The sequence below is a fragment of the Bos mutus genome, chromosome 18 (genome assembly GCF_027580195.1).
Source record: "Bos mutus isolate GX-2022 chromosome 18, NWIPB_WYAK_1.1, whole genome shotgun sequence".
Taxonomy (NCBI): Eukaryota; Metazoa; Chordata; class Mammalia; order Artiodactyla; family Bovidae; genus Bos; species Bos mutus.
Genome location: NC_091634.1, coordinates 44,916,173 through 44,988,261, shown reverse-complemented (window position 1 = coordinate 44,988,261; position 72,089 = coordinate 44,916,173).

Here is a 72,089-nt window from a genome sequence, read left to right as displayed (position 1 = left end):
GAGGGACTGATGTTGAAGCTGAAACGCCAATATTTTACCACCTGATGTGGAGAGCTGACTCATTTGAAAAGACCCTGATGCTGGGAAAGATTGAGGGCCAGAGGAGAAGGGGACGACAGAGGATGAGATGGTTGGATGGCATCACCAACACAATGGACATGGGTTTGGGTAAACTCCAGGAGTTGGTGATGGACAGGGAGGTCTGGAGTGCTGTGGTTCACGGGGTCACAAACAGTCGGACACAACTGAGTGACTGAACTGAAATGAACTGATGGCCTTCATCCTACAGGTACTTGATACTGGTGATGGTGGTATGTGATGGGAGGAAGAACTCTGAAGACTTTGAGGAAATGCGAAACACAATCCAAACTGTGTTTTTAAGAACTATGTCTGTCTTAAGAGAAAGGATAAACTCGAACATGATCTACAAACTCAAATGCCCACAGAGTTAGCTATTCAGTAAGGAAAGAGGGCCAAGGGATATTATATAATAAGGGTTATAATAAATGGGAACTGCCACTCTGTCATGTTGTTGCAAATAAGATGGGAGTGGTGCAGACTGTGGTAAAACCGGTAGTGTATTTAACAGGGCAGTCAACACTTAACCTCTTGTGGGCTGTTGTCTGTATAGAGTCCTGGGCCCAGCACTAATCCAATTTTTCTATAGAATCAAGAAATCTGAATGTCTATACCCACATCAGCAATCTATTCTAATTTTTCAAAGCATCATGCAGCCTAAACAACTTGTATTTGAAGGCAGCTTGAAGTGAAGTGAAGTGAAAGTTACTCAGTCGTGTCCAACTCTTTGCAACCCCATGGACTATACAGTCCATGGAATTCTACAGGCCAGAACACTGGAGTGGGTAGCCATTCCCTTCTCCAGGGGATCTTCCCAACCCAGGGATCAAACCCAGGTCTCCTGCATTGCAGGTAGATTCTTTACCAGTTGAACCACAAGGAAAGCCCAAGAATACTGGAGTTGGTAGCCTATCCCTTCTCCAGCAGATCTTCCCAACCCAGGAATCAAACCGGGCTCTCCTGCATTGCAGGAGGATTCTTTACCAACTGAGCTGTAAAGGCAGCTTAGGGCAGCCCTTTGTGACCTCTGAAAATTAAAAATCCACATCACTCAGGTGTTCTACTTTACTGTCCTAGGGAGTTTGGTAAAACACTGTGATAAAAAGAATGTACCAGGACATCCAAATACTTTTTTGCAACAGCTAAAAAAGACCTGGAACAGCTGCTAACTGTTCTGTTTGGGTGATGTCTGGGGTATATTCGGGACATTGATCATCACAACAGTGCTTTGTGTGTCTGAGTCTCATCCATTTGTTACCTGCACGGCTGGGTTTTTTGCCGTCAATATTTTGGGTGAAGAGAGACATCTCCTTCTAATGACGCCCTAATCGTTACTAATTTCCTCTGCCTGGCTTGTACGCCATCAGGTGTAATGAGCACATTTGCTTTTAATGCTCCTGCTGCAGAGTTCCTTGGAAATGGTTGGAAGGCACGTGCCCAAGTCGGTGGGGGGGAGGTGTGGAGCGTGGCCGAAGTAGGAAAGAGTAGGAGGTCAGCAGCTGGTGGGAGGGCAGCCCCCCCCAGCTAGGGGCCAGCCAGCGGCCAGCTGGGTCTGAGCCCTCCCCTTACCCCCATAAGCTTCCACTCACATTAATAATCTTAACTCCCTGATTTGCAATTAACCCAAAAGCTCTGTAATGATAATGGGATACGTGTGTAATTTGGTGCCAGAAGATGATAGATCAGCAGGGCTGGAATCTTTATTAATCTCTCTGCTTTTGTCGCTGAGGTGGGGGCTACCTTTTCCCAGGCTCCCAGCACAGGGAGTGAGATCTCCTGGTAGGCCGGCTTGGGATGGCTTAGAGCTGGGTGGCAGGTGAATCCTCCATGGGAATACTAAGGAAGGGTCCTGACCTGCTGCTCACCCTGTGACTGAAGCTGTGGTCAGCTCTGTTTTGCTGCTGTTCGTGAGGTCCTTGGGAAAAGGTGAAATCAATATTTATGAAACAGAAGATTTCATATAAAGATCCAGATTTAGACTTCTTTAGACAAATGGGAACATCTGGCCAGCCCAGGTTCCTATGCCCACTGGGCAAAGAGCAGCCAGGCCGGAGGGGCATGGGGTCCACGTGAGCTATTTTTCGTGACTCTCACCTGGCCCACTTCACCTACATACCTGCCAGGGCCAACCTCAGATGTGTTTGTGAGAAATGAAAATAAGGAGACCCAGTTCAACCTCAAATATGGAAAGGCCTTTCCCTGCTGCATTCCAGATTTGAACCCGGTTCTTATTAGTTTTATTTTCTCGGCTCTTACTTAGGAAGATAGCATCAGAAATGATTTCTCCTCCCGAAGTCTGCTGGAGGCTGTGCTGCCTCATCTAGCAAACCTTACTGACATCTGTTCCAGGACTGGGGTACAGGGTTTACAGTGTGAAAAGGGTCAGACACAAGTAAAACCCCTGGACAAGATAGGGGAGGTAGCCCTGACTCACTCCATGGAACTCTGAGGACACAGAGCAGCATCTAGTGCCAGGGATGCAAATGTACTTTATGAGGAAGGGCAGCCTTGATCAAGCAAGGAGTCCTGAGGTCCAGGTGGAGCTCAGGAGGAGAGATTCCATGATTACCAAATATAGGCTGCCCTGGACACAGGAGGAATGGAGGGAAGTACACAGACTGTGTCCCTGAAATCCTTGGTCTAGTGAAAAGAATAGTAAAGTGAGACTCAGGAGACCCAGCTCCCAGTCCAGTTTCTGGAACCTACTTGTTATGTTACCTGGGGATAGGATTGCCAGATATAATACAGAATTTGAATTACAGGTAAACAAGTATGCCCTTTTGGAATATTTGCGATGTGCTTTTGTAGAGATGACATTTTTTTATCTGACATTCAAATTTTACTGGCATCGTGTATGTTGATGGCTACATCTGGCAGCCTGACTTGGGAACGTAAGTGTCTTTCCCTCTCTGCTCTCCAGTTTCCTCATCTATCAGATGGAGTCAAGCAAGATAAATGGTTATCAAGGAGCTTAGCTACAGAATCATCCTTCAAAATTAAAGTATCAGTACGAACAAAGCTGGCTTCCCTGGTGGCTCAGACGATAAAATGTCTGTCTGCAATGCTGGAGACAGACATCGATCCCTGGGTCGGGAAGATCCCCTGGAGAAGGAAATGGCAACCCACTCCAGTATTCTTGCCTGGAGAATCCCATGGACAGAGGAGCCTGGTAGGCTACAATCCTTGGGGTTGCAAAGAGTTGGACATGACTGAGCGACTTTACTTACGAACAAAGCTAGTGAAGGTGATGGAATTCCAGTTAAGCTATTTCACATCCTAAAAGATAATGCTGTGAAAGTGCTGCACTCAATATGCCAGCAAATTTGGAAAACTCAGCAGTGGCCACAGGACTGGAAAAGGTCAGTTTTCATTCCAATCCCAAAGAAAGGCAATCCCAAAGAATGCTCAAACTACCACGCAATTGCACTCATCTCTCACGCTAGTAAAGTAATGCTCAAAATTCTCCAAGCCAGGCTTCAGCAATATGTGAACCGTGAACTTCCAGATGTTCAAGCTGGTTTTAGAAAAGGCAGAGGAACCAGAGATCAAATTGCCAACATCCGCTGGATCATCGAAAAAGCAAGAGAGTTCCAGAAAAACATCTATTTCTGCTTTATTAACTATGCCAAAGCCTTTGACTGTGTGGATCACAATAAACTGTGGAAAATTCTTCAAGAGATGGGAATACCAGACCACCTGACCTGCCTGTTGAGAAACCTATATGCAGGTCAGGAAGCAACAGTTAGAACTGGACATGGAACAACAGACTGGTTCCAAATAGGAAAAGGAGTATATCAAGGCTGTATATTGTCACCCTGCTTATTTAACTTATATGCAGAGTACATCAATAAGAGAAATGCTGGGCTGGAAGAAGCACAAGCTGGAATCAAGATTGCTGGGAGAAATATCAATAACCTCAGATATGCAGATGACACCACCCTTATGGCAGAAAGTGAAGAACTAAAGAGCCTCTTGATGAAAGTGAAAGAGGAGAGTGAAAAAGTTGGCTTAAAACTCAACATTCAGAAAACGGAGATCATGGCATCCAGTCCCATCACTTCATGGAAAATAGATGGGGAAACAGGGGAAACAGTGGCTGACTTTATTTTTTTGGGCTCCCGAATCACTGCAGATGGTGATTGCAGCCATGAAATTAAAAGACCCTTACTTCTTGGAAGGAAAGTTATGACCAACCTAGACAGCATATTAAAAAGTAGAGACATTACTTTGTCAACAAAGGTCCATCTAGTCAAGGCTATGGCTTTTCCAGTAGTCATGTATGGAAGTGAGAGTTGGACTATAAAGAAAGCTGAGCACCGAAGAATTGATGCTTTTGAACTGTGGTGTTGGAGAAGACTCTTGAGAGTCCCTTGGACTGCAAGGAGATCCAACCAGTCCATTCTAAAGGAGATCAGTCCTGGCTGTTCTTTGGAAGGACTGATGTTGAAGCTGAAACTCCAATACTTTGGCCACCTGATGTGAAGAGCTGACTCATTTGAAAATACCCTGACGCTGGGAAAGATTGAAGGCCGAAGGAGAAAGGGACAGCAGAGGATGAGATGGCTGGATGGCATCACCAACTCAACGGACATGGGTTTGAGTGGACTCCAGGAGTTGGTGATGAACAGGGAGGCCTGACGTGCTGTGGTTCATGGGGTCACAAATAGTTGGACACGACTGAGCAACTGAACTGAGAAGCTGACAGTGGGACATATGATTGAGGCTCAGGGAAGACACTGCTGACATTCACAGAAAAGGCTCTGTGATATCAAGCATCACACAGTGAGACAGAGCTCACGTAGATTCATAATAATAGCAATGACAACAGCAACAATCCCCTGTAACAATTCACTAGGCAATTGCCGTGGCCAGGTGCTTTGTGTACATCGCCTTACTGAGTACTTACAACCACCCGAGACTTTAGTACCACAATTACTCCTATTCAACAGATGAGGAAATAGAAGCACTGAGAGATTCAGGAACAAGCTAAAGCCTGGGTTGATCCAGGATTTGAACCCAGAGAGTCAACTCTAGAATCCATGCTCTTAATATGAAGGAGCTATCTAGAAATAATGAATTCATCTTCAACTCAATGTATGTGCCTCCCTCTGCTGAGGGTGGGCAAGCAAAATCTGGGTGACTGTCTTTAAGTCTTTCTTGCGGTGGTTTCTATTGATCTCTCCTGTGGGCAGTTATTTGACTCAGCTGACCTACAGAGTCTTTGCTCTGATACCTTGTGAACCTGTGGTTCTTGGGGATTTAAGTGATGGATATGAGACCTTGATCTTCATTCCCAAATATTTTTTAAAGAAACAATAAAACTCTTCACTAACACAGAAGCCCATTTATTCCCATAGCGATTATTTGGTAATTACTGTCAACCCACTAGAAATCTTAATACAGCTTCTTTGCCACTTTTGACTTCTTATATTAAATTATAATTGTGCATAGAGAGACCATTAACTGAGGTTAAATTGCACCTGTCCTGGCTGGCAGCGGTTGCCATAGCTACTTCCCTCTGACTACCCCCAATCTAGAACTGGACTGGACAATTTTGAAACTTACCAAGAGTTGCAAATGCTAGTTAGGCTAATCTTGGGGCTATTTCTGCAGCAAAGGAGTGTGGTCCTGCCCAAGTTCAAGGGAGAAAAGGAAAGACAATGGAGAAATGATCCAGAAAGATTAAGTGTGAAGACTCACAGAAGTGTGGGGCTAGAAGGACTCCAAAAGACAGCTGCTCCAACCTGACGTCTGATGGAAATGGAATCAGAAAAACAAGACCCAAATGCCTTTTCAACTGCCTTCCCTATACCCCTGTTTCAGTTACATAACTTCTCTGACCTCTGAGTTCTCCTTTGTGATACGTACCACACACTCATAGTGAGGAGTAAGAAGCTGCTGCCGTGACATGCACAGTATGCCTAATCCATCAAAATCATCTGAGTGATAGTAGCTCTCTTGATCATTCCCTGGGAAAGTGCTCAGAAACTTGGCATTCTCCACCACCATTTTCAGTTCTCTGCAGGAATGCGGTTATTGCTGGGGTCCTTTGCAGCTCTGACATTTGGGGCTCTCTCTATCTAGGGCCAGGGTCACACGCAAATCAATGGCCAGGCAGTAAGATCAGTGAGAGAAGCTGGCATCCCCAAGTGTGAGGTCACAGAGCTGGTGAGTGACACAGGGGTCCAGGTGAAGCTGAGGGAAGGCATCCTGCTCCCCAGCTGGAGTAAGCCAGCACTATTTGATACAAACTTCTTAGATCTTCTCAGTTTTTCAAGAAAACCCAGAAATAGGAATTTTTTTGAAGATAGAATTCCCTGATTATTTAAAGTTTTTTTTTTTTTTAAAAACTTTATTTTTATTTAAAAACTTATTTTTAACGTTCTTAAATTTGGACCAAATAAGACGAATATTTGGGCTCAATTTGACTAGTGGATCCTCACTTAGGAACCACTCACCTAGATAATTAAAGGAGGCTTGGAATTATTCTTTCTTGAAAATGAAACAGGAGGTAGATGGGCCCCCAGGGTAAAGCAATTGGAGATTCACGCCCTATGGACTGATACTCCAAGACAAGAATGGCGGGACAATTGAAAGAGGAGGTTGGGCCCTTCTCAGACCATGTATTTCTCATTCTTAAAATCAGAGTATGAGAAATTTGTGATCCTCAACTGCATAGATGCAGAAGGTCTCCTTGCAGCTTAAAAGGGGAGTGATACTAACTGATGCTCACTATGCATATGGCTCTGTGGTGCAATCCATCTTGGCTAAGAGATGCATGTGAACACATGGGAGGACCCTGAGATATACCAAGTACGTACTCTGAACCAGGCAAATCAAATTTATTGGCCAAAGGAAAAGCAGAAGAAACGCCCCATAAAAGTGATTCAAACTACCATGAGGGCACAGCTCAGGGACACTCTCGGAGTCTGTGTGTCTATCCACATGTACCGTACTCTTTTTTTCCTCCTAATAAGTACTTTACTTGTTTCACTACTTTCCATCTCTGTAGGAATTCTTTTTATGCAAAGCTGAAGGCCCAGGGCCTTGTTACTGACCACTGGTCTAGTGGCTAGGATTCAGTCACTGCTGTGACCCAACCTCAATCTCTGGCCAGGGTACCAAAGCCCTGCTTCAAGTCTCTGCAGGCCAAGGCCACTTGAGATCAAAAAAACATAACAACAGGAAAAGGTGGTGCATAGAAATGTGGGCCCAGGGTTGGCTATACCAGCTCCGTGATTCAGGGGTACCACTCATCAAGATGATGGGGGCAAGCTTGGCCCTGAGACTTGGCCACTGCACAGCCAATGTGGAAAAGAAAGAAAGAGCCAGCATCTCGCAGACCCTAATCCAATGTCTTCTCTGCCATAGCTCCAGAACCTGGAGCCCAGGGCCCCCTGCTGCAGTGCAGGCCCATCTGAGCACCAGCATCGTGTACTTCACCCTCCACACATACACACTACAGGCACACACAGAGACACGTAAACACACAGACACACAGAGACATAAAGAGAGAAACACACACACACAGACATATACAGACCCATATACACACAGAGACACACACACACACATATACACAGACACACGAGCAGGTCTTGACCCATGAGCCCAGGAGGAAGAATAGGCTGGGTGCAGAAGTCACACTCTGAGTTCCCATTGGAATGGAACTGGCTGGCTTTGGAGAGAGGCACCCGTGTCTTTTCCATGGAAGTGACAGTAATCCCACTCAGATTTCAGCAGTATAAGGATTAATCTTAGCATATCCAAAATGTCCAGAAGGGCTGCAGGTATGGTTGGATCCAGCAATCTTGTCAGGAATCTCCCTCCCTGTTTCTCAGTTCTGCTTTCTTCTTTGTGGGCTTGATTCTCAGACAGTGTGGCCAACAACATCTTACCAGATTAGGACCCCCAGAAAAGGAAAAACACTTCTTTTTTGATGATTCTACAGAAATCCTATCACCCTTATTGATGACACCTGGGTCCTATGCCCACCACTGAGCTGGGGATGAAGTCAGCCTCAGCCATATCTGATGGGTAAGAGTGGAAAGGAGTCCTTTAAGGAGAAATGAAAGGGGAGGATTAGTGCTGGGCAGGCAGAAATAACTGATGTCCCCAGCGGTACCCCACCCCACATGCCCCAGCTATATGGTCCAATGGTTTCTATTTTCAGATGTTTTCTGATAGAATTCTTCTGCCTTCTGGTTCCAGCATTCCTAGGTCTTCTCAACCTCAGTCCTCCCCCACTAATATCATGTCAATTCAGGTGGAGCAAAGTCTCCAAATAATACCCCTAAAGTGCCCCGTTCAGCCCCCAGTGGGTCCCCTCACCCGCCCAAGCTAAGGCCAGTATAATGTTGCAGATACACCTGCAGCCAGACTGCCTGGGTTCTGACACTGGTTTGTACACTGACTAGTACTAAGATAGGCTGGGACCCGGGATCCCTAGCCAGAGAGCTTGCTCCTGGACAAAGACTCCTGGAGCAAGAGGATACAAAAAAACTACGCATGCGTGCTAAGTTGTGTCCGACTCTGTGCGACCCTACGGACTGTAGCCCACTAGGCTCCCTGTCCATGGGATTCTTCAAAAATACTGAAGTGGGTTGCCATGCCCTGCTCTGGGATCGTCCCACCTCAGGGATCCAGCCCACATCTCTCATGTCTCCTGCATTGGCAGACAGGTACTTTACCACTACTGCCACCTGGGAAGCCCACCAAAAAAACTATAAGTAACTAAAAATAACTGCATGCATCAACCATTGGGGCAATTTTGAGCAATAGGATAAAAAAAGGCCACAAATCAACTGCCATACCTGAGGTGCCAAAAGCAGACACTACACATGATCCCACCCACCAAGGGGGTAGACAGACCACTTAAGCTTTGTCTCCTGCCCAATCCAGGGACCTGCCCACATTGTTATCCCATTTAAGGACCCAAGCAGTTCCTCTCTGGGATTGGGCAAGAGTAACTGTTTCTTGCTTTGGCTCCCTTGTGCTGCAACACAAGTCCCAGCAAAGCTGTGCCTGACATTTTCATCTGACTTCATCAATTTCTATTAATTAAAGAGCCCTGAGGCCAGGGCCAGTAATAGTATTATGACCCTAGACTCTGTTTCCACATCTGTAAAATGGGGATAAGAATAGTATGTATTTTATAGATTGTTGTGAGCATCAAATGAGAAAATATACCTAAATGGCTTATGGGTGCTAGCACTTAGAAGTGACCACAATTGCCATAAAAATAATACTGAGAATATTTCTACCCTGACCACCCCCTTCTTAACCTACAGAGTTATGAGTTGAAAGCTGTATTACCGAAGAGAGGATAGCAGCATCTCTCTGTCTCCTGCTGCTCAACCCAACTGTTTCTCCATTCCTCACAGCTGGGAGACGGCCGAGCTGATGTACAGAACCAGAAGGGAGTGCTTTGCCAGCTGGCTGGGCATGCTGACGCCAGCATCTCTCTTGGTGGATCAGAGAAGCCCAGGAAACTGTGTCCACAGCAGGGTCTGCCGGGTGTCCATCCTGTCTGAGAGAATGCCTTGCCTTCATCCCAATTCAGCAAGTCACCTGCAGCTCCAGAGGCATCAACTGCCCCCTTGCTGACCTCTTAGAAACATCTAGTCCTAGGAGCACCCCTGGAAGGCTCTTCCCACTGTGCCCAGGCCTCCCTGTGCCCCCTAGCCCCTGCTTTAACACAGACCACACCACCAATGAGGGTCCTAGTTCCTGACTTCCAGGAGAGCAGCTGTGGGATGGGGCCCAGCATGGCTCCAGGGACCAGAAGGGCTGGAAAATGAGTTTCCAATTCCAAGAAGACACCCCAGGAACCCATCCTGGATGTGTGCCACCCCACGGCCACCCGCCCCCGTCCTCTGCAATCTCCTTGCTGCCAGTCTTGGCTCCCTGCAGTCAGTCCATTCTTCTCACCACAGCAGGCCCTGTGAACTTTTAAAATCACCAGGCAAAGTCTATGGCACCCTTGAAACCCTCCCTGTGCCCTTTCCATGGCCCTCAAGGCCACATAAAGATCTGGCCTCACCCACTATCTGCCTTCCTTATCATTCGACACTGCCTCCACTTGCCTGGACTTTACAAATCTGACCTGGTTCGGTTTCAGGGAATTTGCTCTTGCTCTGCCTGGAACATTCTAGAGTCATGTTATTATGACTGATTTTTCAATATCCCTCTCCAGAGAAGCCATCTCTGACCACACTATCCAGCCCAGCCAGTCATTGCTTCCTATTGCTTCAAACCCTTTCTCATGGTGTGTGTTTACCTTTTTCTATATTTCCAATTGTTTAGTCCCTGACTTCTGCACCAGAATACAAGCCCTGTTTCAGAAACTGCTGTATCTGCAGGTCACAGACCAGTATCTCCTCAGATAGTGGATGCCCAGTGGATATTTATCAAATATAGGAAAATGCCCTTTGCTGAGAATGATCCTCTTTTGCATGCCTCCATCCAGATTCCACTGACTTCAGTTCTTTAGGACTTGAGTCTGGACTGCGATTCCTGGGCAATGCTCCTCTAGGGAAATTAGGGTTGTGGAGGCAAACTGCTACCTTCCCACTGAAGCCCTCCCTCGACCCTGCCTGCAGCCCTTCCCCTTACACCCTCAGCTCAAGAGGAAGAGCGAGGCAAAAGGTGCACACAGGTGGGCAGGAAGGTGAGGAGCTAGTCTGAGCTGTCCTCCTAGTGATGCTCGAAGCAGGGCTGAGCCCCCACCAAAGGATGTGGGACCTTTGACAGTAATGAGAGTCATGGGACAGGGTGCGGAACTCAGCCTTAAATATTAGCTGTTGATAATGAAGTGAAAATGAGACCCCTTTTCCAGGGAACCCTGTTGAGATACTGTGATTTGTAACAAAAAAAAATATATTTGGTCTTCATCTCATTTTCTGGCACAGAGCTACTAAAACCCTTGGAATTTGCTAGGTGAGGGAAGCAGTAAGGGTTTGTCATGTTAATAAGATGACTTTTAGGAAGTGCTTAAAATGGGGGCTAGTAGTCCAAGGGAGCCAACCAGGTGATTAGAAACTTGGAACTTTCAATCTCACCCCCATTGACTGCTGGGGAGTGGAGAGGAGTTGGAGATTGAGTTCAATCCCCCAATGGCCAATGACTTTATCAGTCATGTCTCTTAATGAAGCTTCCATAAAATCCCCAAAGGATGAGGTTTAGAGAGCCTCTAAGTTCATAAATCCATGCAGATTTGAGAAGAGTGGAGCACCCGGAGAGAATATGGAAGCTCCATGCACCTTGCCCTGTACATCTCTTCCACTTGGCTATTCCTGAGTTATATCTTTTTTATAATAAACAGTAATCTTGTGAGTAAAATGTTTCTCTGAGTTCTGTGAGTCACACTAGCAAATTAGTCAAACCCAAGGGGAGGAGATCTGACTTAGAGTCGTTCGACCAGAAGCACGAGTGCCAGTCTGGACTAGTGACTGGCACCTGAAGAGGAAGGCAGTCTTTTAGGATAAAGCTCTTTTCCTGTGGGATATGACGCTGTCTCCAGCTAGATACTGTCAGAATTGAGTTGAATTGTAGAACACTCAGCTGGTGTTGCAGAGAATTGCTTGGTGGTGTTGGGGAAACCTAGGGCTTCCCAGGTGGCTCAGTGGTAAAGAATCTGCATGCCAATGCAGGAAACACAGATTTGATCCTTACGTTAGGAAGATCCTCTGAAGGAGGAAATGGCAACCACTCCAGTATTCTTGCCTGGATAATCCCATGGACAGAGGAGCCTAGTGGGCTACAGTCCATGGGTTGCAAAGAGTCAGACATGACTGAGCATACATGCACGCATATTGGGGAAAGCTACACACACACACACACACACACACACACATGCACAAACATACACACAAAGAGAGAACCTGTGCAGCTGGAAGTTCATAGTTCCTTTCAACAGTGAGAACAAAAGTCATCAGAGGCTATTGTTCTATGAGGACGTGTAGGGTGGACCCCAAGGAAGAGGAGCAAGACAGGAGTCACTGATGTGCTTACCTGCACTGAAGAAGGGGCATGAACGGATACTGTGTCCAAAACCCCCAGCCACTGACAAGCTACCTGCCTGATTTTGCCATATTTTTATACCACCTCTACTATTATTGGGGCTTCCCTGGTGGCTCAGATGGTAAAGAATCTTCTTGCAATGCAGGAGACCTGGGTTCTATCCCTGGGTTGGGAAGATCCCCTGGAGGAGGGCATGGCAACACACTCCAGTATTTTTGTCCGGAGAATCCCCATGGACAGAGAAGCCTGGCAGGATACAGTTCATGGGGTCAAAAAGAATTGTACATGACTGAGTGACTAAGCACAGCACAGCACTATTATTTACTTACTAATTCGTGCAAATCAACTAACTTGACCTTGACTACATTTATTTTTGAAAATAAACTTCATAATGCTTCTGAAAATGAAAAAAGCAATATCATTTGCCATCTGAAAAAAGTCACTGTCTGACAATTACATAGTTATTAAAATAAAAATATCCATCTCTACACCTCTTGAAATCTCTTGTATGATATTTAGGGGAACACTGGTCCAGTGGGAAAAGGACTTGATTAAAAATAACTGGTATAAGTCCTAGGGTTGCCTGTATAAATCATAAGGGCTGTTTGTGTGTTGAGCACTGTACATAAGTCGCCTCCATCTCATACTACGTATGTATTAGAATAACCATTTCTCAGAAGAGAAAAATTGAGTCTCGAGGAGGCTAAGTAATTTGCCCAAAGTCACACAGATAGAAAATATCAGAAGTGGAATTTACACTCAGGCCTGACTGACCTCTGTCCCTGAATTTTTCCTATGACATCAGCTTGACCTCTCACCCTGATGGCCTCTCTGGGCTTCAGTGTGGTCACCTGTAAATACAGGTAGCAGACCAGACACCCTCTCAAGGCTGTAAACTCCAGAGGCCGATGATGGGACCTGGGGCCACAAGCCAGGAAGCATTCCCCACCTCTGACTTCAAGGGGTCTGGGCAGCTATGAAAGTGGATTGTCCTGATTAATAAAGGATCCTGGCATCACTGACTACGTGCCTGGAAGGAAACAGACCTCTGTCTGACAATTTAAGACCAAAAAATGTAAGCACTAAGTTATATCTATTTCTATTGCCCACAGTGTATTAAGTGAGGGCGTGGGAAGGAAAGCCGCTGAAAAACATATATAGTAAAATCCTATTTTGGAGAAAAAAGAGCAAAAAGAAAAAACCCACAGTAGAGTATATATGTATGTAAATGTCTTCTGGGCTTGGAGAAAGATGTGGAACTATAGATACCAGTAGTTATCTTATCTCCCTCATGGAGAGAGACGGATGAGGGAAAGGAGGAGAGAAGAGGGTATAGAAAGAAAAAAGGTCCATTGCAAACTGGAAAAAATTAGAAGGATAAGTAAAAATGCAAGATACAAAACATTATCTACAACAATTCTGCAAAAACTTACAAATGAAGTAACCATATAAGGGTTGTAATGCAACAGACAAAAACACTAATTTGATTAGGTAATAGAATTGTGGGCAAGTTTTATCTTAGACTCGTGCTGTTTGGGTGCCTTCTCTGCCTGACAATGCAGAAGATGCCAGAGTTGCGGGTTTGTTCTTGGGTCGGAAAGACCTCCTGGAGTAGGAAATGGCAACCCACTCCCATGTTTTGGCCTGGAAAATTCCATGGACAGAGGAGCTTGACCACACTACAGACCATGGGGCCACAAAGAGTCAAACAGGACTAAGGACTGAGCACATGCACATGCTGTTTATTTTCTATTTTTTGCAGTGTTACAGCACAAAAATAATATACTGCATAATGCTGAAAGTCATTAAGAGTAAATGTTCCCCAGTTTCCCAGATACGTCCTGAAAAGAAACGAAATAGAAGGCTCTGTCATGTGCATTGTGCGGAGCTCTGTCCTGTGGGGCAAACAGGCAGGATGAACAGAGGCGGCTCTGAACGCCCAGGCAAAGGCTCTCTTTGCACTTATCCTTGATCTGAATTTCTACAAGATTTTCCAAATTAAAGAAAAAGCCCCTCGTGAACTATGGGTTCATCTGCAAGGCTTTCATTTTAGCCATTTAATTTGGATTCAAATAAGCATGGCAAAGCTGATGACAGAAATTCCTGGAGAGCACAGTTCTCATTGGCCAGGTTGGAAATATCCCCATTGATTGACTTTTTGGTTTTGACTCCTTCAAGGCACCCCCAAGTCTGTGTTAATAAGATGAAGGGGGGTAACAGCCCTCCTTAACTGGGAGAAATAAAGGTTTTCATCTTTTATTAAACACTGGAAATGGCTAAAAGTGCTACCTCTGAGAGGCAAGGTTTAAAGAAGCAAACTGATATATTTTGCTAATTAAACCATTAAAAACCTCATTTAGGTGTAAATAAGAAAGGCACATTAAATCTTAATGTACAGCATGGAGTGTGAGCTTGGATCTTGTGCTAAGCGCCCAGGCTCTGACCCCAGGAAAGTGATTAAAAATAGAACTCCCACCAAAGCACTTTCTATCCCCTACTGGAATAGGAGGTGCTCCCTTAAAATAAGACATCATTTCTATATTAGATCCACACACACATACACACACACACACACACACACACACACAGATCATAGGGAAGGGAGGGTATTTCCCTCAGACCTCCCTCCGCCCTCCTGGCTACTTGCAATTTAGGGAAGGGCAGCCTTAGGACCAGCTGAAGTCAGAGGGTCCCTGAACAACCAAGAAGAGCTTGAGCTGGGAAACCAGTGGGTCTGAAACTGGGCCCAGCTTGGTGTAGATTCTGGTGCAGCCGCTGGCTGTCCTTTAGATCAGGGGTCCCCAACCTCTGGGATCTAATGCCTGATGATCTGAGATGGAGCTGATGTAATAAGAATAGAAATAAAGTACCCAATAAATGTAAGGTGCTTGAATCATCACGAAAACATCCCCCATCACATGGAAAAATTGTCTTCCATGAAACTGGTCCCCAATGCCAAAAAATGTTGGAGACCAAGCTGTGACTTATCATCCTGAGCTGTCCCTCCTGCATTAATCACAGAGGATTACACAGAGCCAAACTCTCTCCACAGAATTTAGTGAGGATTAAATGAGATCACATGTCTGAAACCAGCAAGTGCTGGGCTTGGTATACTATATATGCTCAATAAATATTTTAGAAATCTTTTCCAAAAAATAAAATAAAAATTCCGAAAATATAGACTAAAATTGTAATCATATTATTCTCTAAGTGCTTTTGATTTTCTATCATTTCTTATCTTTTCTTACCTGTATTTTCTGTCATGATTTCTATCATTACTCATCTGTATTGCCTAGAACAAATTGATACTACTGTGAAAACTTTTAAAGTCCTTGAAAGATGTTAATTTTCTGCCAGCTTACCACTTGTTATGTGAAGCTACTACTATTTACTCTGGAAGGTAAGTTTAGTTTTATACTCTGTACACTTCTGTATCTTTTTTTCCCCACCATATGTATTAATTAACTTTTTTAAAATGAAGGAATGAATGAAGTAATTAATTTTTTAAAAGAAAACATTTTAATGTATAAATGAGGACATAAGATGCTGAAGGATGAAGTGCATTGTCAAGCTGGTGAGGTCCCCTTCCTCTGAGTCTGTCTTCTTCCCCCTCGGGTCAGTTTTACTTTCTTTATGACCCTATTAAGAAAAACTTACTAGAAAAAATTCTCTTATTTTTTTAGAGAGAGATGTCTTGTAAGCAACATGGGGCAAAGGGTAAAGGAGGAAGAAGAGCCAGTGAGGCTTGGAGTTTGGCTATGCGAGGTGAGCGTGGGAATAGATGGCGATGGGCTGTGCGAAAGGCCATAAGGAATATGAGAAAAAAACACCAGAGGCAGGTGTACAAATACATCCAGGCACTGATTTGACAGGATCACTCATTCATTCAACAAACGTATGTGAGACATCTACCGCATGCCAAGCATAACACACAGGGTACAGAGGTGAACTAAGAGGGCCTTCGTGGAGCTTAGCGTCTAGTGGGGGCGCAGCAAGTTTCAGTGAATGCATCTTACATCTCGTGGTCAGAGCTGTGCAGGACACGCTAGATGATCAGCTTGGAGGAGGTCAGCGAGAGGCTGTCTGAAAAAATGACATGTAAACAGAGAACTAAAGGATATAAAATGATCAGTCAGGCTAGGAGCGAAGGAAAGGCCATTCTAGAAGAAGGAAAGTGCATATGTGAAATCCCTAAGACAAGAACAGGTATAATTTCAGTTATACAAAATGAGTCTGTTCTATGATTCTGCTGTCTAACCTTGTGCCTATAATTAACAATACTGTATTTTGCAATTAAAATTCTGTTTAGAGAGTAAATCTCATGTAAGTGTTCATATCATCATCAAGGAAGGAAGGACAGAGGGAGGGAGGGAAGGAGGAAGGATGAAAGAAAGGAAGGAAGGAAGAAAAGAGGAAAAAAACAAGGAAGGAGCCATCAAATGGCCAGGATGGTTGAAGTGGGGAATGAGGTGAGCGGGGTGAGGTTGGAGGGGGAATGGGGCAAATCAGGGATAGGGCAGGGCTCGGGGCTGGGGCAGCAACGTGGAGGTTATCCCAAATGCAATGGGAAGCTATCGAGGTTTTAAGCAGAAGAGTGGTATTATCTGCTTTCCATGCTGAAAGGATCTCTGTCTACCAGCTGAGAGTGGAGCAATGAGAAAGCTGTTGTTATAGTTCAAATAAAAGCTTTGGAAATAGAAAGAAGTGGATAGATCCACAATGTATTTAAGAGGTAGAACTGTGAGTTTGTTGCTAGAGTGGGTATGGAGTTGAGGGAGGGAAAAAGAAGAGTCCATGGTGACTTCCAGGTTACTGGCATGAGAACTAATAGAGAAGCCCAAGAGAGAAACTGATAGGGGGCAAAATTTATCCCCTAATATGGGGACCCCAACGGAGAAGGCAATGGCACCCCACTCCAGTACTCTTGCCTGGAAAATCCCATGGATGAAGGAGCCTGGTGGGCTACAGTCCATGGGGTCGCTAAGAGTCAGACACGACTGAGCGACTTCACTTTCACTTTCCACTTTCATGCACTGGAGAAGGAAATGGCAACCCACTCCAGTGTTCTTGCCTGGAGAATCCCAGGGACAGAGGAGCCTGTTGGGCTGCTGTCTGTGGGGTCGCACAGAGTCGGACACGACTGAGCGACTTCACTTTCACTTTCCACTTTCATGCACTGGAAAAGGAAATGGCAACCCACTCCAGTGTTCTTGTCTGGAGAATCCCAGGGAAGGGGAAGCCTGGTAGGCTGCCGTCTATGGGGCTGCACAGAGTCGGACATGACTGAAACGACGCAGCAGCAGCATGGGGACCCCAAAGCAGCTGAGAGATTGTTCAGAAAGTCTGTAGATGCCTGAGTCTGCTGGGGAGAAATACCCCCAAAAACACACACCATGAGCAGTTGAATTAGGCAAACAGCCTGAAGTCCACTGGGGGAACAAGCAGATAGATGCTACATAGGTCTGGTGGAACTACCTTCATGACGTTCCAGAGCCAGGTCTTCTTTGACCTCCGGGCGTTGACCCATCTGGGCCCCTGTCACACACAGACACACAGCCTGAGTTGTCGCTAAGATCTGTGCAGGGAGCAACAAGATCCAGGGAAGAGGGACTCTCAATCTACGAGGATATCAGCTAAGCGTTTATTGCATGCCCAGCATGCCCCAGGCCTTTGGCAGAGGATACAAAGATTTCAGACCTAAACTTCTAATCTTGTCAAAGAACCAAAATACATGAAACAAGGCGTCCCATTCAGATCCAGCTCTGCTCAGAAATGGTTGGCTCTGTGCTCATTCTTTCAAGCCCAAGTAGATAAAGCATGTATTAAGGCATTTTGTCTCATATCAACCATAATTCCCACATTTTAACAGGGTTGGGTTAATGCTGTTGTAAGTCAAGAATGGCCACTGCTGGATATTAAGTTTCCAGGAGAGAGACTGTGATCGGAAAGTCCCTGCTTTGCCTGCCCAGGGCATTATTCCAGGCCCCAGGAAAGCACCGTTCAAAAGGCATTGCTGTGTCAGGCCCTTCCATCCCACCTCTCCTCCCACTTTTTTTTAAGCTTTTTTTTTTTTTTTTGTGGACCATTTTTAGAGTCTTTTGAACTGTTACAACATTGTTATAATATTGTTTCTGTTTTTTGTTTTGGTTTTTTGGCCATAAGGCATGTGGGATGTGGGAACTTAGCTTCCCGACCAGAAATCGAACCCACACCACTTGCATTGAGAAGCAAAGTTTTAACCACTGGACCGCCAGGGAAGTCCCTCCTCTCTCTCTTTTCTTTCAGCCACATCAGCCTTACTTTAATTCCTGAAAAGTGCCAAGCTCTTCCATGCCTCTGGACGTTTGCACATGCATTATTATTATCCTCTTATGCCACTCAACTGACTTAAATTGTTCATCTCTCAACTCAAGCCTCACTGCCTAGGGGATGCCTCCAGCTTCCTGCTGTTGCCAGCAAGGTTTTGTTGTTGACGCACACTTAGAGCACTCTACCTCCCCTTCACAGGGAATTTCCAATTCCCAATAAAACACTGATAAATGTGACAATTTCATTACTGTCTATTTCCTCCACGCATCAATAAAAGCATCAAGAAAGTCTGTTTTTGATCATCCCCAGCGCCAAGCATAGTGCTGGATCCATATTGAAGTGAAAGTCGCTCATTCGTGGCTCTTTGCTACCTCATAGACTATACAGTCCATGGAATTTTCCAGGCCAGAATACTGGAGTGAGTAGGCTTTCCCTTCTCCAGGGGACCCATATTAGACCCTTAAATAAAGGGTGAAAAGAGAAATGAATGAATGGGTGAATGGATAAATAAGTGAACTTCTTTAGGGCATCATAATAGATGTGCTTAGCAGTCTTGGCACCGGAGCCATGCCCCTGGTAGGTCTTCCAGGGCAGTCAGGCAGAGTCATCCTCAACCAGAGTAATATGGGAAGTCCTTTCCCAGAGAGGCTAAACTTGCCCTGCAAGTGCTTGGAAGGGCCTTTTGTTTTTTAGTTCACTGAGGCCAGAAATGAGCCAGCTGCTGAGCCAGAAGATGATTGCTGGGGTCAGTGCCCCTGAATCCATGATATTGAACAGTTCCATCATATCCGGCTGCTAAGTGATTCAAGACCAGTGATTCATGATGGAGGAATGGAAGAAAGTGCTGGATAAACACCTACAGCAATTCTCCTACTCCTGACAAGCCCTGAGCCAACGTGGAATTTCAGTTGTCAAAGCAAGCCAGTTTCCCATTTTGATATCCTCATCCAGGACCAGAGACCTCCCTCCAGTGGAAGATGCTTATTAGGGCACTGTTGCTTTGGGCACAAAATCCCAACAGCTTTGCCTGCTCATCTCCTGAGTCTCTGGTTGTTCAAGACTTGCTACAGGAGCGGGAAAGTCCACCAAGCACATAGCAAAGCCAAATGGGTTGGGAAACAGATCAAGCCAGAACCCAAACTAAAGGCCAACACATTAGGGATTTTCTAGAATGGGTGAGGTTTTTAATCATATCCTACAGGAGAAGGGGCAATTAGAAGTTGGAGAAAGGAGATAGAAGGAAAAAGACAGAGGTCTCAAGCCTGTGCTTGTATGATGATTGGTCCAGGATGACGGAGTGCTGGGGACTTGTGAGCATCATCTGCTTTGCTCTTAGAAGCACGGGAAGTCAGCTAGTGTCCCTTGGAGAAGGAAGATTTTCAGATAGACTAGTAGGTTATGTAGTATCTAAGCCAACTTTGGTGCTTTTGGCTGTCTGCCTTCAGGAGAAAGATAAGAATGGCACTCGTTGCCTCCATTTCTGAGGCATTTTTGATGTCTAGCTAACACTCAGAAAGCTCCGCTATGCTCTGCATCTCACTCAGATTACAGATGAGCTGTAATTTTTCAAGAGCCAGCCACTCATCATATAATAATCAAACCTAGATGAACATAGGAGGAATGCAAACAACAGTGCTTTGGCTCAAAGTCATTCCCTAGTGAGAGAGACAAACAAAAGATGAGGCTTAAGTAATCTCCCACTTTCCCAGGATGAGTGGAACTGATGTTTGTATTTCTACTCAATGTATTCAGTTAGAGAAGTCCTAGAGCCAGGGTGCTGGAATCCTGCCTTCTCATCCTGAATCCTACTATACTCTCCAACTCTATGGCCTCAGACATATTGCTAAACTTCTTGGATCTTTTTTTTCCCATTGTCAAATACCTACTGGTCCAAGAAGCCCTCTCTGAGGAGGTGATATTTGAACTGAAACCTAATTTTGAGAAAAATCTAGATGTGAATTTCTGGGGAAAGTGCTTTCCAGGGAGAGGAAATGGAAGGCTCTCAGGGCTTGCAGCAGAAGCAAGCCTAGTTTATTTGAAGAGTAACAACAACAATATTCGAAGCTGGTGTGGCTAAAGCAGAGGGAAGGAAGGAAAGACAATAGGAGATTATGTCAGAGAGGTAGTGATGAACCCATATGTATGACCTTAAAGGTCACAGTTTCTATGAGGCATGATGAGACCACATCAAGGTGTTTTAGGCAGGGGAGTGATATGGTTTACATGTGTAAGAGATTACTCTGGCTGCTGCATAAAGAATGAGTCAGGACGGGCAGGAGGCAAGGTATAAGCATGAATAATATTTATGAGGGTACTGAAGTCATTTCAGCAAGAGATGGTGGTAGCCAGGATTAGAGGGACAGCAGCAGAAGGAGATAGATTGGGGATACATCACAGAAGTCAACAAGACATGGTCATGCATGACATGTACAATCCCAGAAGTCCAACGGTCTTCCTTTGTTTTGTACCATCCTCGTCCTCTTCAGTCCAAGCTGGTAGCATTGCTACTGAGATGGTCAACTGGATTCCTAAGTCATACAGCTAATTGTTTTAGCAAATGGTTGTCCAGCTACTCACTTCTTCTCTCCAGAGCATGCCTTCTTTTTTTTTTTTTGTAATATGGATAGGCTGATAATTTTCAAAATTTCAAGTTCTAGTTTCTCTACCTCTTCCATTTATTTCTTTCCTCTTGTTCTTTGTAACTATTGATAGAATTGATATATTTGATTTCTCTTTTTTCTGTGGATCATTAACATCTTAAAATTTCTCCGTCATATATTGTTTACTTTTAATTTTTAAATTAATTATTTATTTTAATTGGAGGCTAATTACTATAAGAAGCCAAGGAGAAGCCATGTTACACTTTCAACAGTTTGTTTAAAACACAAAAGTCTCTTTAGCTAAATATCCGAGTTTATCACTTTTAAGTTATACCTTCCACAAAAGAGTAGAACGAAATGCAGCCAGGTTGTCTGTCACTTTATAACAAAGGTCACTTTTCCTCAAGCTGTTAATAACAATTCTCATTTCCATTTAAGACTATAAGCAATTTTAACTTTTATATTTCTAACAATAGTCTCTTCAAGGAAATCTAGATATTTTTTCCTATCACGAACCTCAAAACTCTTCTAGGTCTCATAGGATTCTAGTAAGATGGTAAAGTAGGAAGCACCAGAAATCTGTCTTCCCACTTAGACAATAATTGAAATGGCAGAATGTGTCTGATATGACTATCTTGGAACCCTGGAATCAAAATCTTGGAACTTCCAGGGAAAGATTTAGAGAATAAAAAATTGCCGTTAATTTCTGTCAGTTTTAGTTCTTGGCACAGTAACTGCTAGTCATTTCCCACCCCTGTCCCATGGAAGGCAGCTGTGTGTGTTTCTGTGTCAGCTCGCACACAGCTTGTGGGAGCCAGGGTAGACAAAAGAGACCCTGTCCTCCACATATTAAGGATCTATGCTCTGACTGCTGACTGCTGCTTCTTATCACAGTGCTGTAAACAAGGAGGTGGGCAGTCATTGTCACACCTCTCATTGTCACAAGTCACAACCCCCTTCAGCTGGGGTGAATTCCAGGGGGTGTAAAAGGCGGACACACTTCTCTCCCTTTCATTTTTTCTTTTTTTCCATTTGCAAGTCAAACATTAAAGATTAGGACATTTTTTAAACTGCACGTGTGGGTAAAATTAGAAAGTAACCACACATGCCTACGGAAAGTTTCAGAAAAGATCTGAGAAGACCTTAAGTTTAAGTGTACACCCACACTGGTCCTCCACACAGAGATAGCTACAATAACCAAATAAGCAAAAAAACATAAACAAAAGCCCACCCAAACAAAAAACAGCAAACACTGGGAAAGAGGGAGAATCTGATTTCCAGAGATATCATATTATTAGATTCAAATGTCCAGTTTTCAGTAAAAAGTCACAAGCCATACAAAAAGACAGGAAAGTATTTGGCCTACTCAGTGGGAAAAAATAAGGTATTTTCCCTGAAAAGGACCTGATGACAGATATACTAGACAAAGATATTAAAACAAGATTCATAAAGGTACTCAAAGAACTACAGGAAGATGTGTACAAAGTCAACAAAATAATGTATGAACAAAATGAAAACATCGATAAAGATGTAAAGATCTTTAAAAAACAAAATAAATTCTGGAACTGAAAAATACAACTGAAATAATTTACTAGGAGGATTTGAAGATCTGAACAGGGAGAGGGGGAAGAAAAAAAAAAGAATCTTCAGGCCTGAATATAAGACAATGGAAATTATCAAGTTTAAGAAACAGAAAAAAAAATCAAAGTTGTTAAGAGAAGGTAGCAGAGAGAATTTTAAGAAATAATTATTGAACACTTCCCCAAATTTGATGAAATACATGAATATAAACATCTAAGAGGCTTGAAATACTCCAAATAAAATGAATTCAGAGGATTCACACCAAGACATACTATAATCAAACTTTCAAAAAGCAAAGAAAAAAATCTTGAAAGCAGCAAGAAAGAAGAGATCCTCAATAAGATTATCAGCAGATTTCTCTTCAGAAATATCGGAGGCCAGAAGGTGCTGGGTAGATAAATAATCAAAGTGCTAAAAGAAGATAATTGTCAACCAAGAATGCTGTATCCAGTAAAACTGTCCTTCAAAAGAAAGGGAGAAAAGTAAGACTTTCCCAGATAAACAAAGTCTGAGGGAGTTTGTGACCACTAGATCTGTCCTGCAAGATATGATCAAGGGAGTCCTGCAATGTGAAAATAAAGAATACTAGACAGTAACTTGGAAGCCAGATGGAGAAATATCAAAAAGGTAAATAGATGGGCTTATAAAAGCGAGTGTTATTGTAATGACAATATTTAACTGTACTTTTTATTTCCTACATGATTTGAGAGACTGAAACATTTTAAAAAACAAATATTAGTCTTATTATTTTCTACATAATTTAAAAGACAATGCATTTGAAAGAACTATTAGTTTATTTTTTGAGCACACAATGTATAAAGATATTATTTTGTGACATCAACAACTGAAAGGGATGGGGAAAAAACTATCAAGGAGCGGAATTTTATATATTATTGAAATTAAACTGGTATAAATTCTAATTATATTGTTATAACTTTAGGATGCTAACTGTAATCTCCATGGTAACCACAAAGATAATAGGTAGAGAACATACACAAAAGAAAATGAGAATGGAATTTAAGCATTTCACTACAAAAAAAAATCAAAGAGAGTAATGTAGGAAATCGGGGCAGGGGGGTGGTAAACTGTGTAAAACAAGTAGGAAAATCGTAGAAGTCCCTCCATCTCAGTACAGTAACCCCAGCCCAACTTATCTGTGGTTTTGCTTTCTGCAATTACCTGCAGTCAACTGCAATCCAAAATTATTAAATGAAAAATTCCAAAAATAAATAATTCATGTTTTAAATTGCATGTCATTCTGAGTTGCATGATGAAATTTTGTGCCCTTCTGCTCTGTTCCACCTGGGACATGATCCCTCCCTTTGTCCAGTGTATCCATGCTGTATACACTACCGACCTATAAGTACTGGAAAAATAAAAGAATAAAACATAGCATATATAAATTTCAGTGCTTCCATGGGGGTTTGGGCATTCACTAGGAGTCCTGAAACATCTCTCCAGCAGATAAGGGGGATTACTCTAACTACTTTAATATAGTGGACAAAATTTTTCAATCAAAAGAGACTGGCAAATAAATAAAAACGTCTGATCCTAATATATACACAAGAGACTGACTTTAGACCCAAAGACACAAATAGATTGAAAGTGAAAAGATGTGAAAACATAGTCCATGTAAATTGTAAGCAGGAGAGAACAAGAATGACTACACTAACTTCAGATAATATGGGTTTTAAATCCAAAAAGCTTACAAGAGGAAAAGAAGGACATTATATGTTAATAAAAGTTTCAATAGGCAAGAATATACAAAAATTATAAACATTTGTGCACCGAATTACAGGTCATCAAAATATATAAAGCAAAAACTAACAATTTAAGGAAGAATAAATAGTTCCACAATATTGTGGGGACTATAATACCCTACTCACAATAATAGATAAAATAACCAGACAGAAATAAGGGATTTAAAAAACATAATAGACAACTAGATATAGCAGACATATACAGAACGCTCTAACAAAAATAGCATAAGCATTCTTCTCAAGTGCACATGGGACATTTTCCAGGGTAAACCATATGTTATGTCATAAATTGAGTCTTAAGAGACTTTAAAAGATATTAAACAAAGTATCTTCTCTGACAACAATGGGATGAAGCTGGAAATCAACAACAGGAGTAAAACTGGAAAAGTTACAAAATTGTGGAAATTAAAACAACAAACTTTTAAACAACCAATGGATCAAAGAATAAGTCTCAAAGGAAATTAAAAAATAGAGATAAATAAAAGTGAAAACACAATAAGCTAAAATTCATGGGATGCAGCAAAAGCTGCACTAAAGGGGAAACGTATAATTATAAATGCTTATATTAAAAACAAGAAAGAACTCAAATCAACAATCTAGCTTTATAGCTTATGGAACTAGAAAAAGAAGAACAAACTAGACTCAAAGCTAGCATGAGGAAGTAAATTATAAGAATTAGAGCAGGGTTAAATGAACTAGAAAATTTTAAAAATAGAGAAAAAATACAAGCAAAACTTGGTTCTTCAAAAAGATAACAAAATGGACAAATCTTTAACTGTTTAAAATAAGAAAAAAGAAGATAAACTACTAAAATGAGTAATTTAAATGGGAACATTACTATTGATTCTACAAAAGTAAAAATATTTATGAGTACTATGAACAATTGTGCAACAACAAATTGGATAAACTAGAAATACAAAATCTGCCAAGACTAAATCACAAAGAAATAGAAAACCTGGTTAGACCTACAACTAGTAATGAGATTAAGTCAGTAATTAAAAATCTCCCAACAGAAAAAAGTCATGGAGTTGATGACTTCACTAGCTGCTGCTGCTAAGTTGCATCAGTCGTGTCTGACTCTGTGTGACCCCATAGACGGCAGCCCACCAGGCTCCCCATCCCTGGGATTCTCCAGGCAAGAACACTGGAGTGGCTTGCCATTTCCTTCTCCAATGCGTGAAAGTGAAAAGTGAAAGTGAAGTCGCTCAGTCGTGTCCGACTCTGTGCGACCCCATGGACTGTAGCCTACCAGGCTCCTCCATCCACGGGATTCTCCAGGCAACAGTACTGGAGTGGGGTGCCATTGCCTTCTCTGGACTTCACTAGGAGTTCTATCAAATATCTAAAGAAAAACTAATACCAAGCCTTCTCAAACTTTTCTAGAAAATGTAAGAGGAAGGAACATTTTCTTACTCAGTCTAGGAGACCAGTATTGCCCTAACACTAAAGCCAAACAAAGACAATACAAGAAAAGAAAAATTCCAGACCAATATCCCTATGCATATTGATACAAAAATATTCAATAAATAGTAGCAAAATAAACTCAGGACCATATTGAAAGGATTGTACAACACGTCAAAGTGGAATTTATTTCTGGAATACAAAGATGATCAATGTAACAGCATATTAAAGATAAAAAGCACATGATCATCTCAACTGATACAGGAAAAGCATTGACAAAATTCGACACCTTTTACTGATTAAAAAATACACTCAACAAATTAGAAATATGGAATTTCATCAATTTCATATACAGCATCTGTGCAAAACTTATAGCTAACATCATACTTAATGGAGAAAGATTGAAAACATTCCCCTTAAGATCAGGAAGAAGACAAAGATATTTACTATCATCATATCTATTCAATTTGTGCTGAAAGTCTAGCTAGGGCAATTAGGCAAGAAAAAGAAATAAAAAGAATTCAAACTGGGGGAAAAAAGCCAAGTCATCTTTGTTTTCAGATAACATGATTTTATATAAAGAAAAATATACCAATACCCAATAAACCCATTAGAACTGATAAAAGAATTCACTGAAATACCAGGTTACAAAGTCAGCACATAAATGAATAAGTTGGATTTCTATACACTAATAAACAATCTGAAAAGAAAATTACCAAAAAGTCATCTGCAATAGTAGCAAAATAAAATACTTAGAAATTAATTTAACCCAGAGCCGAAAGACATTACTGAAAGAAATCACACTTAAATAAGTGGAAACACACCCCATGCTTATGAATTGGAAGACTTAATATTGTTAAAAGGTCAGTGTTGCCCAAAGTGATCTACAGATTCAATGCAATCACTGTCAAAATCCCAATGATGCTTTTGGAAAATTAGAAAAACACAACCTAAAATTTATATAGAACTCAAGGGACCTCAAATAGCCAAAATAATCTTGAAAAATAAAGAAAACCTGGATGACTCACATTTCCTGGTTTCATAACTTACTACAAAGCTACTGTGATCAAAAGAGAGTGGTACTGGCATTAAAAACAGACATATAGACCAATGAAATAGAAATAGGGATCCAAGAAATAAATCCTCATATACATATACACTTCTGACAAGGGTTCCAAGATTATTCAATGGGAAAGGATAGTCTTTTCAACCAATGGTACCAGGAAACCTGTGTATCTAAATGTATAAGAATGATGCATTGTACCATAAACAAAAATTAAATCAAAACAGAAATAAGACCTAAGAAAACTTAAGAAAACTGTATCAGTTCAGCTCACTCACTCGTGTCCAACTCTTTGTCACCCCATGGACAGCAGCACGCCAGGCTTCCCTGTCCATCACTAACTCCCAGCACTTGCTCGAACTCATGATCATTGAGTTGGTGATGCCATCCAACAATCTCATCCTCTGTTGTCCTCTTATCCTCTTGCCCTCAATCTTTCCCAGCATCGGGGTCCTTTCCAGTGAGTCAGTTCTTCACATCAGGTGGCCAAAGTATTGGAGCTTCAGCTTCAGTATCAGTCCTTCCAATGAATATTCAGGACTGATTTCCTTTAGAATGGACTGGTTTGATCTTCTGGCATTCCAAGGGACTCTCTAGAGTCTTCTCCAACAACACAGTTCAAAAACATCAATTCTTCAGCACTCAGCTTTCTTTATAGTCCAACTCTTACATTCATACCTGACTTCTGGAAAAACCATAGCTTTGACTAGATGGACCTTTGTCGGCAAAGTAATGTCTCTGCTTTTTATAATATGCTGTCTAGCTTGGTCATAGCTTTTATTCCAAGGAGCAAGCATTTTTTAAATTTCATGGCTTCAGTCACCATCTGCAGTGATTTTGGAGACCAAGAAAATAAAGTCTGTCACTGTTTCCATTGTTTCCCCACCTACTTGCCATGAAATTATGGGACTGGATGCCATGATCTTAGCTTTTTGAATGTTGAGTTTTAAGCCAGCTTTTTCACTGTCCTCTTTCACTTTCATCAAGAGGTTCTTTAGTTCCTCTTCGCTTTTTGCCATAAGGGTTGTATCATCTGCATATCTGTGGTTATTGCTGTTTCTCCTGGGAATCTTGATTCCAGCTTGTGCTTAATCCAGCCCAGCATTTCACATGATGTACTCTGCATATAAGTTCCATAAGCAGGGTGACAATATACAGCCTTTCCCAATTTGGAACCAGTCCATTGTTCCATGTCCAGTTCTAACTGTTGCTTCTTGACCTGCTTACAGATTTCTCAGGAAGCAGGTAAAGCGGTCTGATACTCCCACCTCTTTAAAATTTTCTAGTTTGTTGTGATCCACACAGTCAAAGATTTTAGCATAGTCAGTGAAGCAGAAGTAGATGTTTTCCTGGAATTCTCTTGCTCTTTCTATGATCCAGTGGATATTGGCAATATGATCTCTGGTTCCTCTGCCTTTTCTAAATCCAGCTTGAACATCTGGAAATTCTCAGTTATCCAAATGTAGAAGAATGATACATTGTACCATTATTGTTGTTGTTCAGTCACTCAATTGTGTCTTTTCTAATAAGTCTGCTCTTCACATCAGATGAGCAAAGTATTGGAGCTTAAACAAAATTAATCAAAATAGAAGTAAGACCTAATAAAACATGAAACAAAAGCTTGGAAGAAAATGTGAGACAAAATCTTTGGCAATGATTTCTTGGATATGATGCTAAAGGCACAGATAACAAAAGAAAAAATGGACATATTAGACTTCATGAAATTTTTAAATTTTTGTGCATCAAAAAACAGTATCCACAGAGGAAAAAGGCAACCCACAAAATGAGAGAAAATAATTGCAAGAACATATATCTGATACAGGATTAATATCCAGAATATACAGAGAATTCCTAAAATCAACAGCTAACCAACTCAATTCAAAAATGTGCGAAGGACTTGAATAGACATTTCTCCAAAGAAGATACACAAATGGCCAATAAGCACATGGAAAAATGCCCCAAATTACTAATCATTAGGGAAATGCAAATCAAAGCTACAGTGAGACACTACCTCACACCCATTAGGATGGTATCTGTAAAAAAATAAACAGAAAATAACAAATGTTGGTCAGGATGTGGAGAAATTGAAATCACTGTGCACTTCTGGTGGGACTGGTGCACTCATTATGGAAAACAGTTTGGTCATTCCTCAAAAAATTAAAAATACAATTATCACGTGATCCAGAAATTTTGAAGAGTGTTTGCACACACATGTTTATAGCAGCGTCATTTACAATAGCTAAAACATGGACTCAATCCATCTATCCATTGATAGGTGAAGGAATAAGCAAAATGTGTTATATAAACACACTGGGATACTTTTCAGCATTATAAAGGATGAAATTCTTCAACATACTATAACATGGAAGAGCATTGAGGACATTATGCCAACTGAAATAAGACAGACCAAAAGAGACAAATACTGTTAATTCCACATGTATGAAGTACTTAAGGTAGCCAGAATCATAGAGTCAGAAGGTAAAACTGTGATTGTCAGGCGATATAAACATCTGAATGCAGAGTCCCAAAGAATTGCAAGAAGAGATAAGAAAGCCTTCCTCAGCGACCAATGCAAAGAAATAGAGGAAAACAACAGAATGGGAAAGACTAGAGATCTCTTCAAGAAAATTAGAGATACCAAGGGAACATTTCATGCAAAGATGGGCTCGATAAAGGACAGATGGTATGGACCTAACAGAAGCAGAAGATGTCAAGAAGAGGTGGCAAGAATACACACAAGAACTGTACAAAAAAGATCTTCACAACCCAGATAATCACCATGGTGTGATCACTGACCTAGAGCCAGACATCCTGGAATGTGAAGTCAAGTGGGCCTTAGAAAGCATCACTACGAACAAAGCTAGTGGAGGTGATGGAATTCCAGTTGAGCTATTCCAAATCCTGAAAGATGATGCTGTGAAAGTGCTGCACTCAATATGCCAGCAAATTTGGAAAACTCAGCAGTGGCCACAGGACTGGAAAAGGTCAGTTTTCATTCCAATCCCAAAGAAAGGCAATGCCAAAGAATGTTCAAACTACTGCACAATTGCACTCATCTCACACGCTAGTAAAGTAATGCTCAAAATTCTCCAAGTCAGGCTTCAGCAATACGTGAACTGCAAACTTCCTGATGTTCAAGCTGGTTTTAGAAAAGGCAGAGGAACCAGAGATCAAATTGCCAACATCCGCTGGATCATCGAAAAAGCAAGAGAGTTCCAGAAAAACATCTATTTCTGCTTTATTGACTATGCCAAAGCCTTTGACTGTGTGCATCACAATAAACTGTGGAAAATTCTGAAAGAGATGGGCATACCAGACCACCTGACGTGCCTCTTGCGAAACCTATATGCAGGTCAGGAAGCAACAGTTAGAACTGGACATGGAACAACAGACTGGTTCCAAATAGGAAAAGGAGTATGTCAAGGCTGTATATTGTTACCCTGCTTATTTAACTTATATGCAGAGTACATCATGAGAAACGCTGGGCTGGAAAAAGCACAAGCTGGAATCAAGATTGCCGGGAGAAATATCAATAACCTCAGATATGCAGATGACACCACCCTTAAGCAGAAAGTGCTGCTGCTGCTGCTAAGTCGCTTCAGTCGTGTCCGACTCTGTGCGACCCCATAGACAGCAGCCCACCAGGCTTCCCCATCCCTGGGATTCTCTAGGCAAGAACACTGGAGTGTGTTGCCATTTCCTTCTCCAATGCATGAAACTAAAAAGCCTCTTGATGAAAGTGAAAGAGGAGGGTGAAAAAGTTGGCTTAAAGCTCAACATTCAAAAAACTAAGATCATGGCATCTGGTCCCATCACTTCATGGCAAATAGATGGGGAAACAATGGAAACAATGTCAGACTTTATTTTTCTGGGCTCCAAAATCACTGCAGATGGTGATTGCAGCCATGAAATTAAAAGACACTTACTCCTTGGAAGGAAAGTTATGACCAACCTAGACAGCATATTAAAACGCAGAGACATTACTTTGCCAACAAAGGTCCCTCTAGTCAAGGCTATGGTTTTTCCAGTGGTCATGTATGCATGTGAGAGTTGGACTGTGAAGAAAGCTGAGCGCAGAAGAATTGATGCTTTTGAACTGTGGTGTTGGAGAAGACTCTTGAAAGTCTCTTGGACTGCAAGGAGATCCAACCAGTCTATTCTAAAGGAGATCAGTCCTGGGTGTTCTTTGGAAGGAATGATGCTAAAGCTGAAACTCCAGTACTTTGGCCACCTCATGCGAAGAGTTGACTCATTGGAAAAGACTCTGATGCTGGGAGGGATTGGGGACAGGAGGAAAAGGGGACGACAGAGGATGAGATGGCTGGATGGCATCACTGACTCGATGGACGTAAGTCTCGGTGAACTCCGGGAGTTGGTGATGGACAGGGAGGCGTGGCGTGCTGCGATTCATGGGGTCACAAAGAGTTGGACAAGACTGAGTGACCTAACTGAACTGAGGGGGAATGGGCTGTATTGTTTAATATTAGAGTTTCAGTTTTATAAGATAAAGAGTTATGGAGATCAACAGTGATGATGGCTATACAATATTATGAATTTATATAATATCACTGAACTCTACCTAAAAATGGTTAATTTTATGTTATGTATATTTTACCACAATAAAAAATTGGGGGAAAAAACACCAGCAGAAACAACACTCTTCCACTCTCTATTCAGTACTCAATTCCAAAGCCACTTCCACATTTTTATGTGTTTGTTACAGTATCCTGGAGCATGGGGTTAGCAAGAAGAGGGTGGGAAAATAAGCAATCTTGGATGATATCCAGATATTTAGCTGGATTGGATGGGTGGATATTTATGCCCTTTACTAATGTGAGAAGATACAGGAAAAGTAAATCAGGGAGGGACTGTTAGACATCTATTTGAAGAGGCAAATAACAAACAGAAACACAAACCGCAATTTAGGAAAGAATTCTAGGTTTGAAATAGATATTTTGGAGTTATACATAGTTGGTAATAAGGGCACTAAAGAGATGCACTTAGGTGAGAAGAGAGTCAAGAACTGAGCCTGATGCTTTCCAACCCTAAGCACCATTGGAAGAGTCTATGGAGTGCCAGAAACCAGGGAGCCTAGCGTTTTGGAGAGGATGGATGGATCAAAGGTATCTCTCCAATGCATCGATGGTATTTTAAGAAGAAGTTGGACTAGTTGGTATGAAAAGGTGACCACTCACTTGGGAAACATGATCTTGTTGGTAATTTTGACAAGAGTGATTTCAGTGGAGTTGTAGAGATGAAATTTTGAGCTCCAATAGGTTGAAGAGAGAATCAGTTCAGTTCAGTCGCTCAGTCGTGTCCAACTAATTGAGGCCCCATGGACTGCAGCATGCTAGGCTTCCCTGTCCATCACCAACTCCCAGAGCCTACTCAGACTCATGTCCATCAAGTGAGTGACGCCATCCAACCATCTTCTGTTGCCCTCTTCTCCTCCTGCCCTCAGTCTTTCCCAGCATCAGGGTCTTTTCCAGTGAGTCAGTTCTTCACATCAGGTGACCAAAGTATGGAGCTTCAGCTTCAGCACCAGTCCTTCCAATGAGTATTCAGGACAGATTCCCTTTAGGATTGACTGGTTTGATCTCCTTGCAGTCCAAGGGACTCTCAAGAGTCTTCTCCAACACCACAGTTCAAAAGCATCAATTCTTCGGTGCTCAGCTTTCTTTATAGTCCAACTCTCACTTCCATACATGACTACTGGAAAAGCCATAGCCTTGACTAGATGGACCTTTGTTGACAAAGTAATGTCTCTACTTTTTAATATGCTGTCTAGGTTGGTCATAACTTTCCTTCCAAGAAGTAAGGGTCTTTTAATTTCATGGCTGCAATCACCATCTGCAGTGATTCGGGAGCCCCCAAAAATAAAGTCAGCCACTGTTCCCCCTGTTTCCCCATCTATTTTCCATGAAGTGATGGGACTGGATGCCATGATCTCCGTTTTCTGAATGTTGAGTTTTAAGCCAGCTTTTTCACTCTCCTCTTTCACCTTCATCAAGAGGCTCTTTAGTTACTGTTCGATTTTTGTGCCATAAGCGTGATGTCATCTGCATATCTGAAGTTATTGATATTTCTCCCGGCAATCTTGATTCCAGCTTGTGCTTCATCCAGCCCATCATTTCACATGATGTAAGAGAGATTCACATGAAGAGAGAATAGGAGGTAAGAAAGTAGTAATGGCAGTTATGGATAACTGATTTGATAAAACTTGCTGCAATGGGGACAGAGCATCCTGAGAGTAAGTGAGAGGAAATGATGAGTTAAGAAAAGTTTACTTAAAAAAAAAAAAATTGGGACTGTAAAGTAGGTTTAAAACAGTGCAATAGAAAAGGAAATACCAGAACATTATCAGGGATCCAGACAGAGGGCAGGCGAAAGCCAGGAAACAGTCCTGGTATAACACCAGGGCTTTCCATGGAGGTCTTGGTCTCCCGCATGGAGAAGGAGGTGCCCTGCAGGAATCTGAGTGAGCTGGACACCTGCCTTAGCAGACTCTCTTCTGTTCTTACCCAGGAACATGAAGAGAAGCAGGGGGTAAGGTGGAGAGAAGCAGAGATCAAAGAGCCAGGAAAAGAGCAATTTGAAAGGACGAAGAAGAAAGACAAGTACCAGCATGAGTTCTGATTCTGTCAGGGCAGAAACCAATCTGTGAGGAGAAAATCTTATTAGACACTCATTTTCTATCTTCTGGTAAGTTTATCTAGTCAATAAGTTTAGTTTTCTTTGTAGACAGATAATTAAAACTTTAATTTTTTTTTTTTTTTTTTAGCAAACTCCTAGGCTTGGAGAAATCTGTGTATTGTGCTCTGGATCTTGTCTCGTCCATCTTATTTTCACTTTTCTCTTTCTCTCCTCACTTGCATTCTGTGTCCCTTCCTGCCTCTGGGAGTCAATGAGCCCATACACAAAATGAAGTTGGATTAAACAAGGACCCCCAATAATCCTCTCCATTGTGAAGTTCTATTTCTGTGTCTTAGATGATGTGAAAAGAAGCAGCCACCCGTGAAATACAATGTGAACATTCCAACAGCGCCCCAAAAGGTGCCTTCGCTCTAATTTTGTCTTCCACCCAGCCCCTTTGGATTAAGCTGTGAAAGATAATCATCACAATGTGAACTGGGGGCTCACAACGGTTGACTCCTGTATACTTAATGTATATCATTCTATCTCTTCTGAGATACATATCATTACAGGTTTCTTCCCATATCTAAAAGCAGAGCATTCCTATGAAATCTTTTGTAAGCCAAAATGGTATAAAATGAAGAAGCAATTTTTGCTTTTCACCTTTTATTGTAAAAGCAAAAATCCTCTTCAGAAGTCTTTTGATTAGTGAAGATAGGTACTAATGTAGATCTTTTACAAAAAGCAAAGTGGTATAAAGTGAACTTTCAAAAAAGTGGAGGATACCTGTATTTCACAAGCAAAGATCAGTGAAGTTAGTGTCTTGCCTAAGATAGCATAGGAGGCAACTTTGGTTCTGCCTGATCCTAAAATCAGAGTCTAACCACCAGATTAAAATTGCCACCTCTTTTACTCCTTGGAAGGAAAGTTATGACCAACCTAGATAGCATATTCAGAAGCAGAGACATTACTTTGCCAACAAAAGTTCGTCTAGTCAAGGCTATGGTTTTTCCTGTGGTCATGTATGGATGTGAGAGTTGGACTGTGAAGAAGGCTGAGTGCCGAAGAATTGATGCTTTTGAACTGTGGTGTTGGAGAAGACTCTTGAGAGTCCCTTGGACTGCAAGAAGATCCAACCAGTCCATTCTGAAGGAGATCAGCCCTGGGATTTCTTTGGAAGGAATGATGCTAAAGCTGAAACTCCAGTACTTTGGCCACATGATATGAAGAGTTGACTCATTGGAAAAGACTCTGATGCTGGGAGGGATTGGGGGCAAGAGGAGAAGGGGACGACAGAGGATGAGATGGCTGGATGGCATCGCTGACTCGATGGATGTGAGTCTTGTTAAACTCTGGGAGTTGGTGATGGACAGGGAGGCCTGGCGTGCTGCGATTCATGGGGTCGCAAAGAGTCGGACACAACTGAGCGACTGATCTGATCTGAATGCTCTATCCCTCTTTACCGGGTTCCACCCAGGACACTAGAAATGCAGAGTCATTGAGCTTTGAAAAGAAGAGTGAAAACCATGTCCTAAGCAAACTAGGGCAAGGGGAAGTTACTACCATAGCTAGGAGAAATGACGTGGAGGCAGAGAGGCTCTAGCAACAGGACAACCGTTCTCTCCAGATCCCGCCTCCCCAACACACGCTTTGTGACTGCAAGCAAGTCCCTTCACCTCTCTGAGTCCCAGAGAGGTGAAATAAACCTTGACCACTTTATTTGCTGGTCAAGGTTACCAAGTTATTTTTCTTCTGACCTGAAGGAAATGCCAACCCACTCCAGTATTCTTGCCTGGAGAATCCCAGGGACAGAGGAGCCTGGTGGACTGCCGTCTATGGGGTTGCACAGAGTTGGACACGACTGACGAGACTTAGTAGCAGCAGCAGACAGTCCTGTTGCAGGGTGAGAAGAGATAATCTGGGACCAAATGTATTGCAGGTAGGTGAAACATCCTCAGCCTCACTGCACCAGCTGGAAGGCCTCAAGTCCACTGTTTAAATTGTTGGCCTGCACCACAAAGCCACAGAATTCAACCAAGGCCCTAAGGCAGCCATCTGTAAAAGAAAAAAAATCCTGTCTTCTTCCAGAAACCCCTCACAAGGGTGAGACTACTTTTGCCCTTGGCTCTTGTTTAGGGAGGAAACCACATACTCAACTATGTCAGCCTTCTCATCTCCCTTTGCAGGTGCTGGGTGAGGTTAGGCTGGGGTTATTGATGCATCTTTCTTATTTTAAATGCAAAACAAAAGAGACATTGTTTGTCTTGAATGCAATATAAAGCCCCAGTGCATTTTTCAAGCTGCTAATGTGCTATTGGTCTAGCATTCGTCTCTGTGGCAAACACAGAACAAGCCAAAACCTCGCAGGTTTGAGGCGATTGTTTCCCTGTGAACGTAATCAAACAACCTCTAAGGAGGCATTTTCTAATTTGCTTTTGCATCAAATCCTTAAATTTATATAAATAGTGCTGAAAATGAAACCCTTGCGTCCTTGTAATATTGCATCTGATTTCTGGAAACTGAACTTCCCCAGATTCCAAAAAATTAGCAATAACTGAACATCAAATGTGTAGTATCTAGAGTGTTGCTCTTCATCATCTTTGCAGCTGCAGGGATAGCAGTGATCTTTAAAGCAGCCTGTCCACTGAAGCTTTGCACTTGTATAGGATCAAATCATAAATATCTGCTGGCAAGTCCATGGCTCAAGGACCTTACCCAGTCTTCTAAGAAGTGAAGCTGATTTCCTTTCCATAGTAGACTTGTCTTTCTTTCATTTGGAGAAAGACTGAGAGATTATTGTATCATTAGAATAATTGGTCTCCAATAAGTAAAATTTTCTTCAGATGATAAGACTAATTCTATAGGAAAAAAAGGTAATTTTCTAGTAAGCTCTGATGTCTTATTTTTTACTCAATGAAATGATCACTCCTTTCCCCGTCCACCCTCTTTATTATATACAAAGACAGTAGAAATTTGCTCCCTATTAAGAGGCAGTTCTTCTCTGTGTTCAGCAGCTGATATTGTGGTCCCATAGGCTTCTTTTCAGTGGGTACCCAGGGACAACTCACTGGTAATATTGGTGGGAGAGAAGACAGGTGTGGACACCCAGGGACTTCCAGTCATTCTCCTTCCAGTCCTTAAAGCCAGGCAGCAGCTTAGTGGTAATCAACTATACCCCTTGTATTCAACTCCACAAGTGTTTACTAAGAAAGGAATTGGACTGTCAATGCTGAACTCAACTGTTCTGTGCTTAGTTGCTGTCATGTCTGACTCTTTGCAACCCCAGGCTCTGTAGCCTGCCAGGCTCCTTTGTCTATAGGGATTCTCCAGCCAAAAAAACTGGAGTGGGTTGCCATGCCCTCTTCCAGGGGATTTTCCTGACCCAGGGATTGAACCCAGGTCTCCCACACAGAAGGCAGATTCTTTACTGTCTGAGCCACCAGGGGAGCCCTATAATGGGAGTCCAACTAAGAAGTAAAGGAGAATGAAGGGACCAAAACCCACATTGACCTGGGTTTTGATTTTGGCTCCACCTCCTAATAGCTGTGGATCTCAGGTAAGTGGATTAATGTCTGTAAACTTTTCTGCCAAATGTGAGTAACATCCTAGTGCTTCCGTTAGAGGTAAGGTAATGTTACAGGGCTGAATATTTAGCACACAGACCCTGGCCCCCACTAAATGTTCCATAAACAGCAAAGGGTATAGTTAGATCAGAAACAAGAAGAATGAGATGAGCCACAGAAGTTTTCTTGGAGTATGTAGGTTTTAAGTGATTTGACCAGGGCAAAAAGACCACTTCTAATGTATGGCTAGCTGGACCAAAAGCATGACCCATACTGAAGACACTAAAGAAAATGGCCCAACACCTACCTGTAACCTCCTTACCACCAACAACCCAACTCATCAGTCTGGGGGCTCAGGGAATGCAAGGTGGTTCTTACCATTTGTCTATTTGAAAATGAAATGAAACAAAATCCTAATTGCAACAAACAGAATTTCCCGAGTATTCCAACTTGGGGTCAACAAGGTGATTTGAATTAGCATGGAGACTCCAGATAAAGGTGCTCAATAAACTCTTGTTTGTAAATGACACTGCCCTCTCCATTATCTCGGATAATGATGATTAGGATACCTTACAAATTAAGTATAGTATCCATTCAGTATAATTACCCAAAACGCTAGTATATTTGCTTTATGCATGTGCTTTTGAAAGGAATTTTTTTTTTAAAAGTTCAAAACTGATATTTAGCCTTTTTAGAACAAATAATCTTCCATAGCTTAGCCTGTGCTCCAATAATATTCAACCAAATCTCTTACACCTTTCTCAACTCAGTCCTTGATACATGGGAGATAATATTCAGGGTGAGGACTTAAGGTTCTGCCTGACCCTTCAGTATGAAAGAAAACTCCACCATGGCCATTAAACTGTCCTTGCTAAGGCAAGAAAGTGGACTCCTCTGTTTTCATAGAATTTAGGAGCTAGAAGTGACCTTAAAGGTCACCAAATCCAATCTCTTCTTTCACAGATGGAAAAATTAAGACTTGGAGAGAAGGAAAGACTTATTCAAAGTAAAAATGCTAACAAACAGAGCTAAACTTAAATCTATAGACCTTTGCCCATCTCTTGTGTGCTAGAAAGACCATTAATAAAATGAAAGCCAACTTAATAAAACCAAAACTAGAGTAGATTAGTGGAGAAGGCAATGGCACCCCACTCCAGTTCTCTTGCCTGGAAAATCCCATGAGTGGAGAAGCCTGGTAGGCTGCAGTCCATGGGGTCACTAAGAGTTGGACACTACTGAGTGACTTCACTTTCACTTTTCATTGTCATGCATTGGGGAAGGAAATGGCAAGCCACTCCAGTGTTCTTGCCTGGAGAATCCCAGGGATGGGGAGCCTGGTGGGCTTCCGTCTATGGGGCTGCACAGAGTCAGACACGACTGAAGCGACTTAGCAGCAGCAGCAGAGTAGATTAGATTGATAGGAAGAGATCCATAGGTCAGAATCTCCATTCCTCATATACTTGGATAATCAAAATTCAACTACTTATTACCCCACTTCCCTGGTGGCTCAGATGGTAAAGAACCTGTCTGTAGTGTGGGAGACCTGGGCTCTATTCCTGGGTTCAGAAGATCCCCTGGAGGAGGGCATGGCAACCCACTCCAGTATTCTTGCCTGGAGAATCCCATGGACAGAGGAGCCTGGCAGGCTACAGTCCACGGGATTGCAAAGAGTCAGACATGACTGAGCAACTAAGCACAGCACAGCACCCCACTTTTTTATTTAATTAGCAGTTTCATTCTTCACCTATGTCCTCAAGAAGTCATCCCAAGTCTTCCTTCCATTCAGAACAGTCTGTTTCTCATATTGATTTCACCCCTACATTGGTCACAATTTACAAAACATACTTTCATTACCTCACTCAGAAGCAAGTTCATTCACCCTAAACCAGCGATCCCCAGTCTTTTTGGCAGCAGGGACTGGTTTCATGGAAGACAATTTTTCCATGTACCAGGTGGAAGGAGGGGGTGGATTTGGGATGATTCAAGTTCATTACACTTATTGTGCCCTTTATCTCTGTTATTACAACATTGTGATAAATAATGAAATAATTATACAACTCCCTGTAATACAGAATCAGTCAGAGCTCTGAGCTTGTTTTCCTGCAAATAAATGATCCAATCTGTGGGTGTTGGGAGAGAGATGGGGAGGGGCTGTAAATACAGATGAAGTTCACACACCTGCCCACCACTCACCTCCTCTGTTGCTTCCCAGTTCCTAACACAGAACACTTCCCCTAAACAATTGACAGCCTTTATTATCTGGTAATGCATCCTGGGTAAACCGTAGGACTCTGTGAAATGTAAACTCTGGGCTAGGAATCTATCTTCTCATATTCTCCAAAGTAGAGATTTCAAAATAGTTTTACAGACTGGCTGCATCAGAATCACTTGCAGAGTCTTTCAAAAATGCCTGTTCATGGGCTCCACTCATGCTGCTGCTGCTGCTGCTACTGCTAAGTTGCGTCAGTCGTGTCCGACTCTGTGCGACCCCATAGACGGCAGCCCACCAGGCTCCCCCGTCCCTGGGATTCTCCAGGCAAGAACACTGGAGTGGCTTGCCATTTCCTTCTCCAATGCATGAAAGTGAAAACTGAAAGTGAAGTCACTCAGTCGTGTCTGACTCTTCCCGACCCCATGGACTGTAGCCTACCAGGCTCCTCCGTGCATGGGATTTCCCAGGCAAGAGTACTGGAGTCAGGTGCCACTGCCTTCTCCGGGCTCCACTCATAAAAATCCTAATTCAGTAGGTCTAAAGTGAACATTTCTACAAAGCTCCCCATGTGAACCTAAGGACTAAGTTTTGCAGCACCCCACACTGTGAAGAAGGCTGAGCGCCGAAGAATTGATGCTTTTGAACTGTGGTGTTGGAGAAGACTCTTGAGAGTCGCTTGGACTGCAAGGAGAGCCAACCAGTCCATTCTGAAGGAGGTCAGCCCTGGGATTTCTTTGGAAGAAATGATGCTAAAGCTGAAACTCCAGTACTTTGGCCACCTCATGCAAAGAGTTGACTCATTGGAAAAGACTCTGATGCTGGGAGGGATTGGGGGCAGGAGGAGAAGGGGACAACAGAGGATGAGATGGCTGGATGGCATCACTGACTCGATGGACATGAGTTTGAGTGAACTCTGGGAGTTGGTGATGGACAGGGAGGCCCGGCATGCTGCGATTCATGGGGTCGCAAAGAGTCAGACTTGACTGAGTGACTGAACTGAACTGAACTGAACTGAACACTAGGCTCATATCCCACACAGCCTCAAAAAATACCTGCTAAATGACCTTTGAAGGAGAGATTCAAGTCCTTTCCACAAAACCAACAATTTCTGAGATATATAGGAGATTTTTGGGTGTATAACTGTTCAGTTCTAAAGACTACAGGGCATTCTCTTGTCATTTTCTTATTCAAAATTGTAATGGAATTAATCTCATTTTAGGGATAATTTGTTACACACCCTGCAGGTGGATGACTAGAAGATATTTAATCATTAATAATCCAAACAGAACTTAGCTCCAGTGTGATGTAAAGGTATTAAAAATTACCTTTGGATCATTTGACAAATAATGTCAAAGAAAGAGGGAGAAAGAAGATGAAAGCCTGGGAAAGGGGGATATTCCTTTGCCAAGACCAAAATAAATTGCACCTACTTTATTATGACAACTGCTCTGCCTGAGAGAGTTGAAAGGAAGATCATAAATAAAGATGCTTATGGCCAGAGGCCCAGTATCTGCCTGGAAGCCAATGGCTAATGCTTAGCTATGCCTTCCTTGGTCCATGCCAAAGCTTCAGACACATTACCGATAACTGGAGCCATCAAGGTGACCCAGGCTAGGTTTGAGCTGTCCAGATGTTGGGTGTGGTCATCTATTTTAATAAGTTTTACTAGCAATGAGCAGATGGCTTGAAGGGTAGAGGACAGTTAATGGAAAGATACACGATTCTCATAGCAGGGTAAACAAGAAATTATATGAAGGTCCCAGAAAGGACCCCCAGTTTCAAGTTCTGAGACTTAAACCTAGTCAGATATTTGGGACAGGGTAGGGCCAAGGGTCTTCTGTCTGCATCTGTGGGAGAATCAGCTTATCAACCAAAAGAGACACCAGGAGGTCAAATACAGAGACAAGTTAGTATTCTATCATGCATATGGATAAGGGCTGTTGCAACTTGACTGATGATAAAGACAACTTCTGAGATACATATTTTTTAAACCTGCTGGCCTTTTCTTGCCTCTAAAATAACAATATCACAAGAAGAGATGAGCCAACTGGCACACGTCCATCAGCAAGTGGTCCCGATGAGAACTGCCTGTGCTCTGCCCCTGAACAATGTGACACTCTGCTCCCCAAACTGCCTGTTCAGCAAACCTTCCAGCATCTTCACGTCAGCACCTCAGTACAGCAAAGTCATCTTCAAAGCAGAGAGAAGCTCAAGGAATTTGGAAAGAAAGGAATGTGGGAACCTAGAGACAGTGAACTCAGAGGACTGATATTATCTTGTATGTGTGCCTTTTCATGGACAGTCAGGAATAAACGAAGTAGTGGGAAACAAAGAGCAACAATTGCCATGCTTGTCTAGTTGGATACATGTGAGATAACTCAAATAAGGACTCCAAGATTTTTCTGAGATCCCCCAAATCTTAGAACATCAAAGCAGGCATGCTTTTAGAGATCTCATAGGTCAGTCCTCTCAGTTGACTCATGGAGAGAGTGAGGCCAAAGAAGTTGGGTGGTTAGGTAAATAACTAGGGTCAAAGCTCATTTGAGAATCCCAATTTTGTGTAATTGTCTATACTCTTTCACTCATACCATGAAAAGGAAAGGCATGATGGATAGCTGGATGGATGAGTGGAGGAATGGATAGATGGATGAATGGATGGGTCCCTGGCAAGTGGAGCACTTGCAGTAATACAAATCCACTATGAAAGCTTAGATCAGCAGTTTCTTGTTTCACTTGCTTCTTCATCTCCTTTAATTGCCTTAATTCTCCTATAATTAAAGCAATGAAATTCGAAAGTTGGAGGTCCCTGGAACCAGTTTTAAAGGTATTCTCTTTAATATAGACCCTCACCTCTTTGCTGAGCTTATATAGTCTCATGACTTTATCATCTAAATGATGACAATCTGCAGATTAGTATTTCCAACATGAACCTTATCCTGAAGTTTAGTCTTATCCATCTAACTGTCTCTGCCACATCTCCCCTTGTATGTATAAAAGATCCGTCAAACTTAACATGATCCAACTGGATTCCTGATCTCCAATCCCCCATGCCCGATCCTCCCACAATCTTCCCCATATCCATTAATGGCTACTCCCTTCTTCTGATGGCTTTAGCCAAAATCCCAGGAATCATCTTTAACTCTGTTCTTCCTGTCACTTCCTACATCCAATCCATCAGCAAATCTTGCTTCTTCTACCTCATCAAAACAACCAGATCTTATACTCCCTACCACTTACTCTGATTCAAATCTTGGCCCAGCCTAACATGACCCCTCAGCTCTCCTTGATTCCAGTTTGCTCCCTTTCAGGATATTTTCAACAGAGCATCAGAGAGACCCTGTTAATAAGTAAGAGAGATCATGTCACTCTTCTGTTCAAAACTCTCTGAGAGTTTCCCATCTCACTCAGCATGAAAGCAAAATTCCTCCAAATGAACCACAAAGCCCCACACAATCCCGACACTCTTACTTTCTCCCTCCACCTCAGCCATATTAGGACACTCACAAATACTGAAGCCTGCTCAAATCTCACAGCCTTTGCCCTTCTTGCTCTCTGCCTGGGCTCCTCTTCCCCCACATTTCTATCTGGAGCACCCCTTCATCCCCTGCATGGCTTTATTCAAATGTCACCTACTCTGTGAGGCATTTTCAGGCTATAATATTTATAATTACTCCTTCCACACTCAAAACTTCCTTTCCCTTCCCTCCTTTATTTTTCCCCCCTCCTTTATTTGTCTTCAATGCACTACTGCTTCACAAGCAGTCCATACTCCACCAAGAAGTAGTGGAATCATTCCCAAAGAAGAAAGTTGAATCATTCCCAAAAAGAGCCACTTTGTCACCCTTGGCCTTGTGCTTCCTTTTCACGGAAACTACACAAAGTTACGAGGCTTGACTCTTTCGACATTTCCCTGGAAATCGGGCACTAAATCAGAGCAATGGGCTAAAATTAAAGATATTGATTCGCTTAAATGGAGCACATTTTCCAACACCTAGTTTAAAGGAGAAAAACCTCACTTGCTGCTGTCAAGACACTACATTTTGCAACTCTGAAACAAATGCCAGGAGCATGCTGTCTTTCTTTTCACTTTTCTCCCCTGTGATTTCTTTATAGTATTTTAATTCAGCCTTTGTTACTTAAAATCAGAAAAAAAAAATCAAGTGAAAGTATCAATGTGGCTTGGGAAAGAACTGTTTTGGCAAAAACTGAGATTATCCCTGGGTAGTAGGGATTTAGAGACAAGGTTCAGATGATACTACTGTCTCCCAGATTCATCCATTCAAGGACTCTTTCGGTTATTTATTGTCGAAATGACTCAGCAATCACACAGTCATAATTGCTGTAAGAAAATAGGCTGATCAATCGCTCGTGTTTCATCATTATCATCCAGGCTCCTTTTTCTGTTTTCTGCACTCACCACTTTTCCATTCATTAAGGAACATAATGAATAGAAATATTCATCATATTTTAGGTGACTGGCCATACCCTTCTTCCTCCTGATACCTCTGTGCTTGGGCTTCCCAGGTGGCTCAGTGGTAAAGAATCCACCTGTCAATGCAGGAGACAAGGGTTTGATCCCTGGGTCGGGAAGATCCCCTGAAGGAGGAAATGGCAACCCACTCCAGTATTCTTGCCTGGAAAATTCCATGGACAGAGGACCTGGGGGGCTACAGTCCATAAGGTAGCAAAGAGTGGGACATGACTGGGCAACTGAGCATGCATGCACCTGTATATTTAACCCTTTATCTCCCCAAGCACTAACTCCCTTGGGGGATGCTAATCATTGCAACAATCTGCTGTTTGTTGAGGCCTCAGGATGTTATAGAGGGAAAACTACCTACTTGGTCTTTGTTTCTAAACTTGCTTCCTTAAGTCAACTAAAAATCCCCTTTTCAAAAGTAAGTCAAATGTTGTCCTTCTTCCTAACAAGGAACCCTGGAATGGATTCCAACGGAGATTAGAACTAAATCCAAATTCTGCAGCCTGTTCCTTTAGGTCCTGCATGATCTGTTCACTGCTTCTGTCCAATCCTCCTATCTCACCTCTTTTCCCTCATTTATTTCACTCCAGCCACACTGGCTTTTTCTCTCTTCTTCTATGAGCCAAACTTATTCCTGCTTTGAGGTCTTTGCATATTTTGCTACCTTTCTGTAACCAGCTACTCCCTGAGATGCCTGTGTGATTGATTCCTGCAAACAGCACAGGTCCCAGGTCCCTTATCTTCTCTTCAGAGGCCTTTCCTGCCCACTCCTGGGAGTTGCCCTCCATTGTATTACCTTTTGTAGAACTTACTACAAGCAAGAATTCTCCTATTTATTGATTTGCTGACTTGCTCTGATCTGACTTTGCAAGGAGAATCTAAGTTCCACTAGAGCAGGGACATTACCTGCCTTGCTCTTTGCTGCATCCCTGGCACCTAAGACAGTTTTCAGCATGGAACAGAAGCTCAATAAAAATTTCTAGAATAAAAGAATGAATACATGATCTCACTCAATCCTCAATAACAATAGCCCATTTCAGACAATACAATGGAGGCTTACCAAAGTTAAATTATTTTCTCAAGACAGGGGTCAGAGGCAGCAATCAAACTCATGTCTCTAAATGAAAAAGTGAAGTGAAGTCGTATCTAACCCTTTGTGACCTTGTGGACTGTAGCCTACCAGGCTCCTCCATCCATGGGATTTTTCCAGGCAAGAGTACCAGAGTGGGTTGCCATTTCCTTCTCCAGGGGATCTTCCCAACCCAGGGATCGAACCTGGGTCTCCCACATTGGAGGCAGATGCTTTAACCTCTGAGCCACCAAGGAAGCCCCATGTCTCCAAAACCACAGTTATTAATAGGTTAGGACTCTGTTGGGTGTTTGTTTGTTTTTTCCTTTTCTCTGATGTTTAAAGAGATTCTCCCATGTTTACCCACCTCATCCAGATCCAGGACCATGGAAGTAAGGAATCTCAGGTTTGGATGGATTGAGAGAGCACCAATATCAGTCCCCACTTAGGAGCTGGGTATTTCCCCCAGCATCGTGCTGTCTATACACACACAATCTCAAAGCAGACAGACTGTGTTAGACTCAATCCCAGTGGAGTCATCTTTGACAGTGTCCTCTCCAGACCTCTCTCCCTTACTCTTATTCTCAAAATGGGAACATTCCTCTTGAATGAAGTGAAAGTCCCTCAGTTGTATATGACTCTTTACGACCCCATGGACTATACAATCCATGGAATTCTCCAGGCCAGAATACTGGAGTGGGTAGCTTTTCCCTTCTCCAGGGGATCTTCCCAACCCAGGGATTGAACCCAGGTCTCCCACATTGCAAGATTGCTTTTGAGATGAAATAAGATAGCATACAGAAAGCACTTAGTACTAGGCCTGGAACATGATAAATATGCAATAAAAGTTTTCTATTTGTAATGTAGTAAAGTAATGCTCAAAATTCTCCAAGTCATGCTTCAGCAATATCTGAACCATGAACTTCCAGATGTTCAAGCTGGTTTTAGAAAAGGCAGAGGAATCAGAGATCAAATTGCCAACATCCGCTGGATCATCGTTCCAGAAAGAGCGTTCCAGAAAAAACATCTATTTCTGTTTTATTGACTATGCCAACGCTTTTGACTATGTGGATCACAATAAACTGTGGAAAATTCTGGAAGAGATGGGAATACCAGACCACCTGACCTTCCTCTTGAGAAACCTATGTGCAGGTCAGGAAGCAACAGTTAGAACTGGACATGGAACAACAGACTGGTTCCAAATAGGAAAAGGAGTACGTCAAGGCTGTATATTGTCACCCTGCTTATTTAACTTATATGCAGAGTACATCATGAGGAACGCTGGGCTGGAGAAGCACAAGCTGGAATCAAGATTGCCAGGAGAAATATCAATAACCTCAGATATGCAGATGACACCACCCTTATGGCAGAAAGTGAAGAAGAACTCAAAAGCCTCTTGATGAAAGTGAAAGAGGAGAGTGAAAAAGTTGGCTTAAAGCTCAACATTCAGAAAACTGATTTTATGGCAACCGGTCCCATCAATTCATGGCAAATAGATGGAGAAACAGTGGAAACAGTGGCTGACTTTATTTTTCTGGGCTCCAAAATCACTGCAGATGGTGACTGCAGCCATGAAATTAAAAGATGCTTGCTCCTTGGAAGGAAAGTTATGACCAACCTAGATAGCATATTCAAAAGCAGAGACATTACTTTGCCAACAAAGGTCTGTCTAGTCAAGGCTATGGTTTTTCCAGTGGTCATGTATGGATGTGAGAGTTGGACTGTGAAGAAAGCTGAGTGCCGAAGAATTGATACTTTTAAACGGTCGTGTTGGAGAAGACTCTTGAGAGTCCCTTGGACTGCAAGGAGATCCAACCAGTCCATCCTAAAGGAGATCAGTCCTGGGTGTTCATTGGAAGGACTGATGTTGAAGCTGAAACTCCAATACTTTGGCCACCTGATGCGGAGAGCTGACTCATTTGAAAAGACCGTGATTCTGGGAAAGATTGAGGGCCGGAGGAGAAGTGGATGACAGAGGATGAGATGGTTGGATGGCATCACTGACACAATGGACATGGGTTTGGGTAGACTCCGGGAGTTGGTGATGGACAGGGAGGCCTGGTGTGCTGCGGTTCATGGGGTTGCAGAGTCAGACACGACTAAGCGACTGAACTGAACTGAACTGAATGATGTGGTGGTGGCTGAATATATGGTATGAAGGTGTGGGGGTGGGCAGGAGAACTGATTCTAATGTCCTGCAGATCTAGGAACAAATCCTACAAGTTGGTGGCTTTGGGTAAATTTTGTAAATTGGAAAACTCTGATTTCTTTATTGTAATAAGGGATAATAAGAACACCTGATTTATTGTATTTGCAGAATAAAGGACCACACTTAAAGTACTGAGTCCAAATGACTGCCCACAGTGAGCAAAAACTAAGAGCTATTAGCATCGTCCCATCAAGTGAAGCTAAATTGTTGGGGGGTAGGGAGAGAAAGGAGGTTATCTCACTACTTCTTCCAAGCCTTGACTCCACGATCCTAGGATTTCTCCAGTCCAGCCAACCCCCTCTGTCTCTGCTCAGGGCTAAGACACCAGCCACTTGCCTTCTCCAGCTCGTTCATCACCAGTCCTCCCTTTTCAGAGGTTAGGCCAGCCACCTTCTCCCAAGATCCCAATACCTTCCTCTGAAACTCCCCCAAAACACAGAGGAACAGTGCAAACACCCCTGCACTCAAAATCCTGCTTAGCTTTCAGAGGAGGGAAAAAAGTTGCAGGCGTTGACGTGGAAGTTGCTCTGGATCAAACTGTGGCGGTCCATGTCATGGCTCCCTCACACCACCCCTGGGGCCCTGCCTGCAGAACACACACTGTTTCATTTCTCTCTTTCTCACTACCAGTTGCACAAACTTTGAGGACCTTTTTAAGACATTCGGGATATTGTTTCCCGGCATATGTGGGCAGCATTACTACTGCCAGCCCCTCAGGACTACTTAACAACATCAGCAAAGCAATTAAGCCCAGTTTTCAGGAAAATGCCAGCGGCTCTGCAGTGTCTGGATGGGAGTCTCAGCCCAATTATTTCCAGCTAGTTGTGAACTGCGGAGAAGTGGACTTTACTTCATTAGAACTTCAGCTCCCACTGATTAAAAGTCGACTGTGCTGGAGACAGTAAGGAAAAATGAAACAATTAAACTTGTCATCAATAAAATTGCTGTGTATTCCTCAACACAGGGTTTTACTTCTCTCCAGAGGAGTGATTAAACTGAACCGATTGAACTATAATTTGATTGACTGGAGAGCCTCCATCCATTGCGCTGAAACTGAACTTTCACTCCCTGCTCCTCTTAGCCTGAGACATAAAACCTTCCTGCAGCCCTGCCAGAGCCCAGTGCAGACACTGAATCCACCAGGTGGTGCTGGCCCCACCAATGATCCGCTGAGCGACCGTGGTAGGCAGAATAATGCACCTCCAAATACACCCACGCCCTAACCCTGAAGCCTGTGAATATGTTACCTTTTGGGACCTGGTAAATAGGATTAAGGTTAAGGGCCTTGAAAGAGGAGATTAGCCCAGATTATCCAGGTGGACCCAATCTGGTCACCTGAATTCTTAAAAGCAGAGAACCTTTCCTGACCAAGTCAGATGAGCTGATGTGATGAGAAGAGTCAGAAACACGCAGCAGTGCTGGTTTTGGAGGTGGAAGAAGGGGCTACGAGCCAAGGAATGTGGGTGGCCTCTACGAGATGGAAAAAGCAAGGAAATGGGTTTTCTACTGGAGCCTGCAGAAGGGAATGCAGCCTGACGCCATCTTGCATTTAGCATAGTGAGACCCTTGTCAAACTTTAGTTAGCCCCTAGAACTGAAAGATAATACGTTTGTGCTTTTTTAAGCCAGTGAATTTGTGGTGATTTGTTGCAGTGTGTGTGTGTGTGCTCAGCTGTGTTCAACTCTGTGTGACCCCATGGACTATAGCCCACCAGGCTCCTCTGTCCTTGGGATTCTCCAGGCAAGAATACTGGAGTGGGTTGCTATGCCCTTCTCCAGGGGATCTTTCCAACCTAGGGATCAAATCCAAGTCTCCTGAATTGGCAGGCAGATTTTTTACCACTGAGCCACCTGAGAAGCCCAATTTGTTGCAGCAGCAATAGGAAAAAACACAGGGATCTGGGCAAGAGGGACAGGCACTGGATACTCACCCTCACCATTCAGAGGCCGTAGGCTGGAGTTGGATGCCGGGAGGGAACCAGATGAGTACTGTGATGCTGTCTGACATGTGTATGATGCAAGGACTTGGGAGGAGAGCAGATGGAGAGGAGAGGCCTCATGCCCTGAACGTGTTGTGCAGCCTCTTCAAAGCCACTGACCTACAGTTTGCAAAGTTGTATTTCACAGTTTAGCAGAGAATCTGGACAGAGTAGGTGCTAAGGAAGTGCTGAATGATTTAAGTTTGAATGGAAATGTGCCAAATGAATGAATGAATGAGTCAAAAAATAAATATGAATCAAATGAATATTGATTGTGAGTAAAGAGGTCATAGGACTTCCCTGGTGGCTCAGATGGTGAAGAATCTGCCTGCCATGCAAGAGACCCAGGTTCAATCTCTGGGTTGGGAGGATCCCCTGGAAAAGGGAATGGCTACCCACTCCATTTTGAACTGTGGTGTTGGAGAAGATTCTTGAGAGTCCCTTGGACAGCAAGGAGATCAAACCAGTCAATCCTAAAGGAAATCAATCATGAATATTCGTTGGAAGGACTGATGCTAAAGCTGAAGCTCCAATACTTTGGCCACCTGATGAGAAGAACTGACTCCTTGAAAAAGACCCTGATGCTGGGAAAGACTGAAGGCAGGAGGAGAAGGGAACAACAGAGGATGAGATGATTGGATGGCATCACCGACTCAATGGACATGAGTTTGAGCAAGCTCCAGGAGTTGGTGATGGACAGGGAAGCCAGGTATGCTGCAGTCCATGGGGTCGAAGAGAGTTGCACACGCCTGAGCGACTGAACTGAACAGACCCACTCCAGGATTCCTGCCAGGAGAATTCCATGGACAGAGGAGTCTTGAGGGCTACAGTCCATGGGGTCACAAAGAGTGAGACACAACTGAGTGACTAAGCACATACACACAAAAATATCACGCCTATGCTTGGTAGCTTGGACACTTTGGGTCTGGAAACTAGGTGCGCTTTACCACATAGAATCCCATGGAAACCAAGGAGAAAGACCAGAAGGAGGCAGAGTGTAGGCCCACTTTCTAATTTCCTTTATGCCTGTGGATGCTTCAAGCCTATTTCTGGGGCTTGTCTGAGATTTGTGCCTAAATTTGGGGACAGAATATGAGCTCCAGTTGGGACTTACCATATGTCTTAGGCAGCTCATGCTGCCATAACAAAATATCACAGACTGGGTGTCTTCAATCATAGACATTTGTTTCTCACAGTTCTGGAGGCTGGCAAGTCCAAGACCAAGGTATTGGCTGATTCAGTTCCTGATAAAGCCTCTCTTCCTGGCTTAGAGATAGCCGACTTCTTGCTATGTCCTCATATGTTCTTTCTTCCAGGTGTGAGCTCAGAGAAAGTGAGAGAAAGTTCTCTCTTCCTTTTCTTATAAGGCCACTATGTCGCATTTTAAGCCTCTACCCTCATGACCTAATCTAACCCTGATTACCACCCAAAGGCCCCATCTCCAAATACTGTCACACTGAGGGTTAGGGCTTCAACATAGGAATTTGGTTTGGGGGGGTGGGGCACGAGTATACAGTCCCTAACACCATAGCAGCCATGACCTTGGCTGACTCACTTAGCCTTGAAAGTGAAAGTATTGGTTGCCCAATCTTTGCAACCCACTGGACTGTAGCCCTCCAGGCTCCTCTTGTCCATGGAATTCTCCGGGCAAGAATACCGGAGTGGGTTGCCATCCCCTCGGTGACCTGTGTTAACTCATTTGAAAGTCTCAGCTTGGGATGTGAGTAACAGACAGAGTACCTATCATGTCCCAGGCTCCGTGCTAAGTGCTCTTTGGGCATCAAACCCCTTACCACTCCCAACAGCTCCGTACATATTGATAGTATATTGTCATTTCCATTTTATATGAAAAGAAATGTATAAAGCCTAGAAACATGAAGTTTTAGTTCAAGATTATAATGACAGAACATTTGGACTCAAGTCTATTTGAGACCAGAACTAGGATTCTTAACATAAGGGAATATTATGGGTGAAGCTGACATGATGGTTGCTTGAAAACTCTTCAGCAGTACACTTTAGGGAGCTAGGAGAAGGCAGTTAAAGCATGTGAATCCTCTCTATTAATCAGAATTCAAAGGAAGCTCTAAAATACCTACAAATGAATAACCAGTATGTGTGTGCGTGTGTGTGTGTGTGGTTTTGCCTGCGTACATTTGCAGCCATCATGCGGACACTCACAGTGCAAGAGAAATGCTCCATGTGAAACCAAGCCCTGAGCAAGGCCTGCCATCCGTTCACACGGTGTTCCCTAACAAGTGATACCTGCTGCCATTTTCCACCAGAAGAGAAATGTGATTTCTGTATGTCAGGTGACAGTCTTGAAAAGGCCTCCAGTGATTCATATTTCAATGTGTATTTAATCCACCTTGGCAAACAGCTTATGTGGGGCCTCTCCACTGCCTTCTTCCTAGCAACCAAGGCCTTTCGTCATCACAGCTTTAAATGGGCTCACATTCACTTTGCATGTGGGACTCAGGTTCCTGACACCAAGGTCTGCCTCTCCTCTCCAGCTCACCACATTGAAAGAAAAATGAATCAATGCAGCTTCTGCCTTGGAAATGAGTTCAGTGCCAAAGGCTCATGTCCCATTTTGTCTGTGACAGTCCTCCAGCACAATTCAGTAAGTCATGTTGTTCAGAAATAACAAGCCTACGCAAGTCTAGCCTGTCACTATGACCGAGCTGAGATTGTGCTGCTCCTCTATTCAAAGGCTGGGCCCCTCACTCTAGCCTCTGGACAAGCCTCCACAGGGCCTGTCCACTAGTCCCCACAAGGAAGGACAGGAGGTATGGGAGAGGGAAGAGGGAACTTGAACTTTCTGAGCAGTATCTGACTCTGCAGAAGGTCTTCTTGCCCTCACTTCACATTTCGCATCTTTCCCCAGGCTTTTAAAAAAGCATCTCTGTACCAAGGACTTTAGTCTCCAGCCAAAACGCCTTCACCATACTCTAGACCCAAAAAGCCAATACCAAGTTTCCATGTCTACCTGCAGGCCTTATAGATGTCTCAAACGCAACATATCCAACTGTTTGATCCCCCACGGGCACATACACACATTTTCTCTCAGTCTTACCAACATCAGTTAATGACGCCCCTGTTTCTTCAGGGAATCATCACTGAAATTCCTCTCTCCACCCCGACATCAAACCCATCAGCAAGTCTGGCTGACTCTACTTCCCAAATATACCTCAAATCTACCCACCTCCCTTCGTCCCAAATACTACTGCCATCCCTGAAATATCACAAAACCCTCTTGGTTGGTCCCTCCATGGCTATTCTTGTCCTTCTTCCAAATGAGTCACCTCACTTTATTGAGAGTGATCTTTTTTAAAATGAAAAGTTGTATCACACATTACTCCTTTGCTTAAAATATGTTTATGGCTCCCCTTTGCACTTGAAATAAAAATCTCAAGTTCTTTAATTGGCCCATGATGCCAACATAGTCTAACTCTTGCCCTTCTCTGGGACTTTATCTCCTGCCTCTCTTCCCCTCACTTAATACAGTCTAGTCAACCTAGCTTCCTCTTGGTTCTACCAACATGCAAACTCTTTAATATGTCATGGCCTTAACACATGCTGTTCTATCTGCCTAGAAATCTCTTACCCCTGCTTTCTGCATGGTTGTCTCTTTTTATTCCAATAAGGAACCCAGCCTTACTACCCTATCTACATAGTTTATTCACCTTCCTCGTTGCAATCATACTCTACCATTTCACATGAGTCATTTTATAGACATAACTCTTTGCTTTTATCCATTTGTGTGAGTGTGAGTGTGTGCCTTCTCAGTCATGTCCTACTCTTTGTGACCCCATGGACGGAGCTTACCAGGCCCCTCTGTCTGTGGGATTTCCCAGGCAATAATACTGGAATGCATTGCCATTTTCTACTCCAGGGGATCTTCCCAACCCAGGGATCGAAACAGCATCTCCTGTCCGCTGAGTTGGCAGGCGGATTCTTTGCCACTGCCCTACCTGGGAAGTCAGTCTTATTGATTTTTCCCTATCCTTTATTGCCTGTCTTCTCTTTCAGCCTAGAAACCTGAGGTGGCCTTGTTCCATGCCTAGAACAGAATCAATGCTCAGTAACTCTTTAGTTAATTAATAGCTACATAAATGAAAGAATGACTTGCCCCAAATTCACAGCTGACAAGTACGAGGATTTAAACCCAGGGCTGCCCCCTCTCCACAGTTCATGCTCTTAAGATTACCTTATGGCTTTTGGATTCAGAGTTGGTCATTGGCAAAGTCATGTGTCTCTCATCCACTCCATGCTGCCAGGAGTCCAGCATCCCTAAGCTGCCATTCCCACTAAAAGTCTCAGGGTAGAGGTGGAATTCTAGACATACAACAGGAAGAGAGATGTGAGGGAACTCAGTGTACCCTCCAGGGCAGCCTTGTAATCTAACCTATATCCTATATTATCCCCATGTAGGACACACCCTCTGATTCTACAGTTGGCACTGAAAAGGAAAACCAACTTCTTTCCCCCAACCTTTCCACTTGTCTATGGGTCCCCAGAAAATAAGTCCTGCTTAGATTGGGCCATGAAGACTTTTCAGTGGCCTGAGGAGCCTGTTACAAATTGTTTTTGTATCCCGTGCCATATTCTGTAGCCCCACCTGATTTCTATGCAGCTGTGGGGGCACCTCTGGGCATCAGCATCCCACCTCAACTGTGTTTCAGCATCTCTCCATTTCTTTCTGTCCTAGAATATTACCTGAAGCCACAAATGTCCCAGATCCTGGCAGATGTAGCCCCAAAGTGCATGCTGGATAATATCTCTAAAAGGGCATCCTCAACCTGTGGAGCATGGGAGTCACGGGATAAACCAGCTTCCTGTTCTTCAGAGTGACAATTCTGTAGTGCATTTTGCATGATTCTACAGAGGGTTCCCAAGGGAAACTGAATCCCAGTTTCCTAGTGTGGTCAATCACTCCATGATATAATTTTTACTGGCTTTTCCCTCTGTTTGTTTTTCTCTTTTTCTCTCTGCTTCCTCATTCTGCTTACTTGGATCACTCCCACAATTAAACCACTTACCCTCAAGCCTATGTCTCTGGCTCTTCTTTCAGTGTTAGGGTTAGGGTTAGGGTTAGTCGCTCAGTCGTGTCCAACTCTTTGCAGCTCCACAGACTGTAACCCCCGAGGCTCCTCTGTCCATGGAATTCTCCAGGCAGGAATACTGGAATGGGTTGCTGTTCTCTTCTTCAGGGGATCTTCCCAGCCCAGGGGTCAAACCCAGGTCTCTCACATTGCAGGCAGATTCTTTACCATTTGAGCCAACAGGGAAACCCATCTTCTTTCAGGGCCAACCTGAAATAAGAAAGACTCAATCCTTCTATAGTTGGTCACCACTTAAAAATGCACATAGTGTTTGCTGGGAACTGAAGCTGAAGAGAGAAAAAAAAGTCAAGGGTTGGCTCCGAGCAGTACTCAAAAAATGAGTGAGTTTGGAAGTACACACCTTGCAATAGGAAGAAATAGTCCCAGCTGAGTTAGTCCCTGGACCTTGACATCAGTGAACTTGAGCTTCTGAGGTCTTCACACTCAGCTCTAAAACTTTCAATAACTTCCTGACCACCTTAGCTTGTCAGATAAGCCTCTTATGATCTGGTTCCAACTTACCCTTACAGTCTTACTCTTCTCCCTATAATAGTTCTTTGAAATCTCTACACACAGCATGGCCAGTGGAAGACCAGAACTTCTCCACCTTGAGGCCTTTGCCTCTCAAGCCTCCATCCACCTTGCTCAGGAGTCATCCAGACAGGCCAGCTTCATGGTCATTGTACACTCAGCCCCACACACATAAAGGGCCCCATGCTTGGTTCATTGTTCTACAGCTGCCATCTTAAAATTCTCAATTGCTTTTGAACAAGGTGACTTGCATTTTATTTTCCACTGGGTCCTGAAAATTATGTAGCTAATTCTGCCTCCAGAGTAGGAGTTATGAGATTTGCCTTTCAATTTATCTTATAGGATTGTTAAGAGATTTTCACATTATCTCATGTCAGAGCAGAATCTCTTTATCACCCTTCACCCTTTAGGCCAAAATATTTTTTAAAGTTAAAGGTGGATTATTTAAGAGAAGGACAAAAAATTTAAAGACTCTTCCCATTTCCTTAGTGAATTTGGGACCACAGGCAAAGCTATCCTAAAGCCCCCAGGAATGTTACATATTCCCAGGAATTCAAGAAATATTGCCTAAAATAGAGCTTTTACCTGTGAGTAGCGAGGAGGGTGATTCCAAGGGTACTCTCTTATCCTTCCTCTGTTGAGTCTCAACATCTTATTTTAGTATTTTGCAGGTCTTTAAATACCCATGGTTTATTTATGAACTGAGGGTTATTAACTGTTTGAAACTTCATTAAGTCCTTCCCTGGGGATAGTCTCGGCTGAGGTCCTTCTAGATGATCCCTCCCCAAATATCTGTCTAATTTAGATTTAATAGAACAGTTTATTGTATGTTGATAAAATAATAATGAATTAATAAAGCCTTCACTGAGACTTAGGTAACAGATACATAATCTATCGTTGTTAAAGCGCCATGCAAATGTTTTTAATAATCAGCATTTAATATGCAGCCACCCAGACGTAAATCCAGCCTAAACACACATTTGGAAACTCATTTAAAGCAGCTCATGAGTTTCTTGGAGATGGGGAAACATTGAGGCCAAATGTGCTGCAGAACATCTGGAGTCCTTGAGTTCCTTGGAGCCTGGTAGGCATCCTGGGACCTTATCCTAGGAGAGGCTGGGAACCCACTGTTGAAAGATGCCCCTGGCTTCCTTTGTCCAACATTGGGTTTGTAGATTCTCGCTGCTTCTGCTATGTATTATTCAATGCTCCATCGGGAAAGTAAATCAAATACATGATAACCATATAATGGGGTCAGACGATAAAAATCTGCCTGCCATACAGGAGACACATGTTTGACCCCTGGGTTGAGAAGATCCCCTGGAGAAGGGAATGGCTACCCACTCTAATATTCTTGCATGGAGAATTCCATGGACAGAGAAGCCTGGTGGGATACAGTCCACAGGATCACAAAGAGTCAGACACAACTGAGCAACTACCACAGTTTGAATGTCCATGTTTATTTAAACATTGCAGGAACAGCTGCTGGGACTTCCCTGGTGGTCCAGTGATTAAGACTCTGCCTTGCAATGCAGGGAACACGGGTTCAATAGCTGAATGGGGAACTAAGATCCCTCAGGCCTCTGAGCAACTAAGCCCCTGTCCTGTAACTACTGAGCCCTTGAGCGTGCTACAATTAAGACCTGACACAGCCAAATAAATTTCAATAATGACAGCCACTGAGTTGCTTCACAGAGTGACCTCTGTGCAGACTTTTTCATACAGGGGGTCTGCACCAAATATTTAGCCCAAATACAGTAAAAGTTAGCCTTTATCTCCCTTTCCTTTTGTTATTGTTGCTATTTAGTCACTAAGTAGTGTCCAACTCTTTTGTGACCTCATGGACTGTAACCTGCCAGGCTCCTCTGTCCATGAGATTTCCCAGGCAAGAATGTGAAGTGGGTTGCCATTTCCTTCTCCAGAGGATCTTCCCAATCCTGGGATCGAACCTATGTCTCCTGCTCTGACAGATGGATTCTTTGACACTGAGCCACGAGAGTGAAGTGAAAGTCATTCAGTTGTGCCTGGCTCTCTGTGACCCCGTGGACTATACAGTCCATGGAATTCTCCAGGCCAGAACACTGGAGTGGGTAGTCTTTCCCTTCTCCAGGGGATCTTTCCAACCTAGGGATCAAACTCAGGTCTCCTGCATTGCAAGTGGATTCTTTGCCAGCTGAGCCATGAAAGAACATCCCCCTAAATGTTTCCTGCACCTTATTCTTAAAATACTGTTGGTGCTTGGGTGGCTGACACTTGCAGTCATCTTGGATTTGTACAAAAGGTCATTTCAGGTAGGGATTTTCATGATCTGAGACAAATACTCTGGAGATGAATAGGCAAATTGTCATATTGAATACATTCAGGAGGGCTCCCACTACAGCACTTCCAAAAAGCCAGCTCTCCTCACAGATAGAGACCTATAATATGGCCAAACTGTCTCTACTACTCACCAGTCTCAATGCTGGTAGTTTCCACCATTATCACATTTCTTTGGGATTAACTATAAAATCAGAAGTTGGTGAAGTGAGAGAATTATTAGATTTAAAACTACAAGACTTGACTCAAGACCAATACACCATCTTCCCAGTTGTTTATCCTTTGAGTCCCTTCCATCTTATAAACCTGTAGGAGGACATTGGATTTTATGAACTTTCAACCCTTCTATTCTATCCCAGGCAAGTGAGACATTTGATTTCATTAGTATCCATAATCATTTTAGCACTGATTGAGCGTCTTTGCTCAATATGGAAACACTTTGGAAAGCAGAGAGCCAGTCAGTGAGGGCGTGTCTATTTATAAGACAAGCAATTCTGGTGAAGACAAAAGATTGGGGAGTATTGGAAGGATAAATTCTAGCATGACACCCCAGTGGGAAGCTCACTGAGGTATGAGATGGGGACATCTTCAGAGCAAAAAGAATGAGGAAGGAAGGGAAGAATGACAAAGGGTAAAACCCTCACTTTGTGGGCCTTTTGGCCAAGAGTGGCCTCTGGTCCTTGGGAGTAAGACATCTAGGTCTGTGTGCTTTAGTCCATGCATAAGAACTAGACTGCATCTGGAGGACTACTGCTTGACATACAATCCCATGGGCTTCCCTCATGGCTAAGTTGCTAAAGACTCTACCTCTAATGCAGGAGACCCTGTTCGATTCCTGGGTCAGGAAGATCTGCTGGCGAAGGGATAGGCTACCCACTCCAGTATTCTTGGGCTTCCCTTATGGCTCAGCTGGTTAAGAATCTGCCTGCAATGCAGGAGACCTGGGTTCGATTCCTGGGTTGGGAAACTCCCCTGGAGAAGGGAATGGTTACCTATTCCAGTATTCTGGCCTGGAGAATCCCATGGACTGTATAGTTCATGGGGTCACAAAGAGTCAAACACGACTGAGCGAATTTTGTCTGTCTTATCCAATCCCAACAAGTTACTTCAGCTCACTGTACTTTTGTGTCTTCATCTGGAAATTTGAACTAATCAAATGAGTTCATATATGTAAAACTTAGCTCACTGAGGGTTTGATGTCACTGTTATTTCCCCTCTGCCCTGTGATCCTATTTCTTGGTGGGTGGAGATCAGGAGGTGCAGGGTGAGAAGGCTGCAGCCCCTTTAGCTCTTACCACACCTTCCTGTAGATCCTCTCATCACGTAGACTGCTAGGCCAGGGCGGACCCCTCAGACAATGGCCTTAGGTGACATAAAAGGGATTTACAGACCAGCTGGCAACTCATGCTGCTGCCTCCTATGAAGGAATTTTGTCCTCAGAGTCTCTGAAATTACAGGGAAGAAATGATGAAGTCAGCTCTTAGCCTTGTCCCAAGTACCTGCCTAACACTCCTTGACATTTCCAGATGTACACACAGGTTTGTATGGATACACATATACACATAGGAACCCATGTTCACAGACATAAGCAACTGTACACACCTATACAGTGCTGAGGGCAAAGTATGCAAATATGCTTACACATATACACGTATGCAGATCAAGGTATACATATATGTATACATAATATATAGAGACATATACTGATGCACAATCACAAAAAGAGACAAATATTCACATGTATGTGTCCACTAATAAAATATCATTTGGCATATGGTTACGCTGTCACAAATTATACATCCATTAACTGGACCAAATGTCCAGCACCTCAAGGAACTGAGGACCTAGGAAACCATACCTTCAGCATTAGTTCTAGCTTGAAGTCAACACTACACACACCCACTTTGAGGCTATGCTGATGACCAAGGGTGGAGGATGAAGACAGGTCAGAGGAGACAGTGCCCTACAGGCTCTGGGAAGATCCAAGCTGTCAGAGACTTGTTGGCCCCAAGACCATGGAAGTAGATGCTGCAAGCCAATGGGCTAGGTAAGAGCATTCTGTTTTTTAGGGCTCTGGGTGCCAAACCCACCATCTACTGAAAAGGGATTTTTGAGAAGCTCCTGGCTGACCAAAGGGCAGAAGCAGCCAAGAGTATGGCAAACTTCATCTTGATTGGATTCACTAGGGGAAGAAGAAACACAAAGAGCTCTAGCCAGAGTTCACCAAGAGTGGGAGCATACAAGTGAGGTGGAAGATGACTGGGGAGAACCATGACCTAATAGTCTCTTCAGCATAACTTTCAACTGATCCTATGAGAAAGTTCTATCTGAGGCATTTCTGCCATATTTCTCCCTGATCCTTTGTTGATTCTGAAACACATATGGCTCATTGTTTTCAGATGCCTTCTTTCTGCCATTTACAGACCCAGGACCAATGTCTTCACAGCATCTATTGCCTACTTCAAGATGACAACTTCTTCCTGATGAGCGAAGATCCCAGAGCCACCAACAAGAGAAATAGGAGGTATCAAGCAGTGGAGAAGAGGACCAGTATCACTGGACAACTTGAAGATTCAGCCTAAAATAAACTACACAGCATATTATCCAAAGGTACAAAAGATTATGTGTCCCACTTTGAGTCCCTTGAGTGATTCAAAGAGAACTGTCAGCTCTCAGGAATTCCCCAAGTCGTCTGCCACCATAAAATATAATTTATTGGAGGCTTCCAATCAAATGAACTTTGAATGAGTAGTGTATTTCCTATTAGGAGCTATTACCACAAAGAGATCTTGTGGAACAGATAAACTTTAATGAAAACATCCTAAAACATTGTGTACTCCTTGAACCTCTCATTGAGCTGGGCTCCCAATAATGAGCCAGTTCAAATTCTACTCCCACCCAGCTTCAGATGGAGAGTCCTAAACAACCCACCAGTTATGAGGACTCATAGCAGGACGCATAGCATCCTGGTCCCAGTGGCCTAATCAACTCTGGGGGCTGGACATTGACTCTACAAAATGATGTCAGAGGCACAGGGCTCTGGGATAGAGTTTGGCCCAGAATTTGTAACAGGGAGTTGGCATTTGAGATATAAATCCTAGTGCCTAATCTGAAGTGGGCTTCCCTGGTGGCTCAGTCAGTAAAGAATCCACCTGCAATGCAGAGACCTGGATTCGATCCCTGGATTGGGAAGGTAATGTCAACCCACTCCAGTATTCTTGTGTGGAGAATCCCCATGGACATAGGATCCTGGCGGGCAGCCCAGGGGATCACCAAAAGTCAGAAATGACTAAGCACAGCACAGCACAATCTGAAGTGAGGATTCTGTTCAGAGAATTATTTCATTAATTGAACCCTCCAAGTCTTCCCATGTCCTACAAGTCCTCATGAGCAGTCTCTACTTCTTCTGCCTCCTATTTATATGTACTCCACCTCCAGTGTGGAAGGACTTACAGGTCTGAGAACACATTTTTATGGCTCTGCACTCCTCAGCTGCTGAACTCCTATACCTCCTTCAATCTCAGTTTACAGGGCATCTCCTTCTTTTACCCACTTTTTCTGGAGGTTAAGTGTCCTTGTCTGAGCTTGTTGAACACAATGTGAGAACTTTGCTTTCATCTCAATGTCTCCAACTAAATCACATGAGCTTTTTAAGAAGAGTGAGTCTTTATCTTGATGTTTTTATACCCTTAACAATAGCATGGAGCCTGGCATGTAGCAAATGTTTAATAAGTTAGTGGCATGCATGCATGAACTGAGTGAATAAGAGACAGCTGTGTAGTAGTTAAGAGTCTGGACTTTGAGCCAGGCTGCCTGGGTTCATATCCTGATTATGCCACTTAATAATAAACTTTGATAAATTCCATTATCTTCTCTATACCTCAGCTTCCTCCCCTATAAAATAGGTACAATAATAGAGGCTGTTGTAACAGTTAATTGAGCTAAAATATAAAGAAGAAGAAAGTGTTAGTCGTTCAGTCATGTCTGACTCTTTGGTACCCCAAGGACTGTAGCCTTTCAGGCTCCTCTGTCCATTGGTTTTTCCAAGCAAGGATACTGGAGGGGTTTGCCGTTGCCTCCTCCAGGGGATCTTCCTGACCCAGGGATCAAACCCATATCTCCTGTGTCTCTTGCACTGCAGACAGATTCTTATAGGTAAAAGGTTAAATAGTGGATAGTACATAGTAAGCACTGAACTCACATTAGCCATGAGTCCAGATCCATTCCCATTTGAGCATAGTCAGTGATTCTGAAGACCTCTCTACTAAGTCAATGCCACAAAAGAAGAAGCAAAAAGGGACTCTACTTGCCCTTTGGGTCCTGTAACAATCCCTCTTCTGTGGCCCCTTTGTCTAGGCTGAGTGGACTTATTTACAAGGGTCTAGTTAATCATGTCCATCTGTAATGTAAATGTGCTTCTCATTATGCTAATGCAAGCACTAGACATGCAAATCCATAAGCATTTGCATGCCTAATGCAACAGTTCTTGTCCATCCTGTTCTGTTGCTATTTACTATCTAGTTTTTATGACTTATGGATTTCCAACCCTTTAAATTTATATCAGCACCGTGACATATCTGCAAGCAGCGACAGTTTTACGAGCACTAAAAAAGCTGCAACACACCGCCACTAAATACTAATGACATAAATGGTAGCTGTAATGGCCTCTATTTTTATTACAATACCAAACCTCAATATATTGCAATTACCTCTACACTCAAGCCAGACCCAACTGTACAGGAGCCAGCCCAGGGAGAGAGATGTGACCCCAGTAGAGTTCCCGGGTCAAGCCTGTCTGTGGCGCTGAGGAGGTACAGTGGCAGGAAATGTCCTCTGAGGGTTTACTGGGGATCAGAGATCCTCATCAGGAAGAGATGCACCTGGATTCTGAGGTGGGTCTCACAAACCTCAGGGATTGCTTGGAGATGGTTCACAGGTTTTAGCCCTGCCACTTCCTGCCTTCCCCATGAAAAAGAAAAGAACAGAGGAAAAGCTATCAGTACTACCAGGTCCCAGTCTCAACTGAGCCAACAACTTGCTGTGTGACCCTGAGCAATCCCTGCCCTCTCTGGGCCTCAGTTCCCCATTGGGAGGGGAGGAACTAAATATCTCTAAGGATGTTTCCAACTCCAACATTCTGGGACTGACTCTGTGGAAAATTCAAGCCCAAGACATAGACATTAATTTTCTCCAGAATGAAAATACATCCATCAGGACATTTTTATGCCCGATTTTATAAGTTCTGATTTTACACCTTAAAATAATAACACCTTGAATTTATTTTATGGCATTTTCCATCTGAAACACTTTTCTGTCTGTTACGGCATTCATTCTGTGTCCCGGGAGAGTGAGCCAGACAACTATTCTTTCCATTGTGCAGGTAGAGAAACTGAGGTGTGGAAAGAAGACAGTTATATAATACACCCGTGCCAACATATCTAAAACCCATATCTTTGTGGATGGCCTTCTACAAAGCCATTTCTCCACGCTTCCAGTGGCATCCCTTACAAAATTTGTAAGAATGACACCTTAGTAGTGAGAAGGAAGACAGAAAGGATCCTTGAACCAGCCCGTCAGCAATGCCTTCAACTCTACCAGTGGGTTGTTTTTTTTTTTTTTTTGGCTCCTGTGCTGTGTTCCTAGGAGAGGTAGTTCACCAGTTATCTATCACTACCCTCTCAGTGTGGACTAGTATACAGGATCACTTTTCCTGGGGATAGATAGTCAAGGGCAAGCTTGGGGGACAGCTGTAGGGTATATCAGTTAGTAAGTTACATTGGTTCTGTCCATGGGGGCACTTTTTGGGAGTAGGAGGTCTGAATGGAAGGTAGTGTATGGCCAGAAAATAGCAGGAGTGGAACAGGCCAGAGAGAGAAGGTCAGCGAGGACAAACCACCCAGTTGAAGGCCAGTTCTCCTTTTGTTTGTGCTCCAGGTCATGATCTATCCTCAGGGTGAGAGGAGGGCCCCACTGGCTCAGCAGAGTAGCTGGTACAGAGAAGGTGCTCAGCCAATGTTCACTGAGTGGAAGAACTCCTGATCACCACTCAACTAAGACAATTAATTAAAATCTATCTGAAATGAAAAGAAATTGCCAGGACTGGCTGAAAAGTGGTGTTATAGACTGAGTTATGTCCTGCAAAATTCATGTCGAAGCTCTAACTCCCAAAATGACTATGTTTGGCACTAGGGCCTTTAATGACATGGTTAAGGTAAAATGAGGGCTCCCCTGGTTGCTCAGACTGTAAAGAATTCACCTGCAATGCAGGAGACCCAGATTCAATCTCTGGGTTGGGAAGATCCCCTGCAGAAGGGAATGGCTACCCACTCCAGTATTCTTGCCTGGAGAATTCCATGGACAGAGGAGTCTGGCAGGCTACAGTCCATGGAGTTGCAAAGAGTCAGACATGACTGAGTGATATTCACTTTTACTTTAAGGTAAAATGAGGTCATAAAGGCAGAGTTCTAATCCGATATGAGTGTTTTCCTTTTAAGAAGAGAAAGGTGCTGGGGAGGCAACCACAGAGGGAAGAATTGTGAGCACACAGCCAGAAGGTGCTTAGCTGCAAGAAAAGGAGAGAGGCCTCAGTTCAGTCACTCAGTCATGTCCAACTCTCTGTGATCCCACAGACTACAGCACACCAGGCTTCCCTGTCCTTCACCAACTCCCAGAGCTTGCTCAAATTCATGTCTGTCGAGTCAGTGATACCATCCAACCATCTCATCCTCTGTCATCCCCTTCTCCTCCTGCCTGCAATCTTTCCCAGCTTGGGGTCTTTTCAAATGAGTCAGTTCTTCGCATCAGGTGACCAACGTATTGGAGCTCCAGCTTCAACATCAGTCCTTCCAATGAACTTTCAGGACTGATTTCCTTTAGGATTGACTGGTTTGAACTCCTTGTGTCCAAGGGACTCTCAAGAGTCTTCAACAACATAGGTCAAAAGCATCAATTCTTCAGCACTCAGCTTTCTTTATGGTCCAACCCTCACATCCATATATGACTACCAGAAATACCATAGCTTTGGCTAAACAGACCTTTGTTGGCAAAGTAACGTCTCTGCTTTTTAATATGCCGTCTAGGTTTGTCATAGCTTTTTTTCCAAAGAGCAAGTGTCTTCTAATTTCATGGCTTCAGTCACCACCTGCAGTGATTTTTGAGCCTAAGAAAATAAAGTCTCTCACTGTTTCCATTGTTTGCCCATCTATTTGCCATGAAGTGATCAGACCAGATGCCATGATCTTAGTTTTCTGAATGCTGAATTTTAAGCCAGCTTTTTCACACTCCTCTTTCACTTTCATCAAGAGGCTCTTTAGTTCCTCTTTGCTTTCTGTCATTAGGGTGGTGTCATCTGCATTTCTGAGGTTATTGATATTTCTCCCAGCAAAAGAGAGGCCTCAGGAGAAACTAAACCTGCCCACACCTTGATCTTAGACTTCCAGCCTCCAGAATTGCATGAAAATAAGCTTTTGTTTAATGCACTGAGTCTGTAGGTAGCTCCTTATGGCTGTGGTTGGCTCCCTCAGAGTAAAAGCTGCAGCAATAACCTTCACCCCACACTGTCAGAAAGATCCCCTGTAGAAGGAAACGGCACTCCACTCCAGTATTCCTGCCTGGGAAATCCCATGGATAGAGGAGCCTGGCAGGCTACAATCAATGGGGTTGTAAAAGAGTCAGACACGACTACTGACTAAACAGCAGCAACAGATGGAGATACGTCTTGAGAGGCTGAGGATATAAAATGACAGGGAGAGGCAGACTTATCTTCAAGAAGACATCTTAGACATCTCAAAATCTAACTCATGAATGAATAGGATATGGGGAGACTGTCCAGTAAACTGTAGGTAAAGAGCAGATAATAAAGAAGTGAAGACCCCCAATATACAACAAGTACTTGCCCCAGTACCACATACTGGGAAGTAGTTACCCGGATATAGGCATGTATTTTGTGGGACTTATTTTTTCAAGGGGTGGGGGACTTCCCTGGTGGACCAGTGGCTAAGACTCCACACTCCAAATGCAGGGGGCTGGATTCAATACCTGGTTGGGGAACTAGATCACATAGTCTGCAACTAAGAGTTCTCATGCCACAACTAAAGATCCTGCAGGCCACAATGAAGATCAAAGATCTCGTGCGCCGCAGCTAAGACCTAGCGCAGCTAATAAATGATTTTTTTCAATGTTGCATCTCCCCTATGGGGTCTGAAATTAATGATCCATCTCTTTAGTAAGGCATTGTACTCTGGCATCAAAACAGTTGATCGACTGAAGGTTTCTATATCACTTAGGGTTTGAGGTAGAGGTCATAAGCAGCAGAAGTAATCCCTGCCCACATGGCTTAAACAATATGAGAATCCTGTAGCAAAAGGATCCTGTCCACAAGTCTGTTTTCAGCAGGGCTGGAAGCAGAAGCTTAAACCATATCACCAGGATGTGGTTTTCCACTGTGCTATCCTCTCAAATCCATTTTCCTCTGTGTCAATGTGGTTGTCTCCTTTCTGAGCCCAGAATGCCTGCTAGTAGCTCCAGAACACATTTTTTTTTCTCACATGTCATTGGCTAAAGTGGGATCACCAGAATATCCCTGAACCAACCCCCCAAAATTTGAGACTCTGACTAGTCAGACCAGAGTCACATGTATGCCTGGAGTCCAAGGAGGAATCTGCTTCACCTAAAGCATACAGATTACTGCAGGAGGAGGGGAAATGGGGTTTATCTCTAACTGAAAAATGAGCACTGTTACAGAAGCCTGGCGTGTTGCAGTCCACAGGGTCGCAAAGAGTTGGACACAACTTAGCGACTAAACAAGAACAGAAGACAAAGCGAATGAATGGTTGGGTGATGAAAACACAACTAATGTCCACTCTTTTATGACTTTCACAGGGGAATTCCTGGTGACAACTCCCCAGATGAAATCGGAAAGTAGAGGAAGACGAGTCTGGGTGAATCCAGGTGCTCTCAGTTGCTTGTAACCGATCAGCTGCACTGTTGGGAAAATCATCCTTGTCTTTCAGGATCCAGCTCAACAGCCACCAGGAAACTTCTGGTTTCAGGTCTGATGTGGGAAGATCTTAGGAATCATCACTCTCATCCTTATAATAAGAAAAAGCTAGACAAGCTGAAGATATATTTTCCTGCATCCCTTAGGGAATATTGTTAAGATTGCAGGGCAAATGGACATCTCAAAATCTGAGGAGACGGGTAACAGTGAAAGAGTCAAATCAGCTTCCTTGAAGCAGAAGCCATTGGAGCCATAAGTTTTGTAGGACATGTAAATGATAATTTTGGTGACTTGCTGGAAGAAAAGTGTGGACTAGTTTGAGAGTAAGAAAATCATGGGGCCAGGAGTTTACAGAGGTCCACACACTCTCACGGACTTTAAGTGCAAGAACCCCAACAGATCTTCACTGTGAAGAGTGAAGGCAAATCCCTCTTATTCCTGGCAAAGAGAAGGAAATGTAACATTCTGATATGTGCCCAGTGTGTTCTCCGTAACAAAGGCCTACTCCATAGTTAAAAGAACTTTGAAAGTGAAAGTCGCTCAGTTGTGTTCAACTCTGCGACCCCACGGACTATACAGTCCATTTTATCAGAGCCTTATCTCACAAAGGCAAGCAGGTGATTACTCAACTACTGCCCCATGTATCTGTGGCTCACATATAGGGAAGGAGAGAAAAAGAAAGACACCAAATCCTTGTGAAGGTCACAGGCCAGAGACACAGGCTTACATAACAGTGGATTCAACCATAAAACTATAAAACACCTCCCTTCCCCGTACCTTACCACCGCAGTTAACAGGGCTCTAGTGAAATAATAGTGGGTTATATCAATAGCTGAAAGACCCACAAGGCTCAGATTCTACTTAAGAGGGAGATTTTAGGAAAACACCAAGAAAACAGGAGAGGCGAAAAACAAGGATACTAGAGGAACTTGAAGTCCTTGGTACCTATGTAAACACTAAACCTAGACAAACACTTCGCCAGGTTAATACAAAACCTCAACAGTGATAAAGGCCTCCATTTCTATTTTCTAGCATATAATGTCTGGACTTCAAGAAAAAACTACAAAACATTGTAAAAGGCAGGAGGAACACAGTCTGAAGAAACAAAGCAAGCATCAGTACCAGACTCAGATATGACACAGATTTTGGAGTTATCAGACAGGAAATTTAAAAGAATTATAACCAATAGGTTAAGATCACAAATCAAAAAAGTAGGCAGCATGCAAGAACAAATGGGTAGTATAAGCAGAAAGATGTAAACTCTAAGAATAAAACTCACAAAAGGAGAAACAGATTATCTGAACAGACCTATATTTACTAAAAAAAAAAAAAAAATTTATCAATTAATAACATTTCAGAAAGAAAGAAGCAGGCCCAGATAGTTTCACAAGTGAATTCTACCAAAGATTGACAAAATGTAAAGAAAAATCCCAGATCTCTATAATCTCTTCCAGGAAATGAAATGCTGCTGCTGCTGCTGCTAAGTCGCTTCAGTCGTGTCTGACTCTGTGCGACCCCATAGACGGCAGCCCACCAGGCTCCGCCATCCCTGGGATTCTCCAGGCAAGAACACTGGAGTGGGTTGCCATTTCCTTCTCCAGTGCATGAAAGTGAAAAGTGAAAGTGAAGTCACTGAGTTGTGTCCGACCCTCAGCAACCCCATGGACTTCAGCCTACCAGGCTTCTCCATCCATGGGATTTTCCAGGCAAGAGAACTGGAGTGGGTTGCCATTGCCTTCTCCAAGGAAATGAAATAGAGGGAATATTTTCTGACATTATATGAGCAGAGCTATTGTTGTCGTTCAGTCATTAACACATGTCTGACTCTTTGCAACCACATGGACTGTGGAATAGGTGGCAAGAATACACAGAAGAACTATGTAAAATGACCTTAATGACCCAGATAACCATCATGGTGTGATCACTCACCTAGAGCCAGACATCTTAGAGTGCAAAGTCAAGTGGGCCTTAGGAAGCATCGCTATTAACAAAGCAAGTGAAGGTGATGGAATTCCAGCTGAGCTATTTCATATCCTAAAAGACGATGCTGTGAAAGTGCTGCACTCAATATGCCAGCAAATATGGAAAGCTCAGCAGTGGCCACAGGACTAGAAAAGGTCAGTTTTCATTTCAATTCCAAAGAAAAGCAATGCCAAAGAATGTTCAAACCACTGCACAATTGCACTCATTTCACATGCTAGCAAAGTAATGTTCTAAAGTCTCTAAGCTAGCCAGGCTTCAATAGTACATGAACCAAGAACTTCAGATGTTCAAGCTGGATTTAGAAAAGACAGAGGAACCAGAGATCAAATTGTCAATATCTGTTGGATCATAGCAAAAGCAACAGAATTCCAGAAAAATATGTACTGCTTCATTGTCCATGCTAAAGCCTTTGACTGTGTGGATCACAACAAACAGTGAAAATTTCTTAAAGAGATGGGAATACCAGACCACCTTACCTGCCTCTTGAGAAATCTGTATGCAGGTCAAGAAGCAACAGTTAAAACTGGGCATGGAACTACAGGTTGGTTCCAAATTGGGAAAGGAGTATGTCAAGGCTGTATATTGCCACCCTGCTTATTTAATTTAAATGCAGAGTATATCATGCAAAAATTGGGCTAGATGAAGCACAAGCTGGAAACAGGATTGTCAGGAGAAATATCAATAACCTAAGATACGCAAATGACACCAACTTCATGGCAAAAAGTGAAGAGGAACTCAGGAGCCTCTTGATAAAGGTGAAAGAGGATAGTGAAAAAGCTGGGTTGAAACTTAATGTTCAAAAAACAAAGATCATGGCATCCTATTCCATTACTTCAAGACAAATAGAAGGGAAAAAATGGAAACAGTCACAGACTTTATTTTATTAGTCTCCAAAAATCACTGCAGATGGTAATTGCAGCCACGAAATTAAAAGATGCTTGCTCCTTGGGAAAAAAGCTCTGACAAACTTAGACAATGGATTAAAAAGCAGAGACATTACTTTACAAACAAAGTTCTGTATAAGTCAAAGCTATGGTTTTTCCAGTAGTCATAGATGGAATTGAGAGTTGGACCATAAACAAGGCTGAACACCAAAAAATGGATCCTTTTGAACTGTGGTATTGGAGAAGACTCTTGAGAGTCCCTTAGACTGTATGGAGATCAAACCAGTAAATCCTAAAAGAAATCAGTCCTGAGTATTCATTGGAAGGACTGATGCTGAAGACAAAACTCCAATACTTGGGCCACCTGATGTGAAGAGTCAACTCATTAGAAAAGACACTGATGCTGAAAAAAATTGAAGGCAGGAGGAGAAGGGGATGACAGAGGACGAGATGGTTGGATGGCATCACTGACTCAATGGACATCAGTTTGATCAACCTTCAGGAGATGATGAAGGACAGGGAAGCCTAGCCTACTGCAGTCCATGAGGTCGCAGAGTCAGACACACCTGGGTGACTGAACAACAGCAATGGACTGTGGCACACCATGCTCCTCTGTCCTCCACTACCTCCTGGAGTTTGTTCAAATTCATCTCCATTGAATCGGTGATGTCATCCAACCATCTCATCCTCTGCTGCCTTCTTCTCCTTTTGCCTTCAATCTTTCCCAGCATCAAAGGTCTTTTCCAATGAGTCGGCTCTTCACATCAGATGGCCAAAGTATTGGAGTTTCAGCTTCAGCATCAGTCCTTCCAATGAATATCCAAGGTTGATTTCCTTTAGGATTGATTGGTTTGATCTCCTTGCAATTCAAAGGACTCTCAAGAGTCTTTTTCAGCATCACAATTTGAAAGCATCAGTGCTTCGGTGCTCAGACTTCTTTATGGTCCAGTTCTCATATCCTTACACAACTACTGGGAAAACCATAGCTTTAACTATCCAGACTTTTGTCAGCAAAATTATGTCTCTGCTTTTTAATACACTCTCTAGGTTTGTCATAGCTTTCCTTCCAAGGAGCAAGCATCTTAATTTCATGGCTGCAGTTACCATCCACAGTGATTCTGGAGCCCAAGAAAATAAAATCTGTCACTGCTTCCACTTTTTCCCCTTCTATTTCCCGTGACATGATGGGTCCAGATGCCATGATCGTAGTTTTTTTGAATGTTGAGTTTCAAGCCAGCTTTTTAACTATTACCTTAATGCTAAAACCCAAGAAAGACATTACAAGAAAGACCAAAGACCAAGATCATGAGCATAGATAAAAAATCCTTAACAAAATATTAGCAAATCAAATCCAACAATGTATAAAAAGAATTGTAGACCAGGGTGAGTTCAGTTCAGTCACTCAGTCATGTCCAACTCTTTGCAACCCCATGAACCGCAGCACTCCAGAACTCCTGTCCATCACCAACTCCTGGAGTTTACCCAAACTCATGTTCATTGAGTCGGTGATGCCATCCAACCATCTCATCCTCTGTCATCCCCTTCTCCTCCTGCCTTCAATCTTTCCCAGCATCAGGCTCTTTTCAGATTAGTCAGCTCTTCACCTCAAGTGGCCAAAATATTGGAGTGTCAGCTTCAACATCAGTCCTTCCAATGAACACCCAGGACTGATCTCCTTTAGAATGGACTGGTTGGATCTCCTTGCAGTCCAAGGGACTCCCAAGAGTCTTCTCCAACACCACAGTTCAAAAGCATCAATTCTTGGGCACTCAGCTTTCCTTGTAGTCCAACTCTCACATCCATACATGACTACTGGAAAAACCATAGCCTTGACTAGACCAGGGTCAAGCAACATTTATTCCAGGTGTGCAAGCTGTTTCAACATTCAAAAGTGAATTAAAATAATCCATCACTTCAATAGGTTAAAGAAAAATTATATACCTGTATCAATTGATCCAAAATAAACAATTAACAAATCCAACACCCATTCACAAGAAAAACTCTCAGCACACTGGGAATAAAGGGGAACTTTCTCAATTTGATAGAGAATACTTACAAAAATTCTACAGTTAACATCATATATAGTAGTGAGAAATTGGATGTTTTCCCACAAAGACTGAGGCCAAGGCAAGTATATTCCTTCTCACCACTTCTATTCAATGTTTTACTGGTAGTCCTAGCAAATTAAATAAGACTAGAATGAAAAGTAAAAGGTGTGAAGATTGGAAAGTAGACTTTGTTTTCCAATATGATTTTTTATGTAAAAAATTGCAAAGAATCAATACAAAGACCACTGAAACTCATAAGGTTGGAGGTTACAAGGTTAATGTTCAAAAATCAGTTGCTTTCCCTACACTAACAATGAATAGAATTTAAAGCTAAAAACATGCTGCTGCTGTGCTCAGTCATTTCAGATTCTTTGTGACCCCATGGACTGTAGCCCACCAGGCTTCTCTGTTCATGGAATTTTCCAGGCAAGAATACTGGAGTGGGTTACCACTTCCTTTTCCAGGGCATCTTTCCTACCCAGGGATTAAACCTGGATCTCTTATATCTCCTGCATTGGTAGGTGGATTCTTTATCACTGAGCCAAGTGGGAAGCCCATGTTAAAACCATAATACCATTTTTAAAGCGGTCAAAAAAGACTTGAGTATAAATCTAATAAAACATATGTAGTATCTATGTATAAAACTATAAAATTCTGATGAAAGAAATCAAAGATCTAAATAAATGAATATTCTGGTACATGGATTGAAAAACTCAGTATTATTAAGATATTAATTCTTCCCAACATTATCTACATATTCAATGAATGAAATCTCATTCAAAATTTCAGCAAGTATTTTGTAGATATTGATAAGCTGCTTCTACATGAGCAGGCAAAAGATCCAGAAGAGCCAACATAATGCTGGAAAGAACAAAGTTGGAGAACTGACACTACCCAAATTCAAGAGCTACTATAAAGCTACAAAAATGAAGGCGATGTGGTATTGGTGAGTGAATAGACACATAGATTAATGGGACAGAATAAAGAGCCCAGAAATAGACAGACACAAATATAGCCAACCGTTCTTTATAAAAGGAGTAAAGCCAAGTCAGTAAAGAGAGTCTTTTCAACAAATGGTCCTGGAACAATTCAACATCCAGATGCAAAAAAAAAAAAAAAAAAATCTAGACATAGACTTTACACCTGTTTCAAAATGGATTATAGACCTAAATACAAAGTGTAAAAATTATAAAATTTCCACAAAAAAGAAACCACAGAGAAGAAAATCTAAGTGACCATAGGTTTGGTGATGAGTTTTTAAACATAGCTC